Source organism: Triturus cristatus, chromosome 11 (genome assembly GCF_964204655.1).
Source record: "Triturus cristatus chromosome 11, aTriCri1.1, whole genome shotgun sequence".
Lineage (NCBI taxonomy): Eukaryota > Metazoa > Chordata > Amphibia > Caudata > Salamandridae > Triturus > Triturus cristatus.
This window is the reverse complement of record NC_140594.1, coordinates 689,296,172-689,368,260: the sequence shown is the minus strand read 5'-3', so window position 1 is coordinate 689,368,260 and position 72,089 is coordinate 689,296,172. Positions and strand designations below refer to the sequence as shown.

Sequence of the window (72,089 nt, the reverse complement as noted above, 5' to 3'; positions counted from 1 at the left end):
GTTCCTATAATCAATTCTTCCATGTCTATTTTTAATCTCACTACATCCAAAGGTTGTGGTTCTGTATCTTTTCTCTGCAAATTCCTGACCCTATCACTTAATTCTTCTGCCGTTGGACCCACAGGGGTCGTATTTAAATCTATCCTATTCACACTTTTCTCTGGAGTTTCTGTTGCTGATTCAATTCCCATAGGAATTTTATTTATCAGACTCTGATTTATTGTCAAATCCATAGGTGGAGTTAATCTGACTGAATCTTTCATTTCCTTAACTTCAGGATTCATTTTTTCTCGTACTTTTTGCATACTGGAACTTAAGGGAATCGTTAAGGAATGTTCATCTATCTTCTGATTTTCAAATATAGGTATCACTGGACCTATAGTTACTGGCACAGTTAGAGCTTCTACATTCTTTGTCAATTCTTTTATCTTTTCAGCCAATTCTTTTGTTGTTTTTGCCAGTTCAGATGCATTATGATTATCATGTTCTATAGTCTGTGGTATTTTCTGTCTATTAAATGAATTATTCACTTCAGAAAATCGTTCTAGATTTTGATTTATCCCAGTTTCGATTGGCGGTGCATTTGATGTCACCACCGCAGAAACCTGTTGATATGGAGGGGGTCTTTTATTTAATGTCTTCCAGCAACTCATCATCTGTATCACTGTCTCCATATCCACATCATTCTGTTATTGTATGCTTCATGTTCTCCGTACACTTTTTCCCTGTTCCCTCTTCAACTGTTCTAGCAGGAAACATACAATCCATTATATTAGCGTACCGCCATTGTCTCATCCTGTCCTTATTATTCCAACCCCATACTCTTCCAGGAACAAAACCATCATCCATTTTGCCTCTGTGTCTCTCTCTTTCATACATCTCATCTTCCCATTCACCTAGGGCTTCAAACTGTGTCGGTCTAGGTCTCGGTTCAAGCTTCATCATTTTATTTCTTACATTTCGTATTATAGCTGTGCTAAATGAACCAGTTTCTGGAAATGCCAATACTCCATCATTTTGAGTATATTTTGACCAATTTTCCAACCAAATACAAGTATGATAGCCATATTTTGTAAGATGCAGGTGTTTTTGGTGGAGGAAGCACTTCTCCTTCTCTTGTCACAATCCTTTTATCTTTCCTAAAAAAACTCTTGAATATCTTAAACCATGAAGGTTTCTCTATCTCTCATCCATCATAATAAGCCATATTTCACAATTATTTGTCGAAACAATTCACACAACTCTTCTTCATTATGCTTAACTACTCTGTCCTATCCCAGCGCGAACCACACTAACGCACCAATCACAAAGCTTTTACATCACCTTCACACTGACCAATCTCAGCGCGACTCACACCTACGTACCAATCAGAGAGCTCTTCGTATTTCCACAACTGACGAATCCCAGCACGGTTCTTGTTGACGTCAGCTCTACTCTTGCTTCTGCTGACCTCTACTTTAACAAAAATTATCGGCACAATTTTACAACTCGTTTAATTTACAAAGTCGGTTAGTTACGACATAAACACGTTTTCCATTGTCCGTTTCGCTAAACAAAAGTGATAGTTTCCCAAACATTTAAGAAATCTGTTTTTCCAGTAGGCAGTGCTTACCTCTACCCTACCACAGAATTTCATTTTGCCGATAAAGTAGCACTTCCCTCTACCTTACCATTCTCTCAAGCAAGAAGTGAACCCGTTTCTCTGGAGATAAAACACACATGGAGACTACACTGCTCCTGAGAATTAAGTCCAGAGTTTCACAAGAAAACCTGTTGCTATTCCATTCAACATAATTCACACATGAATTTCCCTATCATAACACAATCCAGTGTTATCACCAGATTGAAATCAGACAATGCACAATTCCATGTGACTTCTCTCGTCACACAAATCCACTTCCTACTTCCAGGAAGCTTCAAATTCAGACTACATATAAAGTGACACAGACTCAACATGGAGTGTTAAACACAGAGATTAATAATCCATAATCAATAATCTGTTTAAGAGACCTATAGACACCATTCAGACTACATATAAAGTGACACAGACTCAACATGGAGTGTTAAACACAGAGATTATTAATCCATAATCAATAATCCGCTTAAGAGACCTATAGACACCATAACTCTGCTACCAAGAAAACTGATGCAGCGTGACTAAAACAAACCCTTTACAAACGTCACCCATCCCAGAAAAACTCACACACCACTTATTCATCGGTGGGGCCCATAACACCGAAAACACACATTCACTCAGTTTTCCGGATAAGTGACAAGCTGGCGAGCTGCAAGACAACATAGGGTACCTTTTTACTATTATTACTTCTCTAAATAATATCTATATACATTATATACATTTAACTCTAGAGTTTTCCCGGTTTAAACATCAAGGTACTCCGTTATTTTGGGCCAATGGACCAACTAGTAGAAATTAGTTGAAAGCGATTAAATCCAGCTCAATCACAATTAAATCTTTAAATTTATAGATCATAACTTTAATTCTAATAACCACAGACTCAGTTTGAGTTAGCATGAAATTTTATCTAGATTCATTGAATGAACTGAATAAGTAAAATGTATTAGACAATCTATAATCATTGATTTCAAAAGTGTTTCAAGTAAAGATTCAGAAAGAAACAGTAAATACTCATTACCCTTGGCCTTAGGGTGATGATGAGAATGGTTCACCGGAGCATGACCCGCAGATCATAGGATAGGTTCCCGAACTGACTGACTGTCCTTCTAACCTCCTCGGACGTATTCCCTCCCAGGATTTAATCCTGCGAAGGTCTCGTTCCTTTCTCCCATCAAAGTTCGAAGTTCAGAATTTGTCTTTTCAGCATCAGGGAGATAAATCGTCTCAATAGACAGCATGTCGTGTTGAATAGAAAACAAGCAAGTGCCACAACGTCATCATAAGCACCAAATTTTATACCCTTTCACTAACTTGTTATACCCAGAATTTAAACTTTTTAGGGGCTGTGATTAATTTCCATTGGTCCATTGGAGGGGTGGTGATGGTCACCTCATTGTCCTCCTTGCCTAAACCGGTTCCGTAAATTACATATTCATGCATCCTTGTGACTTCCCATGTTCCACTATTTGTAACAACTGTTATTATTAATAAATGCTGCAGTCCAAATTCTTCCATCCGTTCCCATGCTCTTGTATAAAGAATCTTGGCATCCACTTGTCCTAGGCCAGTGCGGCCTTGACATCTGTTAGACCTGGCACCTTGGCGTGAGTCTCCCTCCCTCTTTTTGTTGCTGTGCCTCATGTGTTTGTATGGTGTTGGCCGCTCAGAGCACTGTGCCACTGCCAACCAGTGCCACAGTGCAAGTGCTCCCTATGTAAATTGTATATGTTGGTTGGATCCCATGATTGGCCTATTCGGTTTACTATCAGCCCCTAGTAAAGTGCACCCGGAGTGCCAGGGCTTGTAAATACGAATGCTGCTGGTGGGCTTGCAGCACTGGTTGTGCCACCCACAGAAGCGGCCTAGTAAGATGTGTCTAGGGTGTGCCACTGCAGAACCCGCGTGCAGTCTGGTACTGTCGCGCTGACTGCGCAAGTGCCCCCACTTGCCAGTCCTTAAACCTTCCCTTAACTTCATATCAGTCACCCCTATGGTAGACCCAAGGGCAGGGTGCGTTGTAAGTATAAGGTAGGACAAGCCTTGATTTAATGGCCTGTCCTCATAGTGAATTACCACCATATTCGTTGTTCACTATGCAAGGCTACCCTGTTCTCATAGGCCAGAATGGGCTGTTGAGATCGTTACATCCTATGATCCTAACAGGCCCAGGGAACACGGTAGGGGATCGAGTTTAGTATGCCTGAACTCAGAATAATAATGTACACCTTCTCGTGAGCTTTATTTTAATATTCCGCGTTTGCAAATGCCGCTTTTAGAAAGCTGGCCTTTGCTTGCCTGATCCATTTCAGCCGCCTCTGCGCGATGTGTATCTGCTGTCTGGCTGCGTGAGTGACAGGACTGGAAGCACCCAGATGGGCGGGGCCAGGTGGGCTAGTAAAGAATAGGACGATCGCCAGGTAGATGGGTGGGAGGAGTGCCCCTGAGCTTTGAATAGGGCTGTGCTCTGCCCCCACGATGCCGGCTCCGCCCCCTGTGGAGCGTCTGAGGACTCTGCCCTGCACCTTGAATGAAAGAGCCTACATCGCATAAACAAAGTGCTCCAGAACTGGAATGAGCTAGGCAAGGGCCCCCCTGGCCTGAGAGAACAAAAGAATTATGGTGTAAATGAAGGAGCCCTGCTCCTACGAAATTAGATCCTGCTACAAGACGAACCTCTGCCTGAGGAGAAGGAACCAAGGAACTGTAGGAGGAGTACTGTCCCTGACCTGGGGGATTGGCCTACAGTGGTTGCCCTGCTGCTGAAGGAGAGGAGAAAGACTGCTGATAAACTTTGCTTCAACTTGTGCTGTTTAAGATCTCCAAGGGCTTGTGCGGAGCTTGCCCCCTGAGCGAAGTCCCAGGACCAGTGGACTTCACCGCCGTGTGGAGAGCAGGAAAACGGACCGTTTTCCCTGCCCTCTGGAAGAGAACTGCTGCCGGCGCTTCTGAACCGAAGCGAACTTTCCCTGAAGCTTGCACCCACTGTCCGGCCCAAACAACGTGATTGTGGCCCCTCTACGAGCCGTAGCTCGCACCGCAAAGGAGGGTCTCACCCCGCCTGAGCATCGTGACTATTGGCCCCTACGAGTCGCAACTCGCACCGTGAAGGAAGGCCTGTGACCGTACTTGCTTTGCCCCCTACGAACCACATTTGCCTGCGTACGCACCTTCCCTCTGCTTTCGGGAAAGCTGCGGCGCGTGTGGCGATTCCGTGCGTCTCCCCGGTGAGGAGCGTACAAGTGTTTGTGCCCCGCAGCGTGATCTTCCAGCGACCCACCACCGGCACGGCGCGAACACCGCCCCAGCTGAAGAGTGACCCCAGATGCCCGTCTTCTGAGCCTGCAAACCCAAGGTCACTGAGTACCGTAGTACGCATCGCCTGGACAACCTCGCATCCCCGCACTGAGAGCTGCACTGCCTTCGCGCGACTTCCAAAGAATAAGGTACTGTGCCTGATTGCACCTCGAGGTGCACGCTCCCCCTTGGAGCGCCGCTGAGCAAGTGAGACCCGTTCCCCCATCCGAACCGGGAACGAAGTGCACGGACCGTGTAACCATACGCTGAACTAAGAACTCTTTTGACAAATAGTATTGTGGGCCCGTTTTACACGTTATTGGGTCTTGTGATTAAGTCTGCTTATATAAAGAAGTCTATTTTTGATACATCCCGTGTGGAGTCCATTTGTGGGGGTAACATTGAATTGATGTATGTGATCACAACTGCTTAACCATTACGCCTGCGATAACGCCTTGTCTGCTCGCGCCAAGCTACCTAGAGGGTGAGCAGGGGTTATTAAAGGAGAGTAACCCCTTACCCTGACTGGAAGAAAGGTTCCCTGCTTGGCATTAGTACCCATTGGTGCCAACTAGAGAATCTGGATTCCAACAACATCTCTCACTCCAGACATAGGCCACACTCGTGATTGTAACTTCCATTCTGCTCATGCGCAGGGACCATCTTGATCACACGTGATCACATCTCTAGGCATCGGCCAGTTTCTCAGTGAGGTCTAGCAGGCCTGAACAGAACCAATGTGAAAACAACAAAACAACATAGCAGAAATTAGACATAGAAAATAAGCCCTTCTGTTTACCACCCACCATTCTAATGACCCTTGTTAGGTGTTACCTAGCATAAGCAACATTTAAACTCTTTTTACTTACCATCTGCATTCTTTGCCACAATATATTTAACTACAAATGTAATACATGCAATTTTGCTTCTATTTTCTACATGAAGCACATAGCTATGTTAGTATAATTTCACATCTGTAAGTAAATTAGATTTTGCATATGCCAATTAGTTTTCCCGCGTGTAGTGTCTAATTAAAGGTGCATTGATTGATTAGTAAATTCATTCACACAATTAGTAAAATTAAGCTTATGAGGTCATTAACTTCGAAGGGGGTACAACATCTTTTGTATTTTCCCCTGCTCCATCACAGCAAGTGAGGTTGCAGATTTGGAGTTTGACTTTGAAGTGTTAAGCAGTTACAAGGTAGAACAACTCAGGCAATTCTGCAAAAACCTTGGTTGTCCCATGAAGAGCCACTTTAGAAAAGAGGAGCCACAGAAGGCCTTAGTTGCCTGGTGGGAAGCCAGACAAGCTGATGAGACAGATGATGCAGAAGTGGAGGGGGGCATACCAGAGAATGGTTTCAGATCACAAGATTTGCCTGTTGGGAGAGCAGCCTCTAGGGCTGGCAGCAGTCATTCTTCTAGAAATTGGGCACCAGAGGAAATAGAGGAAAGGCGCAGGGCCAGGGATCATGAGTTAGAGGTCATGAGAGTAAAGGCAGAGGAGAGTAAGAATGCCCTTGCTTTAGAAAAGAAGAAATTGCTCCTGGCCCATGAGTTAAGCCTGAGGGAACTGGACATTAAAGCTAAGCAGGTAGAGTCCACTGCAAATGGTGGCAGTGCACAGCCAGTGCATGGCCAAAAGGTTAACATACTGAAGGATGTCGTACAGAATTTCCAGAGGGGGGAGGATGTGTATGCTTGGTTTGCGGCTTATGAAGTTGTATTGCGTATGCATGAGGTCCCTGAGAAGCATTGGGGGCGGGCTTGTGGAAGCACTTTGAGGCTGCGGGGAGAGACACCCTGACACCCCTGGAGGAGGCAGCTGCCCTGACCTATTGAAGAAATTCAAAACTCCTTCTCAGGGTTAAACTAACAAAAAAAAGAAGTTGGCACAGAAACTGAAATATAAAAGAACAACTTTATTAAACTCAAAATGAGTGTGACTACGTCACCCAGAAGCCGCAGCAACTGAATGAGCAGTCCAAAGAGAGCAGAACACTGGGGCCTTATATATGTGAGGGTTACATACTCAGCATAAAAGAAAGGGGCAGTCCTGGCTCATGCAAGCATGCAAAATGCCAATATGGACATACAAGATCTGCCAAATATTAGCCAATAGGAAAACATTCAAAACAAGGCATCATGTAACCAGAACGTCCCCCTTGAGTCGTGTTTTTGCCCAACCCCATAAGTCAATCAATGACAGCACCTATAGGTCAACCAGTAACGGCAGGACATGTTTGTGTGCTTCAAAGGACAACTCGCAAAATAGGATAATGCGGAGAAAGAATACTGAAGGCCAACAAATAGTTGGGATAGGCAGGGATTTAGTCAGTCTGGCTAGTTCCTGGAATTGGCTTCACAACAAGGAAGGGAAGGTTATTTGACACGTGGCAGTAAAAAGCGCAAAAACACTCGGTTTACCAAGCTGCCTGAGTGAGGGCAACAAAATGGCGACAGAATACAGAATGGAGTTAAAACTGAATTACCTCAGACCCTCCTTTTGCCATTACTCAGGCAAATCCTAATTCATTGCTAGGTGAGCATTTTCCATTCTACACATTTCATTTAAGCAGGTATATGTAAGCTATCAACAGGGATACAAAGAGAACAAAGCATCGAGTCATAATTAACATTCAGATAGCAGAAGAAAGTAATGACCATTATTACAAACAGGATTATCATTTTTTCACAACCCTAGGCAAAAGCAAATCCTAAAATTATTTAGCTAACCTTTTCAGGTCTCTTATGCATTTCAGTGACTATTGTATACTCAGGTGAAACAGTGGCGATCCTTATCAATGCTCTCAGGTGAAATGGGGATATTCTTCAACAGAGGATAGACCTCATTCTGCTTTTACTAAACAGAATACTACTCTAAAACAATGCCAGCAAAACAATAAGAATCAGTCTCCTAACACCCATTCTATGCAATTGCACGGGAACCGCTTGTGCGACCATAACTATGTCAAAGTCCGTTCTAAGCCTCTCTGGTAGGCTTCTATCGTCCATCAAATCTGCTTCTGTTGTTTTCTTCCGCATTGGGCCTCTTCATTCAGGCTTTCCATGAAAATAGTGCTTCTCAGTATCCGTTGGAGTGCCCTCCTGGCAAACACTCACAGCTTACTCAAAAGTCTCAATGTCTCAAGGCAGTGCACCAATATATTTCCTCTGCGGCAGGCACTACAGATATTGTGCTCTTCGTTGGTCATGGGCACAGATCATCTCGTGCAGACCCAAGTACTATTAATCGGAGAGAGCAACAGACTTTCACGCTCAGCAACACTTTCAGGCTCCAACACTCGCTATTCAGTGTCAGAGGATGTTTGGGCTGCTCTTTCATTTAATTTTCCTTTCATCATGTAGTGCCTTAGATCCTCCGGTGCACTGCCCTTCTGTTGGAGCAAAGAAAAGAGAGGGGGGGGGGGGTGGCCAAAACTCAGGCCAAGGGGCTCAAGGGACTGCACACTGTCAGAGGTTACCAGCATCTGACAGGTAGAAAACTGAAGCCTCAAACCAGCTCTGCCATCAACAATAGGGATCCTTCTCTTTCGCTCTTTTACACTGAAACTCTGGTTTTGTGATGTCCAACGCCATCTGATGGAGCAAGTACGATGCTTTGGAGATACCATTGATGGCGCGCTGGCGATCGCTGTCCAGCCTTGCTACTTTCTGGGTGCTGGGACTGTATGGCCAAGACGTCCGTCTTTCATCTGTAGCTGTCACTGATGGGAATTAGGCTTAAATCAGTGTTCTGCAGGTTATTATGACTTAATACCCGCAAAATCTAGTGACGTAGGAAATGTGACACAGTTGTTAGTTTCCCTCAGTTTAGTATAAAAACAGTTCATTGTATTTAAAAATGGGACTGCAAGAAGGTGGCCTACAATCTGCAAGGGAGTGACCATACGCCATAGGACAACTCTGGTCTAGAATACACTGTCATTCTCAAAGGCAGTACTTCTAGTCTCTTCAATTTGGGTACCCTTCATTATCCTCTGCCATCTGAGGGTAGATAATTACATGGGAATTCTATCACATGGTGGCATTGCCTAATGGGGTAAACATTTTTTTTTTTTATTCTTTTTTTTTTTCAATGATTACGTCTACGTGTTCCTAAATTCCTTATCTAGAACACCTCAAAAGAGAAATCACATGATACAGATTATCAGGGACATGTAGACACCTCCCTTTAATAACTGTGCATCAGGTGCACTATGCAATACACAGGCTAATAATCAAATGTGGAAACAAAAGACGAGAACTAGAGAGTCCTGGTATTTCCATGATCTGGAACACATCTGATCCCACCGAAAATTAAAGAAGCAGGAACAAAAGGGTAAAAAACCAAATTAAAATAGTCATTGAAAATTTGTCATGTTCAAAAAAATAAATGTAAGGTATCTCCTATTGAGGTGGAAAACTTGTCTTACTATAGTATTGAGTCAGTTAACCAGTCCATCACTACCCTGACAGTCAGACTGGAAAACATCGAAGTAGGCCTAAAGAAAATTCTTAAAAACCAGTATGGTCATACAAAAAGGTAATTATACATAAAATGGGGGTCCCTCGTACATTACTACAGTCTGGAAATGTGAACCTGAACAATACACCAATAATAATAAAAGGGCTGACTGGTGAAAGGAATTCGAAAAAGAGAAATGGGACTAGGACATTGCTAAAATCCCCAATAACTAGGCACAATGCAACATCAATCAGGGGAGAAAAATCTATAGGAAGAACGAAAAATTACTCGGGTGATAGTCAAGTTTGTGACACAATACCAAGAGTATGGGTGATACACAAAAGTCTAAATAGCACACAAATTTTAACTCTACCGCTGGCCCCTACACCATACACGGTAATCTCAGCTAATGTTCCAGTTCCTCACAACACCATGTCATGTACTTTATGCACTATGAACCTGCAGCCCAAAACCCAATATTCGGGCCTGCTTAATTTGTCAGGCTTAAAATGAAAATTACACTTTTTTACTTTCCTAACCCTCCGTTTGACAGCTGGTCACCAGTTAGTGGTGACCGGCTGTCAAATATAACTTACTGTGTCGCTTCTGACACACAGGACCAGCAGAAACAATTCATAGAAGGACAAAATGCAAAAACATGGAAAACACACAAACATTTTGTTTTGTTTTCAAAGAAGTCATACAAAAAAAAAATCATCTTGTTTCAACCTACTGCTGATACTTCACATAACACACAAAATATCAATTGTAACCAACCATCTTAAATTAAGGCAACTACATGGACAGTATTTTCAAAAGCAAAAATATGAATGTATCACCCCCTTTGAGGCCCTGCTTTGAGCGAGGCCGTGCAGGAATGCACTTCTTGACCTTGCACAGTTCTCCAAGAGCTAAGAATAACACCTCAGCAGAACTTTCTGGGCTGCTATCCAGCCTCTGCCAGCATTCCTGGTCCCCGCCACTTTTCAAGGTTCCTATAGTGTGCAAGCATTAATGTCTTCTTGTCAGAGAAGCTTTTCCAAGCAACGGTTTCTCCATCTGTTTACACTCACTCCTAACTCCCACCTTACTGACCTCAAGGTCAAAATCTGCCTCGCATTCTGCGCTCCTCAGCCCTGTCTCTCTCCTCACCCTGAAGCTTGTCACAGACAAAAAAACCTTCCTAACTCTTCCTAACCTGCAATAATTAACCCTTTTTAAAAACACATGTTATATATATTACTTCTTTTAGGGGCTACAATTTATTTATATTCTTAAATTATTAAAACTTTTACTGTGAATAACTCACAGAACATAATAACATAACAGACTAGCTTTAGAACAAATGTTTGTTACTACCCTATGCAACGGTACTTAGTTCATCATCCTTAAAAGGATGAACGTCTCAGTAGATCTAGCTAGTGTTAGAACCTTCAATCTTGATATTAAACCCAAACCTCTGCACTGGGCACATTAGCTCACTGAGACATTAAAAGCAACCCCAAATGGGAACAACCTGCAAATTTGTATTATACCTAAATATATGCATTTACTGAAGCTTAAGGCACTTTAAAGCTATTGTAAAGGGCATTTTACCCAATTTCGACTTTGATATTTGGGTCACTTAAAAATAAATATCCTATAATTGTGCTACATATTAATCATCCCCAGAATGTTCTTTACAGATTGCAGATATTGGACATTAGACATATCTCTTGCAAATCCTTTAGAAAAATTAGTTTTTTTAAGCCTGCGCCAAGTGAAATTCCATATACAAATGTCCTCATTATGCAGTACAACACAACTTAAATTAAATTATAATGCTAGGAGGTCACAGTATGAGTATTAAGCTTTATAAATAGTAAAAAAAATGAATTTAGAAGCACTTCTTTTTAATAATTATTTTTCATAATTAATAATTATTTTTGATAAACCCAATCATTTTTTATAATTTCACATATAAAAGCAAGCTGCATCCCTTGCCTATCATTTTAGATGCATTCATTTATAAGCCTAAGCACAGAAGCCTAACTTAAAACATGACAAAAAATTTTTTTCTTCGCCACTTTTTTTTTTTTAACAGAAAAATTATTTTAACATTAGAACCAAAAATATCCCTATAAAAATGCTTAAAGAGAGGAAACCCTCAATTGAAATGTCTTCCTGTAATACAAAATAATTAACCTTAGTTTTGCAACCTTTTTAAAACAACATTTTGAAATGCAAAGTTTCACCCGTGTTCAACTGAGGGCGAAGTCCTGGCTGAGTAAACATTCTTGTCTATTAGAGCTGCTTGCTTAGCGACAATGAAAGCTTGTCTCTCAGTGTTGTAACATGAGCACGGTGGCAGTCTTTTTCAAACTAAGACATATCAATGCGTGTTGCGTTTGAGTTCAGCAAAAATGTACTTCAGCTGAAGTGTTTGCCTGTTAATATCTAATACAATGTATGTAAGTAAAAAATACTATAAGTTAATTTTTCTAAAAAACACACAATTTCGTTTTTGAGGCCATTGTATTCCTAGTGAATGTAAATTTTAATTGTATTTTTTTAAGCATTTAACAGTTTGTACATGTGCATAATTGCTTACTCTATAAATTATATAGCAACATATAACTATTTAGCATATCACATTGTTCATTTCTGGATTTTTATTTAATTTCTACTTAATATTAATTAACTAACATTTTGCTTAACAGACTGAAAACATCAAGAAAAACCACAAACAGACATTGAGCTCATTTCAGACACTCAGGACACATATATTTAACCCACAGAAACACACATTTAAACCACAGATCAACACTTAGGACAGAAACAAAGGACAGCCCACAGACTGTACTTAAACCAAACCATTTGTAAATACTAGTTGCAAGTCATATTTACAAGAAACGCTTCTTAATAGTGTTCCAAAAGACTGCAAAAAAAACAGCCCAACAGACTGCTATATGTCCAAGAAGCCAAAATACACTCCATTCATAAGATTGCGCAGAACAAAGGATCCTTGTATGTATTATGTCCATATTTTAACTCCCTGGGGATCCAGAATCACCAAGGAAGAAATATGTTTTTATACCTAAACCTATTTAGGTATTCCCTTATGGGAGCCGGCTAATTTAATTCACATCTCACTAAGAAACAAAAAAGCAACACATTCTTCGATGTGAGCATGAAACAGGCATGCCAAAAAAATACTGCAGAATATGCAAGTATTTATAATCAAAGTAGTACTTAAGGTACTCTCCGTACGTTGCACCGTTCAAATTTTATACAAAGTAGAGAAATATCTCCTCATGACCTGCCTACACAAATTGCAATTTGCATATCAATCCAATACAAATCCAAAGTTGGCCAACACAAATTCATAACGACTCCTACCAATAAAAAAGGTTGTCCAAATTCTAACTGCCAAGTTTTGAATGACCTAACGGTCTTTTTTTAGAATACTCACGCCAAAAAAAAGTTCTCAGTCAGGAGTGATATCATGTGGAGGATCAAAATTAGGAAGATCAGAAATATACTGTGCTGCAGAGACAAAGAATCCCCAGAATCTCTGTGCACAGAGTACCTCCTTAGTAGAGTCCTGTCCTGTCCTCCTCAGTAGATTTCAGTCTCCTGACAAGATCGCTGCCTCAGATAGCCACTCCTGATGATCCTCAGAGAGGGCACCAATGGAAGAAATTCAAAACGCCTTCTCAGGGTTAAACTAACAAAAAAAAGAAGTTGGCACAGAAACTGAAATATAAAAGAACATCTTTATTAAACTCAAAATGAGTGTGACTACGTCACGCAGAAGCCGCAGCAACTGAAAGAGGCAGTCCAAAGAGAGCAGAACACTGGGGCCTTATATATGTGAGGGTTGCATACTCAGCATAAAAGAAAGGGGCAGTCCTGGCTCATGCAAGCATGCAAAATGCCAATATGGACATACAAGATCTGCCAAATATTAGCCAATAGGAAAACATTCAAAACAAGGCATCATGTAACCAGAACGTCCCCCTTGAGTCGTGTTTTTGCCCAACCCCATAAGTCAATCAATGACAGCACCTATAGGTCAATCAGTAACGGCAGGACATGTTTGTGTGCTTCAAAGGACAACTCGCAAAATAGGATAATGCGGAGAAAGAATACTGAAGGCCAACAAATAGTTGGGATAGGCAGGGATTTAGTCAGTCTGGCTAGTTCCTGAAATTGGCTTCACAACAAGGAAGGGAAGGTTATTCGACACGTGGCAGTACAAAGGGCAAAGACACTCGGTTTACCAAGCTGCCTGAGTGAGGGCAACAAAATGGCGACAGAATACAGAATGGAGTTAAAACTGAATTACCTCACTATCCCAAGATGACTTAGGCTTTATGCCTCAGGTATCGGCTCACACCTGAGCAGTACAGGGAAAAGATTAGTACTTTTAAGAAGTTTGAGTCTTTTACTTGGGTTAAATGTGTGAACATGTGTAACCGTGCACTGGATGGTTGGATAAAGGGCAGCAAGGTAACTGATTACGAGGGGTTGTACAATCTGATTGGTTGGGAGCACTTGAGTAGTCTGTGTGTTCCAGAGCTGTGTCAGCATCTGACGGATAGTAAGTTGACCAATCCAGGCAGCTTGCTCAGGAGGAGGACTGCTGGACAAGTACCAGGGTCCACAAGGGGATTGTGGGAAACCCAGCCAAAGGTGGGCAGGGTTCCCAGCAGAAGAGTGGGAGGAACAAGGGTAACCAAAAGGAGTTCTCTAAAGGGCCTTAAAACAGTTGCCAGGGTAAGGATCCCCAGCCACCCAGTTCTAAGAAGCCATGGCCCCATAAAGGCAGGCAAGACACCCAGTGTCCCCACAATCATTATTCATGTGGACAGGAAGGCCACATTGCGAGGGATCCCAAGTGCCCCCAGGCACCACCAGCACCCACTGGTACACCGTCACCAGGGTTAGTTTGTGTAGTGCTGGGGAGGAGTTGGTTCCTTGTGAGGGTGGAGAGCCAGCTGTGATGACCCTAGTCTCATTAGGAGACTGAGAGATGGTCCTGGAAACCTGCCTGCCGATAACACTAAAAAGTACCTGCAGTGGGTGACTATCAATGGGAGGAGGGTGGAGGCTCTGAGAGACACAGGGGCCAGTGTGACATTTGTCAGGTGTCAATGGGTGTCTGAAGAGCAGGTCATCCCCAATGTACTTCACCCTGTAGTTGCTACAGACAACTCTGAATGCCTGTGTAAGGTGGCACAGGTTCCCTTTGAGTGAGGGGGGTCTCAGGTTCCTTGAAGTGCATTGTAAGTCCATCCATGCCTGTTGATTGCCTGCTTCACAATGACCTGGAGAGCTCACCTTGGAAGGAGGTGGAGCACCAGGCTCATTTAAAATATTTGGACTGCCTGAGTGGGTCTGTGTGACCACTCGTCAATGGCAGCCAGTAAGTGTGATAGAGAGGACCTGGTTATAAGAAAAGGGTAAGATCCAGACAAAGCCACCTGGACCTGGGTAATTGACAGTACAAAAGGGAAAACGGTCCCAGTGAGACAACTTCAAAGAACACCAGAAATTCTGCACCAACAAGCATTCGATTCTTTACACTGTGAATTTCTGTTCAATATTATTTATTCATATTGAACATCTTCAAGATGTTCAGAATCCAGCACACATCTGGAAATCATATTTAGCAAAATGGAGTGCTCCAAAATGGAAAAAGGGAGAAGGGAAATGTATGTGCAAATAGTGAGGGAAAGGAAAGGTAGTTACAATATATACATCAACAGTAGCATTTACAAAGAAGAGGCTTGTTCAGCCTGACAGTTGACTATGAACAATTTATCTGCCATTATATGTATGAAATAGACCTGGGCGAAAATTCCGTTCCGATCGCGAAAATTGCGATAATTTGACATTTCTGCGTTCCGTGGAGAGCGCGAAAATGTCAAAATTTCCACAATCCGCATCTTACCGGAATTTTTTTTCTTGCTCGTGCTGTAAAAAAATACATTCTCGCATGCGCGCGATCGCCTTACCTGAATCCCCACATTCGCCTACAAGTTTTCTCGATCCGGTCGCGTTCTCCACGAGATGTTGGATTGTTGGTAGCCATTTGGGCAGTCTCGCATTAACGTCATTCATCGCGCGATCACGTCATTCGTCGCGCGATCACGTCTTTCATCTCGTGATCATGCACTGCGAGAGTATGAGATGATTGAGATCTCGAACACGTCATTCTCCACCGCGAGCGAGAGAGTGAGGACGCGGGCATGTCATATCAAATGCGAAAAGCAGCAAGAGACCCCGAACACGTCACCACACTAGATTTATATAAAAAATAGTGATCTTTTATATAAAGGCTTAGCACAAGACCAAATAACAACAAAAGTGACATACACAGTTCAAGAATATGCTTTCAGAAAGAGTTCTGAGGTTAGCGACAAAATCATTCACCTTAGCGTCCGTTTTAACCCACAGTACCTTATGATGCGATAAAAAGTTCCTAGCGGCACATCAGCGTTGAAAATCAAGGTGTAGCTTATCCGATAGAAATTTACTCGCTAAGGCACAATGTGACAAAATTTGTCCCGCTAACGAGCGGGGCGACAATTTCACCAGCGGTTATCTTGGTTGAGTCTGCGACGATTTTCGCAGCGATGAAATTACTCACGCTAACGAGCGGTGTGATGATCTTGGCTTGTTCTGCGACAATTCCACACAGCAGCGGCAGGCTCTGCGACGAAGTTCGCAGCCATAGAATTCTTCCTGCTAACAGGTGGTGCGTGGATCTTGGCTGGTAGCGATCAAATTCGGTCCGCTAACGAGCGGGGCGATGATTTTTCCAGCGTTGATCTGGCTCAGCGGCAGCAGGCTCTGCGACGATGTCCTCAGCGATAAAATTCTGCACGCTAACGAGCGGTGCAAAGGAAATTTTCTCACTAAGCCGGCTGTGCGTGAAAAAGTGGAGATCGTTGGTTTCTTTCTTCTTAGCCAGATTCCCAACAGCAGGCACAGCTCCCAGAGGCCCCAAAACTGGTTCCAGCACTCTAGGAGGGGCAAAACTCACACAGCAGAGTTCAGGGGCAAGCTGGGGGGTGAAGTCCTTTTGTTCCTGGGGCTTCTTAACAGGAGGCCAGCTCTACTCAGGCCCTTGGAGATATTTTTAAGCACAAGTTGAAATAAAGTCTTTTGTAGTCTTTCTCCTCTCCTTCAGCAGCAAGGCAACCACTGCAGGCCAATCCCCCAGGTCAGGGACAGTACTCCTCCTTACAGCTTTCCTAGTTCCTTCTCCTCAGGCAGAGGTTCTTCTTGTCAAGCAGGATCTAATTTCTTGGGAGCAGGGTCCCAATACTTATACCCCTAATTCCTTTGTTCCTCTGGGGTAGAGGGGCCTTTGCCCAGTCCAACCCAGTTCCTGAGCACTTTGTTGACATGTCTCTGACTTTCCATTCAGAGTGCAGGGCAGAGACATCAGCTGCTCCACAGGAGGTGGAGCCAGAATTGTGGTGGCAGAGCACAGCCCTATTCAGAGTCCAGGTGTTCTCCTCCCACCCATCTGGATGTCAATCTCTCTATTCACCACCAGGCTGCCCCAGCCTGTCTCCTGGAATTCCCCAGCCCTGTCACTCACAGAAACTAGACAGCAGATACACATCCTAGCAGAGGCGGGCTGAAATGGTTAGGCAAGCAAATACCAGCTTTCTAAAAGTGGCATTTGCAAACACAGAATATTAAAATAAACTTTACTAAAAGATGTATTTTATTATTCTGAGTTCAGGCATACTAAACTCGAATTTATACCATGTTCCCTGGGTCTGTTAGGATCAAAGAATGTAACAATACTAACAGCCCATTCTGGCCTATGGAGAACAGGTAGCCTTACAATAGTGAAAAACAAAATTGGCTGTAATTCCCTATTAGGACATGCCACACACATCAGGGCTTGTCCTACCTTATGCTTACAATGCACCCTGCCCTTGGGCCTACCATAGGGGTGACTAATATGAAGTTAAGGGAAGGTTTAGGGACTGGCCAGTGGGTGCACTTGCCCAGTCAGCATGACAGTACCAGACTGCATGCAGGTTCTGCAATGGCAGACCTTAGACACATTTTAATAGGCCGCTTCTGTGGGTGCCACAACCAGTGCTGCAAGCCCACCAGCAGCATTTGTATTTACAAGCCCTGGGCACTCCTGGTGCACTTTACTGGGGTCTGACAGTAAACCAAATAAGCCAATCATGGAATCCAACCAACATATACATTTTATATAGGGAGCACTTGCACTGTGGCACTGGTTGGCAGTGGCACAGTGCTCTGAGCAGCCAACACCAGCAAAACACATGAGGCACAGCGATAAAAAGTGGAAGGGAGACTCACGCCAAGGCGCCAGGTCTAACAAGGATCATTCAACGTGAATATAGAATGCCAGTTAAAGCACTCATCCAGGAGGTGGCAACATGTTGGAACTCAACGTATTACATGCTTGATCATCTGTTTGAGCAGTACAGACCACTCAATGAATATGTCATGCAAAGAGGGGATGCTTCTGTGCAAGGCATGACCCTTCAGATGGAGCAATGGGGCCTAGTTAAATGCCTGACTGAGATGCTTCGTCCTTTTGAGGTCTTCACACGTGAAGTCAGCAAGGAGGAATGTACAATGGGCCAAGCTATCCCATTATTGCAAATGCTAGAGCATCAGCCGAAGAAGGTGTCTGAATCATACAAAGGTGTAGAGGACAAAAGGGGAGCCTATGACTTGTTGGAGAGCTTAGCCCGTCGCTTAGCTGAAAATACAAGGGTAGAAAATAAAATTTTGTCACAAGAACATTACATTTGTGCCACAATTCTGGATCCACGGGCAAAATTTGGACTGATGACATTCTTTCCTTTTTCAGAGATTGATGTTGCCCGCTACAAAACTTGTATAGCTGAGGCAGCGAGTAAGTTGGAAAATGAACGACTGCTAATTAAAAGCCCGCAAGATCAACCCACAAGAAGTACTGCAGCAGGGGATGCAGCATCAAGTGCAACTTCGGAGGCTGAGGGCAGTGCGTTTGGATCACAACACTCACCACCACTATCGACAACAGCAACAATAACTGGATCATTAGGCCCAGTAGAATCGATAGACGATTGGTATGTACAGTTAGGCATTAATAAGCACAGTGCTGATGCACAGAGAAAAGAGCCAGAAAGCTTACCAGCAGCACCCCTGAACATTGAGCGGATGGTCCAGGCCTATCTGGATGATCCAACAGAGGTATACATTGATCAAAACCCATTGCAGTAATGGTATAGGAAAAGGTCTGAATGGCCACTGCTCAGCAGGCTGGCGATAAGCTATCTGGCTTGCCCTGTCGCAAGTGTCTCTTCCGAACGTGTTTTCAGTGCTGCTGGTTCCATTGTAACAGTGAGAAGGACCAGTCTCTCGCACAAAAACGTGGAGAGGTTAACAATGATCAAAATGAATCAGCACTTCATACCACCGAATTACACAATACATGAAGCAAGGGAGGAAGATGAGGACAGCGGCTCAGGTGATGGAAATAGTGTGTCACATGATTACCTACTACTGGCTGAACCCCCATAGTTTGAGGAAGAGCTATACTTCCCTGACAATTAGGCTTGCACTTACTGTCTTCCTCCCTTTTTTTCCCATTTATTTGTGTCTCTGTCGTTCCGGTTACAAACTTGTGAATCAGAACAAATCCATTACCACCGTCTTCTACTCTTCTTATTTAATATACAAGTTTCAGGTGTCTGCAATTTGACAGTACAGTCCTCCGAATATAGCTCCTCCGCTCCATCATACTGAATCTCCCGCCTAAATCCATTGCCCTCATGAATGATGATTGGATGATGGAAAATAGAAGAAAAAATAAAAACTTTCCTAGTCCCACCAAAAGAAGTGGAGCATGAATCAGATGACTACTATAGCTATCCTCCTTTCAAAGCCGAGAGAGACTGCCCATTAACTGAAAATGAGATGGAACAGGTAATGATTGATGCCATGCATTGGATGCAGAGTCGCAGACTGAGTGATTTTGTTGTTGTTTGTTGTGTATGAAGTTATGTCATTGTGCACTAGTCATCTTTCTACAGTACAGCCTAAACGTAACTCAAGGTGAATTTTCCCCTTCTTGCAAATAAGAAATTTGTACTTCTCCTGCAGCTTGATACATTGCTTTTAATTGAGTACAGGAAGGGGACTCAATCTGCGCACTGAGTATGATTGACAACAGCACCGTCCATGATGATGAGGATGGCGAAAAAGACGGCCCGTTAACTTAAGATGAGAAGGAACAGGTAATGACAATTAATGTCATGCATTGGACACCTGACTCTGAGCGATTGGTGTTTGTGTTTTTGTTGTTTGTTTGTTGTGCACGAAGTGAAGTCAAAGTGTACTAGTAGTCTTACTGTACACACTAAAGAGTGACTCAAGTCAATAATATTTCTACTCTTGTTGTGTAATAACAACATTTTACTTCTACTGCAGGCCGATCTTCACAGTCAGTCTGTACAAGTATCGGAGATCATTGATGGAATAATAACAAGTCAGGAGGACGTTTCATGAGTGGCATAAAAGCCTAAAGGTAAACACGTCAACAACAACCACAGCAGACCCAAATGTCTGTGTAGAAGTGGAGTCGAGTGTAGCGGTGGGATGACTGCGGTGCATTGATTTACTAACTTAAATTGTAAAATGCTGTGTTTCGAATGGATATGTGCTTTGCCTTTGTCCAACTCTTTTAAAAAAAAACGTACTCTAAACGGAGGATGTGCTAAGCAACGTGCCATCAGGTCTGTCACTGTGGGCCTGCTCTCTCCTGTTGTTGTTGAAGGTCAATGCTGGAAACAGACTAGAGTAGAGATGATGCATACATGCCGCCTCGGAAAGTGTTCTTGTTGCACTACACCATAACTTGTGCATTTATTTCAACTTTGTTTCTCAATATCCCCTTTGTATTTCCATCTACAATTACAGGCCAGGCCTTGCCCTATACTTGGGAAAACATTACAATGCACACCTACCTTACCAATAAATCTAAAATAAATTCCAGCCGGGCAGTGGCGAGTGGTGACACCCAAGATTGATGCACGAGAGGACCAAGAGGAATGCCGAGATGCAAATCCAGTCCACATTTTTGACCAGGATAACACAGTAACAGTATCAACTTTCATCTTCTTTTAAATAATTTGATTCATTTTTTTGTCTACAATCTTTACAACAGTGTGTTCTTCTTGTTGTTGTTATTATCATCATTAGGTTTGCTCTCTGTTTATGTTTCATCCCTACCAATATTTAAAATTTCTATTTGCTATCTGTAAAAGTATTAAGGCCAGAACAACAGAACAAGAAGTGTATGTAATCCGGGTCTCCTTATCAATCATCATCATGCATGCATTTCCTTTTTCTCCCTTAACATATTGATATGGATATGGTAGACTTCAAAGATTGTGGTTTGTTTGTCCATGCATACTGTTTTTCACTGTCAAACCTTTCCCAAAACCCCCCTTCCCATCCATTCAACAAACCCTAACCCTCTTCCCCCGGGCTGTTTGACTTATTGTTGAGGTGTGACTAAATTAAATGTACACCAATACTTAATCACATGCTTGCTGGGGCGGATGTGGCGAAAGCAACAGTACTTCAATTTCAAGGCAGAGCGATGATCTTCTTCTGCTTGCCCACCCATGAGCAGTATATTTTAGAGGTGATTTTATTTAACAAAGGAACATATACCTCAGCATTAACTGCCGGCATTGGTTGGATTTGTTGTCATTCCTCCTACACAGCACTAACTGTTACGCTGTAGGCCTAGTCATGTTACTCGACACAACTATAGTTTGTAACTCTGTCAAGTAGGCTATCCCCACTACCATTATGTTTTGTTGTAAAATATTTTAGCATATTATTGTTGCTCAGTAAGTTCTGTACTGTACTTCATTCTACTACTCCTCGAACAGTCTCTCAAATGCGACTGACTGTCTCATTTTCTTTTTTTGCAATTGCTGCTGCCCTGCCAGTATCTACTACTACTACTATACTACCACCACCACCCCAATCATGGCATGTTAGAAAAAGGAAACCATCTTCACCATGCAACCATTGCTGTGCCTAAGTTAAACATCAAGCAAAGGTAAGAGAAGTTTGGGGGAGGCATAATTAATAATGGACATGTTTTCAATGAATTCAATTTCACACACCCCTTTGAGTCCAGATAAAGAATGCATAGACTAGAAGAGAGACTGAAAGTACTAGTAGGACAACTCAATCAGTGAGGGGTGTCGCATCTATCTGTTTGTGTCTTACACAGTCAGCCAATTATTTAAATCAAACACTGGCTATGGGCGGGCCTGCACCAGCAAGGAAACAGTGTGATGTAAAACAGTAACCCCACCTATCAAACATTAACAACATTGCATATAACGTAGAAAAATAGATTTAATTGACCCTAACAAAAATAAACTAAAAACCCACAAAAGCTGACCCACCCCCCTCCCTAACCCCAACCAATGTCCGTAAGAAAGTCCAGAAAATAGTCCAAAACCCCAACGCCCAATTCCCACACACCCAAACAAGAATTAAAAAAGGGGTAGAAGACAGGAACTAAGGTGTGGGGCGGGATTGCAGGACGACACGCATCTGCTCCTCTAGACGGGTGATGCGGCGTCTGAGGGTGCTGCAGTTGCAGCCACAGTGGGGGAGGGCACCAGAGATGGTATTGCGGTGGCGGTGGGCAGCTGCCAGACGATGGTGCCGTACCGCTGGAGGGCGGTGGCTGGGTCCCGGGGCACTGGAGGAGGCTTGAAGTGCTGCTGCATTCTCCTCCTCCTCCTCTGCCAAAACCACCACCCACCGATATTCCTGCTGGATTGCCTCCAGCTTCCTGCGCCTTGCCTTGGCGGCCAACTCCTTTCGATTCACTTTGGAAGAAGTAGCTGTGTATCAAAAAGAAAAAAACAAGACAATTGTAAAATATGCTCTTATAAAAACAGTAAGACAAGTTAATTATACACATAGTGGCATGGTAGCACTATAAAGCACAGTACATAACATTTATTAAATCTCGCCCGTCCTTCTACCTTCCACCTGTCTTTCACTTTTTAGTTGAATACCAGGTGATCTGATCTGACTTTTAGTCTTCTTCATAAAGCTTTCAAAGCGGAGTTGAAATCAGATAGATGAGGCCATCGGTTACTCAATACTCCCGCCCCTATGCCAATTAAAGGGTGTCTACTCTTCACTCTTTAAACGTTCACAACTCTTACTTACTTAGGACATCGGATGGTGGGCGGACTTTGTCCGCCCGCCATCCTCACGCTAAAAAGGGCAGGGTCCCGTGGGGACAATTAGGATGCCCCCGCCACAGTGGCGGGCGCATACCATTTTTTTTTACACTGTGGTGGGCGGTGCCGAAAGCAATGCTAAAAATACATGTTGTGCTTTTCCAAGCACAACGTGACAGGCCCCGAGCAGAGCCTCCCACGTTGTGCTTTGAAAGGCAGGGGGTTACCATAGCATAGGTACCCTCCATGGGGGCCCCCAAGCATACTCTGCATGCCAGGCATTCCAAAATGCAGATTATATGGCTGGCGGTGTGTTCAGACACCGCCACCATATTGAACCCTTTTCCTCCCGGTCGACGTGTCGACTGTACGGAAAATCGGCGGACGGTTTCGATCTGCCGCGGACCCCCCAGCCATTGTAATATCTATGGCGGGGTTTTTTTTCTACAGGGATGGCGGGAGGTATGCCCCTGCGGGGTCGGCGGTGACTACCGCCGGCCCGGCGGGGGCAATCCGCCCACCATCCTAATGGGGCCCTAAGTCTCAACAGCACAGTATACATACAGTAAACCCTTGCAGTGAGTGTAGTGTCAACAATTGTTAAGGATTATGAATCTAACTTACCACCGCCCGCCACTGGTGCTGGCACTCTCCCTACCGCTCCATCGTCTGTATCGGCAACTGCCGCATCCTCTCCCTCTGCGTTGCCTTCGCTGGCTCCAGCAATGGTGGTCGGGGTCGGTAGTGCGCCTAGAAAACATTAGACATTTTTTAGGCATCATATACACCTCCCCCTATTGGTCAGTTCCAAGATTGAAAAATGAGTTAATAGTATATAACAACATACATCACTAGTACAAATCAGGTATTAGTAGAGTAGACACTAATAGTTATAAATGGTCCCCCCAGGGTCATTCTAGCCTTTGCTTAGTTAGCCCGAGCCATGCAGCAATTTTACCTTTGTGTCTTTTATTTTTGCACATGTGACGTTACCTTGCAGCTTGTTGTATAAGACACCTTTGAGCCCACATGACCTCACACTGCTACTGTCTACGCACTGCATACAAGCGGTCAACCAAAACATTAACAAGCCACTTTTTTATGAAGTACTGGTGTACTGTTAGTCCATATTGCTTATACATAAATGCTACACTTTTTGGCACGGCTGTGAAATGCTTGCAAGTTGCAATATACTAACGCGCACCATTTCATTTTTCGCATTACAGACGGAAGATTCCCTTCTACGAACCAGAGCTTTGCAGAGCTTATGATGCAACAACTACCAGTACTAGGTTCTTCTAAGGTGAGGGGTCCCTTTACTCAGAGATCTTCATTTCTAAATGTATATAAACTAAATTCCACCACTGTTCAGTTATCATGATTTAATTCCCAACTGTAAGTAAGTGTAACAATGTTTATTGTTTTAATGTTATTGATTTTCCTGTTTGTGCTGCATTATATAATAGAACAATGTACAGAGCTTCTCAATTCAAAATAAACATTTTGAACTTACATAGACTTGGTAGTATTTGGTGTGGACTTACACGAGTGAGAAATTAAAGGAAGGGTGTGCATGTGCATTGCTTCCACGACTGAGAGGTTGGGTGTGTTATGTTCTGGGTTGTCTACTTGTTGGGTATCTTGGGGGGAGGGTTCGGAGACCTAATAGTTATGAAAAGACACTACTATAATTAGTCGGGCAGGGGATTGTGGTGGGTTCTGAATTTCTGATTGAGGTGTGTGAGGAAGGTCCAACCTACCATAACCAACATCCTATTTTCTTGTGAAAAGGTCTGTATGTGCAAAATCCCTACAACAGTAGTAGTATGTCCTATCATATCAAAATAGTAATACATCTGGTTGGGCATTTGTTGGTGTGAATTGTCAAAGCCTCAAGATTAACAAAGACTCAAAATCAATAAGACTAGAAGTAGTACAAGAGGACGACCCAAAGGACTGGAATCAATGGCTAGAGCTACTGGTGAATCTGAGTTTTATTTACAACCTTTCAAATAAAGAGTGGCCAACTGGGCAAGCTTAGCTACTACAGTACAGACAGACTGATAGTAGTACTAGTACAGAGAGTCATCATAGCAGAGGCAGGGATAACAAGATTTTTGAAACCGTACAGATCGAAGGATAATTGTTGGTAAAAAATAGCATTGGGAAACTGAAACAATAGTTCGGGAAAAATATGGTGCAGTAAAAGTTATGGAATAAGAATTATTATTAAAAACAAGAAGACTTACTAGGGCCAGCAGAGGAGCCCTCGTTGGTGTCCTCCTGGTGGTGTTGTTCTCCCGCCGACTGCCCACTCCCTGTCTGCCTGCCCCTGGGTGCTGAACAGGAAAGATATAAGAAAGAGAAACATTGATGGATGGTGTCAAACAAATAAAATATTTTTAAAGAACGGTCAAATAACACTTATGTAAACAACAATTGCAATAACTAAATTGACCGATCTCATCTGGTCAACAAGTAGTATCGGGGGATTCGCGGATCGACTACTTACTATTTATCAACAGTAAGCCAGTCTTCCATTCTGATTCCAGAATACTAACTAAGCCTAAGTACGACGTACCACCCGACCTAGCCCACCTATTCCAGGCGTGCCACCCAATTGTACATTAAGAATGCATTTCCACTTCTTTTAGTCCTCAACAATGCATCTGGTCAAATGGAGGACACAACTAAATTTTTTGTATACACCAAATTTTGGGTTGATTGATTGATGCTGATGTTCTGCTAGTGCTAAGCAAATTACCACCACTCATTGAACAAACTGGAAAAGGTTCTAATAAAGACTGGCGTACTAGCAGCACGTGACATAACTGAGGGGGCATCATGCATACCACTAAAAAATTACAAACTCATACAAAGTAACTAAACCTAAGTATCAATCTGCCCCTATCTCTTAGTGACAGGACAAAGTAAGGACTAGAGTCACTATAGCATTACGTAACTTAATTTCTCTAAAATAAACTCTTACATAATCACGCTAAGCGAGCGCAAACGCAAAGTTGCAAACAAGTAAGATTAGTAGTAGCGCAGAGGAGCACCTGTAAATCACAGAAGACTTTTAAACGTAATTAACCTGGAATGTAAGCAGCAACATTCTAGACACAACGTAGTAATAATCAAATAGTTACTCACCAAGACCCAGGACCTCCACTCCTAGCAGGTCCAGCAGGTCCTGCTCACAGTCCAGGATGTCGGCCCACCGGTGCGCCAACTGCGCCTGGGTGCGCCGGACCCCAGAGCAGCGCAACACTGCCCGGTGCACCTTCCCCCACCGCTGTCGACGCTCCCGGAGCCTGTACCCGGACCCAGGCCTGCCACCTGCTGCCAGGGTTGAGGGGAGGTGGCGCTGCACAAAGAAAATGAGTGCAGCCAACTCCACCTCCCCAAATAAGGCCCGTGCCTGCACCCCTTGTGGGCGCCGCCTTCCACAAGGAAGGCGGTCGTGGCTCTGGCTGCGGCGAGCCCTACCCTTTGACATGATTCTGGGGATGAGAGACGGGGCGGGAAAGAAAAGGTAATAAAATTAAAAAAGTAAGTAAAGGAAATAAATAGCATGCGATAGAAAGAGTGAAAAAGTAGCTAAAAAACAAAAAAAAGTAGACAAAAACCAGAAATATAGACGCGGGAAAATAGTTATAGAAATAATAAATAAAAAAGAGTTTTAAAAAGTGGCTTCAAAGAAAGGATTGGAAAGATGCAGGGAGGATTGAAAATCAGGCCCCAGAACCATGCAATAGGGGGAACAACAAGATGGCCACGCCCATTGCGACCATGTGCGCAAGTTCGCGCAATATTTTCTCCCCGAGCAAGCAAAAAGCAACGCAAACAACTAAAATCGTTCCCGAACAGGAAATACGTACCGCGAACGGGCACGAGCATGCATTATGCTACCCGGAACAGGAAGTAAGCATCGCAGGCGGGCGGGACAAGTGAAAACAAGATGGACGCGCCCGTGAGCAACCGCATGGGTAAGTTGGCGAGCCGCGATCACGCAAAAAATACCGCGAACAGGCGGGAAAAATACCTTCCGCGTCTTCACGATATTTCCGGCGTGTTTGCAGAGATTTCCAACATTTTCACGATAGTTTGCGAAAGTGAATTTTACAAATTCCACCCACCCCTAGTATGAAATGGGTACAGTGAACCACACTGTTACCCCCACTGGCATAGAGACATTGTCGACGTTTCAACCCCAATAATCCGTAGGTGACCTTGATCTTTACAACAGGGGTATTCCTCAGGACTGTGTATGGGGCACCTGAGAAATTAATAAAGGAGAAAAACTTGAAAACTATTGTCATTTCCTTATCAACAATAAGTGTCAGAAACAGATAACTAAATTACCATGCACCACCAACAGCTGGGTGGTTATATTTGTAAAGATGGGCCTGTGAGCTCCTAAAATAAGGTCTCGCCCGCTGACATATTTAATAGCAGACTGAATCAACAGTATACCTCACAGGTGAAAACCTGCTCTAAAGTGGTCATAAGAAAAGGGTATGACCAGGCAAAGCCACCGGGACCTGGGTAATTGACAGTACAAAAGGGAAAACGGTCCCAGTGGGACAACTTCAAAGAACACCAACATTTTGCGCCAGCACACATTCGATTCTTTACACTGTGAATTTCTGTGCAATATTATTTATTCATATTGAACATCCTCAAGATGTTCAGACTTCAGCACATATCTGGAAAACATATTTAGCAAAACAGAGTGCCCCAAAATGGAAAAAGGGAGAAGGGAATTGTACGTGCAAATAGTGAGAGAAAGGAAAGGTAGTGACAATATATACATGAACAGTAGTATTTACAAAGAAGAGGCTTGTTCAGCCTGACAGTGGATTATGGACAATTCATCTGCCATTATATATATTAAATGGGTACAGTGACCCACACTGCTACGCCCACTGGCATAGGGGCATCGTCGACGTTTCGACCCCAATAATCCGTAGATTACCTTGATCCTTACAACAGGGGTCTTCCTCAGGACTGTGTATGGGGCACCTGAGAATTTAATAAAGGAGAAAAACTTGAAAACTATTGTCATTTCCTTATCAACAATAAGTGTCAGAAACAGATAACTAAAATACCATGCACCACCAACAGCTGAGTGGTTATATTTGTAAAGGTGGGCCTGTGAGCTCCTAAGATAGGGTCTCGCTCTCTGACATATTTTATAGTGGACTGAATCAACAGTATAGCTCGCAGGTGAAAACCTGCTCTAAATTGGTTATAAGAAAAGGGTATGACCTGGACAAAGCCACCGGGACCTGGGTAATTGACAGTACAAAAGGGAAAACGGTCACAGGTATATGAAGTCACTATGGGAGGAGTGCAGTGTAATGTACAAATTCACCACTCCTTACCATCCCCTAGGGAACGGGTTGGGTGAGAGATTCAAACAAACCCTGAAAAGCATGATAAAGGGTCTTACAGGACACATGAGACATAAATGGGACATCTTTTTACTAGCCTGCTGTTTGCCTACAGGGAGGTCCCCCAGAAATCCTTAGGGTTCCGTCACTTTGAATTGCTGTATGGACACCCTGTGTGAGGACCTCTAAGTCTGGTGAAGGAGGGCTGGGAGAAAACTCCTGGTAAGACCCCACAAGATGTGTTCAGCTACATGCGGCCCTTCAGAAACCAGACTCAACGCTTCAGGAAACTCGCTCATGCAAACCTGGAAGCCAGCCACGAGGAAAGGAAACAATGGCAAAACCAGAATACCACTCTGGTTGAGTTTCAACTTGGCCAAAAAGTGTTAGTGATGGCAACAGTGTAGCCTTGTGCTCTCCAAGACAGGTGCACTGGTCCATTTGAGGTGGTGGAGCGCAAGAGCGATGTAACTTACCTGGTTAACTTGCGGACTCCATGGAACCCTTTGAGGGTCCTGCATGTAAACTGCCTCAAACCTCACTTTTAGAGGTCTGAATCACAATGCTCCTAGCTACAGATGATGCAATGGAAGAGTAGAGTCAGCCATCGAACATTGTGGGTCAGTGCATGGAGTGATCCTCTCTCCCACCTGACCCCAGAGCAACAGAGGGACTGTTTCCAGGTGCTGGGACAGTTTGTCTCCTTGTTCTCCCTAACTCCAGGAGTCACCAATTGGTGCACCCATGATGTGGAAAATGGGGACAGTTTACCTGTGAAGCATAACATTTACAGGTTAACTGACAGAGTCAGGGCTAGCATTAAGGAAGAGGTTTACAAAAGGCTGGTGTTAGCGGTTATAGAGCACTCCAGCAGCCCCTGAGAAAGACATGTGGTCATGGTTCCAAAAGCTGCTGCACTCCTGAACTCCGGTTCTGCGTGGACTACTGTGGGCTCAATGCCGTCACCTGGACTGACGCGCACCTCATCCCCAGATCTGATGAGCTCATTGATCGTCTTGGAGCTGCCCGATACCTAGGCACGTTTGATCTAACGTCGGGGTACTGGCAGATTGCCTTGACTAATGTGGCAAGAGAGAGGTCTGCATTTTCAACTCCAGAGGGGCACTACCAGTTCTTTGTCATGCCCTTTGGGTTGAAGAATGCCCCTGCCACGTTCCCGAGACTGGTCAACCAGCTACTATCCGGGATGGAGGAATTCAGCACCGCTTACTTGGCTGACATTGCTGTGTTCAGCTCCAGCTGGGAGGAACAATTGCGACACCCTTGTGAAGTGTTGAAGGCTCTGCAGAAGGCAGGCCTCACTATCAAGGCCAGTAAGAGACAGATAGGGATTGGTGTGGTGGAGTACTTAGGGCACCAGGTAGGAAGCAGACAGGTGGCGCCCCTACAAACTAAGATCGATTATATTCTGGCTTATGAGCCCCCCAAAACCCAGAGAAAGGTGAGAGCCTTCCTAGGACTCACTGGTATTACAGATGGTTTGTCAAGGGATATGGCACCATTGTTGCCCCCTTGACAGAGTTGACTTCTAAGAAGTAGCCAAGGAAAGTAATCTGGAACGATGCCTGTCAGACCACTTTTGATGCCCTGAAATCTGCCATGTGCATGGTGCCCATGCACAAGGCACCCAACTTCTCCCAAGAATTTGTTGTGCAGACTGATGCTTCAGAGTATAGTGTGGGAGCAGTACTCCCCCAATTGAATGACAATGGCTTGGACCAACCTGTAGCTTTTATAAGTAGGAGGCTACTGCCCAGGGAACAGAAGTGGAGTACAATTGAAAGAGAAGCTTTTGCTGTGGTCTGGGCACTGAAGAAGCTAAGACCCTACTTGTTTAGGACTCACTTCCAGGTTCAGACAGACCACATGCCGCAATGATGGTTGATGCAAATGAGGGGTGAGAACCCAAAACTGTTGAGGTGGTCCATCTCCCTACAGGGAATGGACCTTCCTGTGGGACACCACCCTGGTACAGAACACCCCAATGCTGATGGTCTGTTTAGATTCTTCCACCTTAGTGATGAGAACTCTCAAGAGGGTGGGTAGTTCTCCCCATCTTTCAGCTGGAGGGGACACATGTTAGACTTGGCATCTTCGGTGTGGTTTCCCCAGACTTTTTACCTCTACCTCCTGTATTTTTGATGTTGTGCTGGATTTCATTTATGCTGGCTTAGATGCTTTGGGCACTTTGCCACTGCTGATCAGTGTCAAAGTGCAAGTTCTCCCTGTGTAAATTGTTTTTGTGATTGGTTCTCCTTGATTGGCATATTTGGTTTACTGGTCAGTCCCTAGAAGAGTGCACTGATTGTGCCAGGGCTGGTAAATCAAATACTGCTAGTGGGCCTGCAGCACTGATTGTGCCACCCACATGAGTGGTCCTGAAACGATAACTCAGACCTGCCACCGCATTTTCTGTGTGCAGTTGTTAACTGCCAAGTCAACTTGGCAAGTGCACCCACTTGCCAGGCCCTAACCTTCCCTTTTCCTATATGTCAGTCACCCCTAAGGTAGGCCCAAGGTACCCCTGTGGGCAGGGTGCAGTGTATGTGAAAGGTAGGACATGCCCGGATGTGCTTGGTATGTCCTGATAGTGAATTACTGTCAATTTCATGTTTCACTATTGCAAGGCTACCTGTTCTCATAGGACGGAATGGGGAGTTTGTTTATAACATCTTAAACTTTCACCAAGAAGGGGGGTCACTGTTCCAACGGTGTGGGTGCTGAAGAGTCACGCTCACAATGAAAAGAGAAATAGTAAGATAAAGTAGGAGGTTATAGGGAAAGAATGACTGGGCTAGGTCCGGGACCCTCTTCATGTGGGATGGGGGAATGGGAAAGACACTTCTTGTCTCTTGTTGCCCTCACACACCTCGAGGGATGTCATGCTTCCTCACCGGGTGGTTGCTCCTCGTCGGGCCGGCGCTGCAATGCCCTACAGGTCCTCTGAAGGGTCGCTTTAGCGGAGATCTTTTAAGAGAACAGCCGTAAGATGAATGCAGGTATGTGGAGAGGGTCCTCTGTGTACACTGAGTGTGTGTGTGAGTGGTGAGATATAAATGGCTAAGGGATACCAAAAAAGGAATTTATGAGTGGTGTAGGTACCCTTGTCATGCTAAACAACCAGAGGTTGTGCGTTACATTATGGGTAGTGATGTACCCTGGGTAACTGAAAGAAATGGTCAGGTCGACATGTTTCGCGCTCAGATGGTCATAATGATCCTAAGAGCTTCATCAGGACCAGTGAAATCAAGTGAAAAGTGATGTGAGTTAGTGGAAGTGTTAAGGGTATACTAGCCCCTAACGTCAATGGAGTAGGCGGGAGCTGTGCAAATTACAGCACCGCTGTAACCAGACAGTTGATCTACTCCATGGAGAAATTCTCCACTCTACCTTAGGTCTCCTTCTGGAGTAGATCAACTGTCTGGTAAAAGTGCATACAATAGAAATATGCCAAATAAGCCATATACCCTACAGAGTCTATATTAATAAGTACTATCAGGCCGAAAAATTCTTATATTATAGTTTATAACGGCCAGATAAAAAACAAACCTAATGAAAGACTGTTTCCTTTTTCATCCTTTGTGGAATTTTTATCTTTTAAAGTTGCACCATCAAAGAAAGCAACAAAACCAGGTAATTACCAGCCTGCATGTTTAAATATCAGATCACTGCTATAAGTTGTATGATAAATAATTATATATATTTATTTCTCAGTAATGACTCGCCAAAAGGCGATCATCGAGAAATCAACAAATGAAAGCCTCAACACGGCTCACCTGTTTCTGATGAAAGGTCCCTGTGTGTTTTTTAATGGTAAGCACTCTCCTAGTACTATTTTACCAGTAAACAAATATTTTGAGCATAGCTTATACTTCTCCCTATCTTTAAAGGTCGCTATTAACTAGCTACAAATTTATCGATGGTACCTACGAACGTAATTTATGAAGGAATATTCCTTATTTTAACTAACCCTGGGCGTAGCACTACGCTTCGCCCACGTAGTGTACGTAGCGCTGCCTGCTTCGCACTTTCCGAAGTAGGCGAAGCAGGGCAGCGCGACGCACACGCCGAGGGCGAAGCGTAGCTGCTTGCCACCCGCCACCCACCTCCCGCCTGCCCTCCTTTTAATAATATAAGCAATGAAAAATAAATTAAAGTAAGTCGACTTACCGTAAGCGCGGCGTCTCCGGGGCTCCCTCTTTCTGTTTCTAATTTCTTCTGGCAAATGCGCATGCGCGGACACCCGCGCATTTCTCGCGAGAAATGCGCATGCGCGGGCGTCCGCGCATGCGCATTTGTCAGAAGAAATTAGAAACGAAGAAGAGGGAGCCCCGGAGACGCCGCGCTTACGGTAAGTCGCTTTACTTTAATTTATTTTATATTGCTGATATTATTTAAAAGAAGGGCGGGCGGGAGGTGGGTGGCACGTAGTGGGGCTACGCGAAGCACGTAGTGTGCGTAGATTTGGGCACACTACGTGCTGCTTCACGTAGCCCCACTACGCCCACTACGCCCACCCTTAATTTAACCAAAAATCTACTGGCTGAATGTTTCCCATCTGAATCATACAGGGGTTATATTTACCTGATATTTTAATAGGTACGTCACACTTTATTAACGGTGGATCATGTGTTGTTTCTATTTTCATTTTTTGGTGGGGCGATGTAATGATGAACAGTATGTGCCAATTTTTTTAACTCATTCCTTCGTAAAAATGAGCAAAATCAATCTGATATTAACAAATGTATAAACTAATATATTAATGTATTGTTGTATATTACATTTCTAGAAAACTCTGTCCTGAAGTAGGTGGTTGATCCTAATTTCACCGAAATGCTGCGTCGACTTTTATGTAGTTTTCGTGTTTATTTAATTCAAATATGAATTTTGTGTAGTTTTTTTGCTTATTTTTAATCACTAATTCAAATGTGTTATAAATATTGACTACTGGAAAAGATATTTTTATATGTCTCTTGATTGTTTTTGATTATGAATAAAAATCGATTGTGTAATTTTTGAAACATTTTGTGTTTGGCATTACTGTTTTCTGTGCATCCACACGTCAGTGTGTTATCTGGGAGTCACCATACGTTCTAGGGCTATATGGTGCAATTACTGCTGTCCTTGTAACTACATGTTTTTCTAAATAATTGAATTTGTTTAAGGACCCCACCGTCATTGTACATGTTTACAGTACAACACTTGATCCACATACAAAATTAGGGACTTGTTCTTTTTCTTGTCTAATTACCCCGTCCCTATAGTCAACAATAGGGTTACTCCTCCTTTTTTAGTGGTACAAGTACTTTACACATTGCCTTTGGGATAAGCCTGTCTGCTCGTGCCAAGCTACCAAGGTGGTGAGCAGGGGTTATCTAGAGTGTGTATCCTCCTTACCCTGACTAGAAGCAAGGGTCCCTATTTGGACAAAGGTACCTACCTCTGCCAATTAGAAACCCCCATTTCTAACAGGTTGTTTGGCCTCCAGTACCATAGTGTGAACCAGGCTTACCTCGAAAAATACTCATGTGGCACATGGAGCATTTTGCAATGTTATCCTCATGATTTATTATTGTAAAGAAGTCCTAAAAGTGAGAGGACAACTTTTTTTGTGTGCCACGGTTGCCAATGCCTGAAGAACTGGTGGTAGATTGGTATGTTGACGATTGTCTCTGCAGTGCAAAACTCAACAGATACAGGTCTCAGTGGGGGCCTTATAACTATGAAAGCTGGCACTGGTGATGGAACCAGTGCCATATCCCTCGGAGCAGGCTGAATAAGATTTGTGGGGGTTGCATGAGGAAGAGGCAGGCAGGCAGAACGCAGGTGCCTGGATGGCTGGTAGAAGTTCAGGTGGTGGTTGATGTAGGTGTAGATCAGCATCTTGAATTTGCATCACTTCTGTATGGGGAGCCAGTAGAGTTTCTTGAGGGGTGGTGTGGGTCAGTTTGGGGAGGCTGAAGATGACCTGGCCATGGAGTGTATGATCTGTAGTCTTTTCAGGAGATGAGTGGTTATTCCCCCATAGAATGTGTTGCCGTAATCCAGGTGGCTGTTACTACTGCTTGAGTGACGGTGCGCCTGGGGTTAATGGGGAGTAATTTGAAAATTCTACAGAGCATGTGAAGTGTGAGGAACAAGTGGAGGAGACTGCATTGATGTGGATTTTCATGATGAGTTTGATGTCCAGGATTATGCTGAGGTTTCAAGTATGGTCTGTTGGAGTGGGTGAGGGTGCTAGTTCTGATGGCCACCAGCAATCGTTCCATAGGGATGTGTTGTTGCCGAAGATCAGCACTTCTATTTTGTCATTATTTAGTTTCAGGCAGTTTGTTAGTTTATCCAGTTGGTAACGCTAGTCATACATCTGGAGAAGTTGGATTTTGTGGTGGTGGGTGTCTTCTGAGAGTTAGAGGATGAGCTAGTGTCATCTGGGTAGGACAGAATATTTAGTTCATGGGCTCTGATGATGTTGGAATGATGACCTGAGGAATGCCACAGAATATGTCCTTGAGCTCTGAGGTGAACAGTGGTAGGCAGACTCACTGGGTTGTTCCAGTGAACAAAGAGGAGATTCATTTCAGGGCATCCCCTTAGATATCAATGAGATGCAGTCTTTTGATCAGGGTGTAGTGAGATAGAGTGTTGAAGACTGTCGAGAGGTCCAGGAGGATCAGGGCTGCTATTCCTCCCTGGTTAAGGAGTGTTCCGAGGTAATTGTGGCTGCAATGAAGGCGGTCTAGGTGCTATAGTTGTGGAATCCTGATTGGGAGGTGTCGAGAAATAGGTTGTTCTCCTAGTGTTCTGAGAGTTGGCAGTTGATGACTTTTTGAAGAACTTTGGCAGTGTAGGGGAGCAGGGAGATGGGACTGTAGTTTTTGAGTTTGCTGGGATCAGTGGATGGTTTCTTGAGAAGGGGTTTGACTTCTGTATATTTCCATTCTTTAGGGAAGGTGGCCGTTAGCTGTTCTGACCGGCCTGCCGGTCATCTGGTTGGCCAGCCAAGTGGCGCAATGCGGTTGGGAAGCAACTAACACAGTGTGTCCCAATCTACAGTAACACCAGGAGCATGAGGTCCCATCTCTCTTACCTCTCCCAGTGGACCCTAAGATGTGCCAGAGTGGTGGTCGGATGAGGTTGTGAGGCAGTCAACCTCCCTCAGCCCCGTGGTCACAGCAAAGCTGCTGCCAGGAAACTGTAAGACTCTTTGCTGGATCAGGCAGCCACCTGCAAGCCTGATGCCTTCCCAGTCGATCCAGAGTCAGTCACGGTACCCCTTTGCGAAGGAAATTCACCCTGCGGGGTGGATGTGTCCAGAAGGTGCTCCTGCAGATTGGATCTACACTACCAGGTGACAACCTTTCTGCAGTGTTGAATGCTCCTGGCAAACTGCATAGACCACACCCATTTATATCTCGACGGTTTCACATCCTCTTGAGCTCTCTCTTGAAAGTTATTTTCAACTTTCCCTTTTAAAACTTGTTGGCCATCAGTGTCTCACCCATATTTAGCCTTAGAAGTAGTTCACCAACCGGTTTTTGGCTACATTCCCACGCAACTCAACTCCAAGAAGGCCGGATCACGACGTGCCAGGACCGCAACTGGTCTAGCACCATCCACAGGATTGATCAGAAGACCCTGAGCAAGACCAGGGAGTTGGTATTCTGTATGCAACATTTCCTTTGCCTGTACTGGGTTATTCATCTTCTCTTGCTGTTAATAAGGTAATCCTGGTTAGCTTCTTTTCCTATGTTTAGTAATATGCTGCAATTCAGCGAGTCGCTGTTAGACCTGGACCTATCTGCAGGGCCCCCATACTTTTAGCTTTCATCCCTCCTGTTTTGCTAAATTCATTTTTATTTGCTTTAGGACTCTGCATACTTTACCACTGCTAACCAGTGCCAAATGTGCTAGTGCTCTCTCCCTTAAACATGGTAAAATTGTCTTACAACTAATTGGCACCTTTAGTTTACTTATAAGTCCTTGGTTAAGTGGTAATACATGTACCCAGGGCTTGTAAATTACATTCTGATAGTGGGCATGCAGCACTTATCGTGCTACAAACTTAAGTAGCCTTTTTGAACATGTCTTAAGTCTGCCATTGCAGCCTGTGTGCAGTTTTAAATTACCAATTCGACTTGGTAAAATAAACCGCTTGCCGGGATTAAAACTCACTTTTTATTACAGACATGTCACCCCTGAGGTAGTGAAAGACTTACAAATTTGATTTCATAACTATGGGGCCCACCTCTCATAGAATAACATTGGGATACCTTAGTACATTTAATATGTGATAACTTTTGTTTGGAAGCAGGCAGAAAAGTCATGTTTGGTGTCTAGTGAAATATAATATAAAATCCTCCTTAATGTAAAATGTCAGATTTTAGGTCAACATTCTGAAAACGCCACCTTTAGAAAGTTGCCATTTCCTTGTCCTAACCATTTGGTGGCTGCAGCCTGGGTCATATGACTAGGTGCAGTTGGACCTTGTGTATTCCCCCCAGACTGCTACGCAACGGAGAGACTGAGTGTTTGCAGGATGGGCAAGCCAAGGCAGAAGGAGGGGGGACACATGGTCACAACTCTTTTTGCACTTCAAAGACACTGCCTCAGATCACACAAAGAACTTCACAGTAGCCTGTCCTCCCTGCAGACAAACAGGGCAGGGAGGCAGGAAATTCCATACACTTCTGTGGGGGGGAAACTCTAGAAGATTCCTACACTTCAGAGAGAGCAACAGGTGTAAAAATAAGGTTCTCAGGCTCACTCTTCAATACACTCTTGGGCCTGCGAATAGTACGGAACAAGGACTGCACTGTTGTCAGTGGGCTGCAGTGCTGTCTGAGAAGGCAGACTTGACCTGCTCCCTTCATCCCATGCTACCCGAGTGACTACAAGGATCAGCTGTCCGACCACTTGTTTTGAGCAAGGGAGACACAACAAGCTCCAGAGGCCTCTCTGCAACTGCCCAGCTGACCTGCTGCATTGGACCTTTTAGGACTTGCCTGAATCCACCTGGCCTCTGCTGGAGTGAGTTCCTGATGCCGAAGTTGTGCCTCCTCTGGTCCTGGGCCCTTGGCTGGCATCAGAGAAAGCTCCTCCTGGCCTAACTGAAGGATCTACCAGATCTGGTGGAAATCAATGTTGAGCCCTGAAAAGCCTCGCCGCCCAGCTGCAAGCTTCATCAGAACCAACTCCAAGCGATGCAAAGGCTCTCTGAGCAGCCGTCAGATTCATCTGAACTGACACCAAGCAATGCATAGCCCGGCAAAGACTCATCACACATCTTCATGAGAACTGATACTGAACGAGCGATTTTAACCCTTTAAAATTGCATATCTCCAGTTCTGCTGATTAGACATTTATCATTTTGGTCTCAAATAACGTATTACAATTTACTTTATTTCTCAAAATTGGTGTGGGATTTTTCTTGTGTTTTGTTTTCACTTTAATGCTGTTTAAGTGTTGCATAAATACTTTACACATTACCTCTAGGTTAAGCTCAATTGCTTTTGTGCCAAGCTACCAGAGGGGTAAGAACAAGTTAATTTAGTGATTTTTTTAAAGTTCACCCTGACAAGGACTGTGGGTTTTACTGAGTCAGGCTTCATCCCCCTCAACGAGCAACTCAGTTTATTATATTGGTTATCAGTGGTAGGGTACAGTACTTTTGTTTGTGCAGTACAATACAGTGATTATTGTAACACTAAAATCCAAAATAAATAAATAATTTATTACCAAAATCAAACTCTTTTTTAAATTCCCCATAAATTGGCCATTTTTGCTTTTCCCAAATTCACTCCCATTCTACCTGTCTGCTTGTTCATGTGACTCTGCCTGCAAGCATGGAGTTTGAGCTCAGCAACCTGGACAGCTACAGTAAAGCTGAGCTCACATAATTCTGCAAGGAGTGGGGGGCTGCCAGCAAAAAGGAGCTCCAAGAAGGAGGAGCTCCTGAAGGCTGTCAGGAAGGAAGAGGATCTGGGCACCAGTCCTGGGCTGCAGAAGCCCAAAGAGGAGAGGCCACCCCACCAGGGCAGGGAGCATTGCATCTTCTACCTAGATGAGCTAGAGGGCAGGATAACTGAAAGGGAGACCAGATTGCAACTGGCCAAATTGATCTTGGAAACAGGAAAGGAGAAGGCTGCTGCAAAAAGAGGAGCAGAGGAGGCCATCTGGGCCCTTGAGGAAAAGAAGCTAGAACTGGAGTAGAAGAAAATGGCCACGGAGGAGAGGAGAATGGCTCGTGAGTTAAGTCTCAGAGAGCTGGACATCAATTCCAAGCAAGTAGAGTTCAGCAACAAATGTGGCAGCATACACTCAGAGTATACTGGAGAGGTGAGAGTATGCTAACTTAAGACTGGTGCCCAGCTATATGGTGGGGGTATGATATAGATAAATGGTTTTCAGTATATGAGGTATCCCTCAGAATGTGGATTGGGGAGCAGGCTTGTGGAAGTTGGTGCCCACAGTGGGGAGGGACATCCTTCTATCACTAGAGGTGAGGGAACAGATGCGATAAGCTCCCGGGAAGCCCATTATACCCGCTAAATTTGGGCTGACTCCTAGAAGGTACTGCCATGTGTTCAGGGGCAGCCACAAACTCTAAAAACCAGTTCGGTGGATTTCTTAGTTAATTCCAGCAAGGCACTGAATGGCTGGGTGGGGGGGGGGCAGCAAAGTTGATGATTTTACTGGGGTGTACAACCACATTCTGAGAAGGCACATGCTCAATGTCTGTTTTACAAAGCTGCACCAACAACTGGTTGACAGTAAGTTCACTAATCCAAGGGGGCTTGCTAAAGAGATACACCTCTGGATTAGTACCAGAGTGAATACAAAAGTACCTGGGAGGGACCGCAAGAAGTGTGGTTCAAGTTTCCCCAGCAGAGTGAGGAGGAGGTCAAGGCAAACACAGACAAATTCCAGAATATGGTGGGAGGAAAGAGTTCCCATGCCCCTTTTGAGACACGGGCAGGAGGTTATGTTAGGTAGTGGCCCAAGGTACCCCATTTCTAGCCTGGGTGCTTTGTCCTGAGTTAGACCTGTCCTAAGAAACCATGCACTGGTTGGACCTCTACAAGGTTGGCCAATGTGGCCTTAGGGGTAAATAATCCCCAGGGACAGGTGCTAGAAAATGCCTTAATCTCGTCTTAGCTGGGAGAAAGACTCAGAGGGTGCACTTGAGGATAGAAGCCATCACTTTCACCAGGTCACATTAAATGAGATCCCTGTCACTGATCTGAGGGATACCATTCTAGCCAGACCCAGGGATGAGACTTATTCTGCCCTATGGCCCAGGTGTCACTGCATTGGGACAGGAAATGGAAAAGCGGGGAGGGACGACAGCCCAGAGTTTCCAGAAGGTCAGATTTCTGGGGGTACCATCCCATCCATAGGGTACAGAGATGTAGATGGAGGGCCCGGGGGAGGAAAGGCTCACCCCTCACCACTGTTCAGCCCTAGGGTGCAGACTCTGGGCTAAAGAACCAGTCTCAGGCTACCATCCCTAGACTGGTGGGAAGGAGTGAAAAAAGGGTGTCTGACACCTGGGGCTGTTGCCACCCACTCTAAGAAACCTCAGAGGGCAGGGAATCCTGGATGGCCTGCCTCCTGGCTCTTAACATCGACAGCTGTTAGTGCTCTCTCTTGGTTGCTGTCCTTATGGGCAGAGTTTTCCTTGGGTTTGGGACAGATGTCTGATCCAAGGGGTGGAATGGGCCACATCACTTTGATTTTCATGGTGGTGATGTTGGCCTACTGGGATGCATCTGTGAGCAAGTTAACCCCTTCAGCGCTCATGACGGAGCCACTCCGTCATGAGCCACGGGTGCCATGTGCTCATGACGGAGTGGTTCCGTCATGCTGCGGCCGTTGGCCGCCGCTCCTCCCACACTGCGCTGATTCCCTGCATGTGCGGGCGATTAGCGCAGTGGGCGGAGTCATGATGGAACCACTCCGTCATGAGCACAGCTCAACCGTGGCTCATGACGGAGTGGCTCCGTCATGAGCACAGCGCCACCGCGCTGCCCCCAAACCCCCCCAGCGCTGCGGCGAAATTCCCGCCGCAGCGAAGGGGTTAAGGTGCACAGGTTACCAGATGTGGTCCACAAGTGAGGAAAAGGGTTTCCCATTGGTCAGTTCCTTGGCTCCGGAGAGTGTAAACAGAGGAATCCAACTGAGGTCAGGGGGGCATAGAATTGGCAAGGGCCTCTGCAGTAAAGGTCCATTGTCCATGTTCTATCGCCTAGGCAGGGAAGCCCACAAAGGTATTGATTACTCAACCCTGGCTTTTGGCTGGAGGTGTATCATGATGGAATTGGCCCTCTCAGCATGGGTAACCCCCAAACTTCTGCCTTCACTCCTCCCATTTTGCTGACTTCATTTTTCCTAGCCTAAGTACTCTGTGTACTTTACCAATGTTAACCAGTGTTAAAGTGGTTGTGCTCTCTCCTTTAGACATTGTAAAATGGTCTTACACCCAAATGGCAGTGCGGCTCAAAACCCTACCGCACACCTTCATCAGAACTGCGGCCGGATAACACAAAGCCTTGCAAAGCGTCGCTAAATATACTGTGCGCCAAGGACATAACATACAAACCTCAGCTGGCCAAACTTGATCCTCTTCCAAGTTTTCACTCCTCTGTGGTTGGCTTAAACTTGTGACTTTGTCCTGGTCCTGCTTGACCAGATACCCTCAGTTAGCATTGAGCAATTTTTTAGTGTTATTTTTATCTAAACCTTAAAAATTGCATATCTCCAGTTATACTGTTGGATTTTTGCCATTTTGGTCTCAAATAATGTATTGAAATGTACTCAATGTTTCTAAATTGGCGTTGGATTTTTTTCTGTTGTGTTTTATCTTTAGTGCTGTTCAAGTGCTGCTGTCTTTGCCCTAGTGCCTAGCGTCCATGGACTGCTTCACCAACCGGCGCACATGGGATGGGTCAGAAACTGTGGATGGTTCCATCTTGGAGATGGCCAAGTGCTTGGGCTGGCACCATCAGTCCCTCTGGTCGCTCCGCCATTAATGTTCTTTCTGCTGTTTCACCTAATGGAAACCTTGTTACAACTTTTACTTCCTCCAAATATTCCAGTTTGCACATCTTCTTTGTACTCCTTAAACACCATTATAAACACTGGTGGAGCCATTCAGAGAACCTCACCAACTCATTCAGTTGGTAGTATTCAGCGTTATTGTTCGACTTTGTGTGACTGAACGTCACTTGCCCCTCCCAGAAGGTGAACACCAATCGATGGGGGTCAGGTAAATAGTTAGCATGAGGAGTTTTGTTTGTAATCAAAATTAACCAGACAAATCACTCCACTAACTAAGAACAGCCATACACCACTACCGACAGAATTGATAAAGAGCTATCAATCTGTCAATCCTTTCTGAACCCGGACCGGCCGAGGTTTTCTGTGTTGAGTCAAATTAACCTGAAGTCTCCACTCCTAGTGATGCCCTTCCATCAATTCCTTCAAGTTTCAGCTTTGTGACCATACTTCCCTCTGAACTCAAATTGTTAGGTATCCCAGAAGCTGCAGGTTGGTCGGGGGAATAACTCTGCTGGATCTCTAGTCTGCATTGTTTACAGTCAAAACTACTATGGTATCGCATCATCTTGAACCTCTGACTTTCATTCTTGATTAATGAAAACATTATTGGAAAATGCTTTTGCTTTGCTTTGTCTTGGCCCATCCAAAAATTTCACCTCTACCAGCACAATAAAAAGAACCTGGCCATCCCTCTTAATCATGGCTCCAGTTACAAAAACCAACAAAATAGAAGTAGCGTTACATTCCATTATTCCTAGATGAAGTATTCAGGTGACTGTTCTGCTTTGAAAACTTTAATTTTATCACCATAAATGCTTCGGACACCCAGGACACTCAATCTAGAGATTCATGGGTGCGGCGATAGGTTGGGGCGGGGACAGGCAAATATTCTCCTCGCTGCAAACTGCCAGCTCAATCCCAAGTTCCAATTATGAGCTTTGTAACTGCAGCAACTTTAACATGCACTATTGGAGCTGGAATTACTATAGATGCTGGCACCAGACTCACCCTCTAATGGATCCTCGTTACAGGATTTAAAGTATACACATTCCAACTACAGTGCCTCAAAAGAGTCCAGTATTGTTATTTTTCATCATTACCTTCCCAAGGTGGGATTGGATAGTTTGCTTGCCAGCTGCCTTCCTTGGATGTGGTAGTTGCTTCTCCTGCTCCCTCTCTGGAATCGAACCTTGATTCCGCTTTACTCGTGGTCACTATGGCAGGCACAGAAAGTACCATCGAAAGCTGAGCCATTCAGTGGACGTTAGATTGGCACAAGGTTAACTATATTCACCAAAGGTTTGGACCAAGCCCCAATTGGTCTTGGTCTGATTAATATACGCATCCTGGGAAGTTAGCACTTGAGGGCATGCACATATCTATAAAAATACCACAGTTATTCAAGAACAGTGATCAATGGCACCATAACAGATTTAATTATCTATTTGAAGCTTCACTGTATCTGCCGTGTCTACTTACATGTCCATGGCTTAATCTTCAGACAAGCATATGCTATGTGCAGGATCAACCAGGTAACTGCACCTGCTAAACAGGAGGAGACGATGTGTGCCTGTCCTGTACTGACCTTCACACCTCTAAGTAGCCTACTGTGGGAGCTCCTGCTTGCCTGCAGGGAGCTTGAGGACAGGGCAGTCACACAGGCACCGGCAGGCTTAGCCAGCTACACAAGAATAGAAGGGAGAAGGAGGCCGAGGCCAGTCTGAGTGAGGTGCAGGGTTGCTGGCCTGGGCAGCAGGGACACCCCATGAATGGTTGTTCCAAGCTGCTGTGGAGAAGGACAGCAGACAAGAGAGTGGGACAGAGACCACCAGATAGCATCCTGGACTAGTGCTACCTGACTTCATCCACTTTAGGCAGGCCAAAGGGGGGGTACAAGGTGCCAGGCTGCTTGGCCTTCTCTCTGCTGGGTGGTCTCCACAAAAGAAAAACCTTTGAGCCATATAGTCCAGGTGGGGTGGAAGATCTTTGCTTGAAAAAACAACTAAGGCTGGACAAGCAGTTCAACCCTAAATGGACCAGTGTTGTCAAACTGATCCTGAGCAGGCCGCCCTTTAAGGGGAAGTCAGCTTTGCATTCCTGCCTACTCGCTGGGAGTCAGGCTGAAGGAAAGGCCCATCATATATGGATGAAAGGCATCCACAGACCTGGGACCTTGAGGGCCTGGGGCAGGCCAGGTGGGGTCCTTGTGGCACCCAGAGAGAATGACTGGACACAAGGGCTCCCTAAAACCGTATCCCCAGTAATCCAGAGAAAGGCTACCTGCCTTTCTTAAAATCTGTACACACCTTGTGACAGAGGGGAACATTCGAGAAAATGTGTCCATCCTCCTGCCCCTAGGTGAGCTCAAAGAGTCAAATGAGCCCTCAATCATACCCGGCTGTCTGGATGTACCATTCATTCCTATTGCTTGTGCGACCAGATGGCCTGGCTAGGAGCAACCAGAAGGGTCAGCTTCAAGGACGGTCATCCGGTTACACCATGTCTTATGAATCCCTTTCTACTCACCCTCGGAAGGGCCAGGGGCTCTTCAGACTGGGTTATCAGAGCCTGTTCTGGGCCTAAGGTATGTGGCTGTGGAAAGGCATCACTGAGCTGGGACCTGAGGCCCATTCTGAGCTTTTTCAACCAGCCATGACGCCCAGCCCTGACGTGCCCGCATTGCCCTGTCCTGGGCTCCAACTGAAACAGGACGTCCCAGAGATTCAGGGCCTGGTGTTTGCACCCCTGCACACCAAATCTCTCACCCGGGGCCTGGTCAGAGCTTCTTAACCCATACAGACAGAGGAGGACTTCTCAAGACTGTGGGACCCTGTCCCAGGCACTTTGTGACATGGTGGGCTGGAGGTCTGAATTCAGGGCTGTGGACTTCCAGAACCAGGCCTGCTGGAGTTCTGTCCCAGGGTCCATAAGAGTGTATTAACCCAGGCAGGCAGCAGAGACCTTTCTGGGACTGTGTGGCCCAGCCTCCAGCACTTTGTGATACAGCGGGAATGGAGCCCAAGGATGGAGGTTTTAGCCTCAGGCCAGCTGGAGCATTGACCCGGGGTTCAGTCAGAGCCACTTCCCCCGTCCAGGAGGGTAGTCCTCTCCAGGCCTGCAGGAGCCCGTCCTGGGCATGGGTGACAATACAGGCCAGCGCACTGACCGCCGATCACCAAGGTCCTCACCCTTGGTCTGCCAGAGCACTGCCCATTCATGTAATCTGTGCACACCGAGTGACAGAGGGAGACATTCAAGAGAATGCATGTGGCTGCTGAAGTCATAACTGGGCCTGAAGCTTCAAAAGAGCCTTCAGTGGGACTTCCAGGGCAGCTTGGAATTCTGAACACTGAGTCATGTTAAGGAAAAGACATGTTTTGTTTATTTATTTTAAGTACAAACCATCACCAGTGATGTTGGCATGGCATTTTTTACACCATCTATGTAGGCATTGTAAATTACCCCTAATTATTATTTTGCACGGCCCTAGTCCTTATACTGTACAAAAGTTGCACTGGCTCACACTATGATCCACCTACTATCATTCACACAAACTAGTCATGCACAAGAAAATTAGCAAATTAACTCAGCAACATACCTGGACATAAATTTAGGAGCAAGGCCAGTAGGTCACTCTCCAGTGCAGGCAACCATGAAAAAACCCTGCCATACTTATGTCAGCCAGCACAAGGGTAGCCTCATATCCAAGGAAGGCCCAGGTGGAGCACCCCTACAGACATTGAATCCTCAAATCTTTAGGCCATTTACTAAACCTAGCTCCAAGCGCACACTCTCGATAGATGCACAAGTTGGGTCACAAAAATGTCAACTTACCACAGGGACTTGCAGTTTGGTAACTCGAGGCAAGGGTGCAGGCTCGCAGAATCATTCATGGGGTATCCACGTTTCACCACCTTGGGAGGCTATCTTTATATCGCAGACTGAATACCAGTCAACTAGCTAGAGAGAAGCTCTTATGCTCTCACCTTTGATAGTGCCTGATTATCTTTGCATCTATAAAGATTTGGAAAAAAGACTGAGAGTAGGTTAATACAGTGGGAGCATTCAGCTAAGCTTTCGGTGTCATTTCTTCAATGCTTTCCTTTTGATTGGAGATCTCTCAGTCCTCGTAAAGACATCTATTGTACAGTTTGGTAGGCCTCATCTTTAGGCATTCTGGGCCAGATGTATGAAACTATTTTGTGTTCGCAAATGGTGTGAATAGCAACATTCGGCCATTTGTGGATGCAAAATGGGCTTTCCTCATGTATGAAATGCTTCTGGATTTGCATTTTAGGTAATTGCAATTTGTAGTGATTACCTAAATTGTGAATTCAAATAGGGAATCTCAATGTGCGATACCCTAATGCACATGTAAGAAGCCTTTCCTAAATGCAACTGTGCATTTAGGAAACGCTTTTACCATCAACTTCAAGTTGATGGCAACCTTGTGCGAATTTAAAAAAATGCGCAAAAATGCATTTTTCAAAGTGCCATGTAGCATACACATGCACCTAGGGCATGTGTGCGCTTTACATGTCCACAATATACATTTTGAGGGTGCTTCAGGGGGGCCTTAGCCCCACCCGGGCACACTGGGCTTTGCATTTGCGATTACCAATTAGGTAATTGTAAATTAGCTAATGAAAAACCATTCGCACCTAAGGGCCTTTCGGCTCATAGGAATGAATGGAGTCATATTACCTAATAGCGATTCGCTATTTAGCGAATCGCTATTGGGCAATATGAAGGAATTGTAAAAAATGCAGAGATTCCTACATGCATAGCATTTTACGTGCTTGAGGGAAAATGAATTTGATAACCGACGTGATGTAGAAATCAATTCTTTGTTAGCCATCTTGTACACGGAACACTGTGGCATGGATGCTGTGTCATGCACCTGTGAAGGTCTGGGGTGCAGGGTCGTAGCTTCAGGGGGGAGGTGTGAGGTGTGGGGTGTTACATCCCCCCAATAAATATATTTTCTGATAAATATTTGGGTACAGGTGCTTTCAGTCGGGTATTGTGAGGTGTCAGTTGGATATCAGCAGGAATGTTTACATACACAAAGACTAAAAACACTCACACTCTCGTTCTGTGTTTTGAAAGTCGCCAAAACTATTGGTTAGTTTACAAAATATTGTGTTTTCTCTCTAAGTACTCCTAGCAAGCCACATTCCACTCCCTTTTCACTGCCCCTTAGGCAGTGGCGTAGGTAGCGGGATGTGGGGGGGGGGGGGCGGTCCACTCCACGAGTCACTTGTTTGGAGGTGGCGGCGAGCCACAAGAGCAAGGTACATTTTGTTTTTCTTATTCTTCCTCGTTGTCATCGCTGAACACCCCCCGCTCATTGTCAACTGTTGCCCACATTCCCCCGGTCCCCGTGGTCTTTTCCATGAATTTTTCTACCAGGCCATTGTCCTGGGGCCAAAGAAGAGTACTTTTCTGATGCATTACATTTAGATAGCTGAGAAAGTCTCTGAACTCTCATCTATTGAAGGGTGGGTCATTGTCAGATTTCAAGATCACAGGGACACCCCATGTTGCAAAGAATCCATCTAATCTTTCTACAACTTTTGCATGAGTGATGGATGAGTGATGGATGAAATATATTTTTCCAATGGAAAACAGGAGTATTCACTAACAATGCCCATTATATGATGTCCATTCTCAAGAGGACCAACAGTAATTCTCTCCCAAGCATGATTAGGAAATTCTGACATGTTTAAAGGGTGCTGAGTATAGTGAGATTAGAGACAGTTGCACAAATGACTGGCCTTTAACTCTCTTTCAGCCCTTTCATAGAGATGAGGAAACCAGACTCTATCTCAAAGAGATCTCTTTGTAGCAACTATTCCTCAATGTCCTTCATGGGCCACTTCAGTTATTTGTTGTTGTAGATGCTCCAGAATGACAATACATATACCATGCAAGACGAGGCCTTCCTGAATCACAGACAGTTTATCTCTGACATTTCTGAATTTTAAGTACTCACTGTCACTGGTGAGAGATCGAGAGTGATGGTTCCATGATTGGTGAGCAATAACATCATTCATCTTCAGCGTGTCACTCTCTTGGCATGTGGCAGTGGCAATTTGTTCTTATGACATGGCAGCTGGTGTGTTCAATTTTACATTGAAATTTATATAGGCTTCAGCTGTCTTACATGGGGTACCAGGGCATTGTATGGGCACTCTTGGAAAATAATCAGCAGTATTTTGATCTTTCTCTGGATGGTGAGTGATGGTGTATTGTATTCCTGTAATCTCAAACCCCAACATACAATGCAAGGAGGTACTTGGCTTTTGGATTGCCAAATATCATCAATAGTTCTTGATGATCGATCACTACTGTGAAAGGTATCCCATATAGGAACACATGGAAACATTTCCAAGGCCACACCACCGCCAAGCTTTCTTTCTCAGGTTGTGAATAAGCACATTCAGTTTGTGACAGGCTTTTACTTGTGTATTCCAGAATATGCTTCAGAGCATTTGGCTGTCCATTATGCTGTGCAAAGATTGCTCCCGGCTCAACAGGGCTAGCATCTACTACTGATTTGGTATGAAGCATGGGATCAAAGTAGGCCATTACAGTGGCATTCTCAAAGGCTTCCTTGATTCTCTTGAAACTCTCCGCATACTCATGTGACCAATAAAACACAACTTTCTTTTTTGGCAGTTCTCATAATGGTGCACTAACCGTAGCAAAGTCTTGTATGCATCTGGAACAGTAACTGGCCATCCCAAGGAATGAACGTAACACGTAAATGTCCTGTGGGGGTTTAACAATAGATAGGGCTTGCACTTTAGCTGGATCAGGTGTCATACCGCCATCAGTAAAGATGTGGGAGAAGAATTTTAAACTGGTCTTATAAAATTCACATTTGTCAGCATCCAAAGTTAATCCTGCATCATATAGTAAATGATATACCTCATTGAGATCTTTGTCATGCTCTTTCTAAGCAGCCCTGAATATCAATATGTCATCACTATAGTTATTCACAACAGGTTGAATGATGTCTTGGAAACGTTCTGCAGCAGAAGATACACCAAAACTCAGTCGCTCATAGAGAAATAGTCAACGTGTGTGGAAAAGGTTGCTATGTACTTGCAATTTTCTCCAAGTTCCAACTTGTGATATCCTTTGTCGAGTCGAAAGAAAAACTTTTCTCCACACAATTGAATTATAATATCAGCAATATGTGCACCAGGAGTCATCTCTCAATTGCTTTGTTGGCTTGATGCATGTCAATGCAAAGATACACAGCTCATTCACTGTATCTTTTAGGAACGTCTAAGATGGGAGAAACACATGGTGTTGGACTAGTGGTGCGTTCAATGATATCGTGTTTGACCAATTAATTAAGTTCTCGTTCAACAGCTTCCTGCAAGTGAAATGCAATTCGTCTTTGTATTTGGGCAACAAAACGAACATCCTCATTTATATGTAACTGTACTTTCATAGTCTTGAGCTTTTCTAACCCATGAAATAATGAAGGAAATTGGCTTACTATTAGATGATGAGCACTCATATTGTAGTTCACTGATATCAATCCCAATTCAGCAGTGGTGTTCTGAGTGAGCAAACAGACACTTGAAGTCCTCATCCTCAGGTCCATCCTCTCCACATGGGACAACACCTGATGGCTCCCCACCCTTGGAAACCCTCCCACCCCTACAAACCATGCCTGCAACCTCGACATCATACTTGACTCCTCACACACCATGAACCGCAAGATCGGCGCCATGTCCCGTACATGTTTCAACACCCTCTGCATAATCCGCAAGACCTTCAAATGGATCCCGCCGACTCCAGGAAGACCGTCACCCACGCACTTATCACCAGCAGACTGGACTATGGAAGTGCACTCTATGCCGTAATCAACAAAAGACTACTCTGCAAACTCTAGACTGTCAAGAACGCTGCAGCCTGACTCTTCCTCAGCATCCCATGACATGACCACATCACCCACCACCTCAGTGACCTCCACTGGCTCCCAGTCGAAAAAAGAATAACCTGAAAACTGCTCAGACACACCTACAAAGCCCTCCATAACACCAGACCCCAAAACCTCAACAAAAGAATCTCCTTCCCCACCCCAAGAGTAATCCCCACTCCGCCGACCTAGCACTAGCCATGGTCCCCCACATCCACTGGGCTAGAACAGGTGGCAGATCTTTCTCCTTCATCGCAGCCAAGACCTGGAACAAACTCCCCCTCTTCATTAGCAGAAGTCCGACACTGCACCTATTCAGAAAAGATCTTAAGACCTGGATCTTCGGATGACCACGGAGCTGCCAGTAGTGCACTCTATAAATCCCTGATTGATGGGTTGATTGAAGCCATGCCGGGAAGTACATGAAGGGGCACTCGTACCACAGTTTTCTTGTGTTTGATCATGGCTACAAAGGAACCATCACTTTTTAAAGGTGCCGACGCAGCCCATGTATATTCCTTAGTTTTTGACTGCATACGTTGTGGTAATGGAGATAGTTTACAATATTTATCCATAGGCATTATGTATATCAAAGCACTGCTATGAATAATAACATGTTTTGAACACCCATTTATCTTCAGTGTAATCTTTGGACCACGTTTGTAAGCTGTTGGTGTTTCTTATGTCAATTTTTATTTAGTCTGTTGTGTTTCTCACATTTGACTAGCCCCATATGTGCATGCCTCTCTGAAGTAAGCATCAACACTGTGCATTATCATTATCACTTTCACTGGAAACCCACTCTGAGGAACTCTTTGACGATGATTTAAATGACAACCCGCGTTTTTTGCCTCACTTGATGTAACCGCTTCGCCTTGAGGGAGCGTGCCGAACATTGTTGATGCAGCGCTCAGTCGGCAATGTTGTCTTCATGCTGTGGTGCACTCACTTTTAATTTCGCCTTGAACACCATCACAAAATGGTTCACTTTACCACAGCTGTTGCGAATCTGTCAAATGGCGTTACAAATCATCATGCAGGATTGACAATCCACATCTGAAACACATTTTCATTTTCTGTGGAGACATCACTTTGCTTCCCTCAGTTTTAGGCTTTGGCCTACTTTTCTTGTTTATGACTGACACACTATGGGCACCTCTGACATCCATGTCAGCCGCATGTCAACAAGCATGCTTCTCAGCCCAGGCAGCTGTGAGCAATTGCTCTAAGCTCAGAGTTTACTTAAGTATTTGTCATAGAAAGGAATCTGACAAACAGACATCCATCTATAACTCTGTGGCGGGTAGCTTCCTCATCATTAAATTCATTGATCTAACAGTGCTTTAAGGGGAGATCAGGTTTATTGGTGGTTTCAACTACTCTCTGGCATTCTTGATTGAAGATGTATCATTCCAAATCTACATTTGGTACTAGATTCAACTTGACATTCAAGGCTTCTTTGCTAGCCGGGTTCTTCAGATACTTGATAATCTTTTTGTCATCTGTCTCATCTATTGCATATATGAAATCCTCACAAATTCTCTATCTAGGCAGTCCATCTATTGCCAATATTGTTCTTTTTTGGCAGTATCAAAGGATGATGGTGGTTTTGAGAAAACTGCAGCAGTATAACCATTGTTGGAAAGCAGTGTACTCTCTAACGCTTCGTGAGGAGCTGGCTCAGGCAAACCATCTCTAGATCTTGGTGACCTGCTGGCACAGGTTCATCCTTGGCAGTTTTTGGAACTTTGACCTCACACTTGCTCTCCAATGCTCTTTGGTGACTGTAGCGTACCGGTCAAACACAACCTCTGGCCGTCCCACTTGGGCCGCTTCACAGCACGTCATGGTATGATGGCTCTCTTTAGTTGTTTTGGTTAATAGATAAGTTTTTTTGTATTCCAATGGTTTGATAAGCAGATAATGTCATGATATTCAATTGGCTTTGCGCTTAAATGTCTCTTCGCAAACACCAGGTTGATGTCTGCTTCAGAGCACATCATATTGCAGCCCAATTAGCAATGGAGTATCACCATACGCTGTCTTTGAAAACCTGGTTGCATCCGGCTTTAGCGTTATAACCCCGTATGACATGTATCATTAATTTGTGTAGCAGTACTGTACCTCTGTTTGCGGCCTTTTCGTTTGATTTTCAGACACCGATGTGTAGATTTTAAATGATGCTTTTTTATCCTTGAAATCTTTGCACAGGCTGGTGTTGCACTGAGACTCCACACGAGCCAGTGTTGATTCTGCACTTCGACTGTGGCACATGTGGCACACGCAAGCAGTGTGCTGGACCACTGCAAACTCTCTAGGAGAGCACTGTCAATCTAGTTATCCCATCCTCATCACCAGTTGTAACGTCCTACCCAGCCCGAATACATGAAATTGACTACACCACATAAGGAGAGGACTTATGCACGTCTTTAATTTTCAGCGTGTAAGCAAGAATTCACTGTTCCAAACCTTTATTCAGTCATTACCTTACAGCGCCTACGTCACAGGTCTAAGGGGTCCATTGGGAACCAAAAGAGTTCAGTCTTCTTTATATACACAACACTACATCGATCTAGCCATGGCACCTTCCCATACCAAATTAATTGGAAAAGAATCCTGGCTCTCATTTGGTGCACAAACTGTGAAAATACTGACAAGAGCGTTCTACCAGCCTCCCTTCGAATGAGAACATAACATTCCTCATTATCCATGATTGTTTCTTGTATCTGGAAGTGGGTATCCTTATGGAAAAGGTGACCACACCATTGTGTTTGAAAGTGGAAATAGAGTTAGGTGCTATGGGGTAAAGCCTATGCTCTATTCCATGTCGGTTGTGTCTGATCAAGTGTTGCTGAAATCAGATTATTGCTGGAGGGGCTCGCTGGAGAAATTTCCAAATTGATAAATGCTTATTAGGAGCTATAAGCCATTCAAAACTATATGACATAATTATTGCCATAATTGGAGGATAGTTATGGGAGCTTCAATGGTGAAGGCTACCGTATGTGATGAGCCCATATCTGCTGAGGAAATTATCAGAGGTTACCATCTTGATGCTAAGGGAAGACACCTTATCATTTTTGGTAGATACTCAGTGGTGAGAGAACGGGTGTAACGAGTAATAAAACAACTAATCATAACAAAATATAACAACATGACTGAATGTATGTCACTCCTCAAATTCTAAGAACATAGGCTGGTGTGGTACCTTAAGGCAGGAAGGAAAGAAAGGGTCCCGAGGCTCAAGTGAGGTAGAAGAACTTGATTGCCACCACACGCATGCTAACATCTTAGAGGTGCCATGACAATACACTAAGCCTACTATCCCACTTCCCAGGCTGCCCTTTCTACAAATAATCACATAGGTACCTGGAACACTGTTAGTTAACTAGTCTTTATCCTGTGTGTCCCTCATCTCTAAGAGTGTCATCAAAACGTATTAGTCAAAGGCAGATGGTGAAGATGTGGAGCCCTTCCCAACCACCAAAAAGGTATTCTAGGTTCCAGTAGGTTGATGATCTAGAGCATTTCCCACATTGTACATAAAATCTAATTTTTGAAAGGACAATGATGATGATCACTAAGTTTACATTACTATATGAAAATCTGTGTTCCAACTAAAACCTGTGAGTTCAAACCAAAATCTTCAAACCCTTGATACTATAAATATGTCACTGATGATAAATGCTCCAAATGCAGACAAGAAAATGGAAGAAAAACAGGACTCATCCTGACCACATGATACCAAAGACCCTCTTGACAACCCGCATACAGCTAATCAGATCAGCCAAAGCAAAGAACTATATGAGCACCATCAATAAACCCACCATCAAAAGCAGAATGCTCTTCAAGACAATCAAGCAGTTTATTAACATCTAGCCTGACATCCCATCCCACACTTTACAATCAAGTGCTCTGCCATCAACCTCTTATTTAGTGAAAGAATACAAGAAATCCAGCAACACATCTGCAATACCAAGCCTGCTTCTTTTATGCCCAGTCCTTCTTGAAGAATCCCAAAATGGTCATCATTTACTGCTCCTTCAAAGCTCTGTCTCATGCAGACCTCTCTGAGATGCTCAACTCCCCCAAAGTCACTACCTTTGGGGATGATATCTTACCCTCATTGTTCATCAAATCTATCACCGGGGACACTGTTTCACCACTACTCACCTATGCTAATGCAGCCTTCACTCAAGGCATCTTCCCAGAAGCTCTCAAGATCGGTCAGATCACCATTTCTGCCAGACAATAAGACTTGAGCGATTGGTGCCAGCCGCCAGATGCCTGAATTTATGGGGCTGTCGTGGCTCTCCCAGTCAGTTCTGGTCCCCATGGACCGATCGTTGGCTCCCTGCTACACAACCACTGCCCCAGGACTGCCTCTGAGTCACCTCATTGCCCCCCCTTTACACTCTTTTTCATCTCCTCGAGCCCTACCTTCCCTTCCCATCTCTTTTTCTTATCCTCCCCTTGGCCTCCCTCTTGGCTCCTCCCCCCCCCCCCATTTTTTCCCATTCTCCCTGGGCCTCTTTTCTTCTTCCATCTTTCACTTATCTGACCTTTTCTTTCCCTCCTCTCCCTTTTCCTCTTCTTTCCTCTCTCATTTTTTTCTCCATTCCTTCTTTCTCGATGTTGTCCTTCTTCCCTTGCTCTGGGCTTGCAGGTCTTCCCCTCCTTCCCTTTGGACCTCCTGTTGCCCCCAGGTAGACTGCCTGCTGTTGGTTACTTTGGGCTAATGCGTCTTGGCATTGCTGTGTCCCGGTTGCATTTCTACAGTGCCCAATGTGTAATGGCTTTGGTGGGCTATCACTGTAGTGTACTGCTTGATATTACCTGTTCTTCGTTTTGTTTTCTTTCTGTGATAACCTGAATTGAATAAAGAATTGTAAAACAACAAAAGAAAGACAGTCAGATCCTCCTAATCCTAAACAAATCTACAATACACCTTGATGGCCATGTCAACTACCGGCCCATCACTCACCAACCCTTCTTCAACAAAATTATAGAAAAAACTGTCTAAGCTCAACACCAAGATCACATATATGTTATCTCCTACATTAAGAGCACAGATTGCTACCTTACATACCATGAGGACAACATTCTCCTTATCACAGATGAAGATGAACACAGCCTCCTGATACTACTGGACCTCTCAGCTGTCTTTGACACAGTGAACCATCGCATGCCATGCTCCATGGCTTCCCAGACTCCATATTGAGCCACCTTAAGGGCATCCTACACACCTCAGAATGTCTCATCCAGGACCTCAAGAAAAGTGATCACCTCCATCCTGATTGAACTCCTTTGGCTTCCCTTGCCAGCCTGCACCAACTTCAAATTCAGCAGTATGTTTTATAAAACCATCATACCCGCACCTCTGCTGATTATGGAGACAAGCTCACTTCCTCTGGTGGCTCATGGTATGCCTGCAGCCAGTACACCATCAGGCAAGAGTCTAAGAATGGTGAAAAAGAAAAAAAGCAGCAGGTCTTTTCCATCTATGTACACAGGATCTGGAACAACATTCCCATGTCTATCAGGACCGTCCCAACGCTGTGCCAATTTAGTAAAGAGTTGAAGAAGCACCTCTTTATAGAACAATACATCACAATGCAGTAACACTACATTTCTGTTCTGAGAATCCAGCTACCTCTCCTGTCACTGCAGGGGCCTGTGTTTGACCCCATGGTCACAGGTTCAAATCCCAGAGGGTCCACTCAGCTTTTTATCCATCTGAGGTTGATAAAAATGAGTACCATCGAGTTGGGTAAAAATAAATATTTGTTATTCAGCACCAAGATACCCCATTGGGCTGAACGTGCACTTTACAAATGCACATTATATGTTATGTTATGTTAACTGCTTGTCTTTGACCGAGTAGAGTGCTCTGCTGCTTTTCTCGCTATACAAACTCACATTTATAGAATTCACGGGGCCAACTTCTAATAGGTAGAAGTGCAGATATACAGACCAGTAAAGGTAATTACAGCGTCTGTGAGTATCCACATAGCATTACACCTAAATCGACAACAAGAACGTTTATGAGGTTATGTCACGCACTGCAGATGTTTATACCTATGTGTATTTAGCAAGTTTCTAGGTATGAACTGGTAAGATGAACACTAGTAAGGTAAAGCTGATTTGATTTGTTGTAAGTAATTTAGAGGGTTAATGTGACTGGGAAGAGCATCATGTCTAACTGATAAACAAGAATACAATTCCGCAAATGGGTCTGCAATCTAAATGGCAATAGTTAGTCTAATTACAGATGCAAAACTAACTTACCTCACATACATGTGGTGCGGTCATCCCTACAATGGATGAGAAGTGAATGTAATATATGCTGGGAGTGAATTCAGCATGCATACTGTTCTGCAGAGCCCTGGTGAGCCAAAGCTGAACAGTCCACAAGGAAACACAACACAGTGTATCTTGTTAGGAGTGAAGAAGGAGGAAGTAAAGAGGTGTGGTATGCCTGAAGCAGAGTCCGGTATGAATGACAGTTCTTGCCTTGTTTTGATTGCTCTGTTCCTGCAGAGGAGTCACTGGTGAGAATGCACATCTGGGGTTTGGAAGTTTCCAAAGAGAAAGTTTTGCAACCAATGTCAGAAGAAACAGGAGAGTAGTGTTCTGTGGGAGCTGTTGGTTGGGCTGTCCTGTGGAATCTTGGCCATGTTATGCCTTGCATGAGTTGCAGATTCTATCTTCCATTGTGGAGGAACCTAACAACCTCGGGGGGGGGGGTCATGCAGGAAAAGCTAGATTGCCTGGAATAGGCTCTGTTCAACACTCCTGCAGGCAAATTTCCAAAGAACATCCATGTTAATTCTCTTCCTCAACAGGTACTTCAGTACATTTTTGTCTAGGTAACCTTTCAGAGAGAGTATGGTTCCCAGACAACTCTTATTGCACAAGTATCAAAATATATGGGTGTTTTTTCTACACCCCACTTACTTAGAGAGGCATATACAATGTTTAAGTGCAAATATGTTTTTTGTCCCAATAGGACATTTTTCCCTAATCCTGGACAGGCTACAGCCAAAATCTCAGATGGACTACTGATAGGGTCTAGTCATTGGAAAATAAGGAACACAGAGTGACAGACATACGGAGATTAATACAGCAAAAACATTTCATGCCTAGGTTTATTTTTGAGACAATTTGTGAAATGACATGTAGAGAGCATCTTTGTTTCCCCTAACGGGTTGCTGAATCTGTAGGCAAGCTGTGATATTGTCCAGCTATGCTGTCTTTGATTTCCTGTACCTGCTTTCAAGAAGGACATTACTCAGACAAATAGAATCCTTGGATTGAGGCATTTGAAGCTGGGCATACTGGCATGGGTAAAGGACACTCCAGCTCCCCTGCAGGCTGCTCAAACAATACATCATGCATTTATTTAGCATGGGTGCTGCTGCAGCACCTGATGCTGTGCATTCCTAATTCGGCCTGCTTTACCTACAATGGCAGCACAAATCCCACATCCTCGCTACATCCTGAGGCAATTATGTCCATAAGCCATGACAGTCCACATCATCTTCAAAATGAGTTACATCATCTACAAAGTCATCATGGCCGTACCCTTGGCCTTGCCTACCTAACCAACAAGGATGACACCATGGCCCTTGGTATACCTGCAGCCAGGGCACCATTAGACTGGGGACATAGATGTGAAAAAAAGAAAAAAACAAGGCAACAGCCTTCCCCATCCAGCCCTACGGATCTGGAATACTATCCTTAAATCCATCAGAAATGCCCCATGTGTTTGCAAAGAGACATTGAACTTGGGGAGGTTGAGCTAGCGTTGAGTATCTTACCAACTGGTAAGGTGTTGGTGAAGACACTATCCTGCTGGAATTTTCCAAAAATGTCAAGGATATTTTGGCACCAGTTTTCATTATATTGTTTAATAATATTGTGCAAGGGGAGGATGTTCCTTCCTTTTGGAAAATTACTAATATTATATTATTCCCTAAAGGGGAAACCGGTAGAGGAAATGGGCTCGTATCGCCCCATATCATTGATTAGCGATGATGTTAAAAAAAATCCTAACATTTTAGCTTCTCGGCTGGCCCTGACTGTACATCAGCTAGTGTTGTGGTAAATAATTTAATTACCGGAACTTAATTTGATGCGGAAAATCTATAACAATAGCTCAGTAAAATAAGAGGCAGAATCCGTGGTATTAGAGGTTCGGAACGGGCTTTATTCCAGAATCAATTTAAATTGAGGAGCTCCATATTCCATCACCACGAAGGTTCAGGAAGTGAAGAACACTACTTTATTGACAGGTAATCATTTTTATACAATAGGCATTACAGTGAAACAAATGGAGGAGGCGTAACAATTGATAGCAAAGATAAAACATACATGCGTAGCAAAAGTGGGTGTAACTGGGCGTAACTAAAGAACGTCATCAGGTATGATGTCATAATAGGGTGGTTCCATGAAAGAATTTCGCAATGTCAGCAGAAATACTTGGCAGAAATGCGCGCGCAGCAGCATGACGTGTGATTGACGTGCAACTAGGGGGTGAAGGGGACTTTGACATTTAGCTCTACATGTGGCGACAGAAGTCTGGAGAGTCAAGTCAACCTAATCCCAAATCATATCTAACATCCTATGTTTAAAGAACTATGTTATCCAAAAGGGAGGTCTCTTAGAGTAGAATCTTATTCTATACTGACTATACTGACTGTTAGTGCGTGTACAAGCGTCTAAGTGTCTACACTAGATGCGGGGGCAGAAATCTTCCATAGAACAGGGCTATGAATTACTTGCATAAAGACAGAGAAGCCGGGCCTTTTGCTCGGTAGCTGGAAGAATGTTTACTTAAACTACTAGACAGGAATGCATTGGGTAGGGAGCGGAGCAGATAATTTCGAAGGTGAAATACAGTTTTTGGCAGGCAACAGGCTGATGTCAGGCACCGTTAGCTGCGCAGAGAATGAGGACAAAGTTCATGGATACAGATGCGAGCTCAGACTGAAGCTTTTAGAGGCAGAAGGCAGGAAAAGCTTGATGGCAGAATCAGGGCCTACTTGCCTGGACTGTAAAATGTCATAAGTGAACCATATAAAGCCGTTGGCCTTTCATACTTAGGAATGGAATATCCAGCCCATTCATGGCGGATCTGAAAGAGGACATGTTGGTGGTGGACGCACATGTGTTTGCGTCTTCATAACTGGAACTGGAGGGAACATACATGTACTTGTGATTTATACATGAAACCGTTGGGGTCCAAGATAGGGGACATAACTGACCAGAAAAATCCATATTTCCACATTCCCTCCTTGTCCCCTACTTGCCCGTCAAGAGATATCAATCTTCATTAATCCATCGATCTGTTCATATAGCATCATTTGTTCTTCTTTCTTCTTCCGTGATGAATGAAATCTTGGTGGTGGAATACACGATGTGGCACACAGACCACAGATCGCTGGTCCACATTGTAGACATAGACAGCAACTGAATAGTATGAGAAAGCCAATACCTAGGAAGGATAGGACCTTCCATCCAAAGGTAGATAATACACTCCAAAACCAACCGGACCAAGTCCAGGTGCCTGGATTCTGGTGTATCTGGCTTACAATCTTATGAAGGCGAGTTATGGCTTTATATACAGATGGCGAATTTTCTGGTATGAAAATGCAACAACTTGATCCGATGACCCTACAAGCTCCGCCCCTATCGGCCAGGATGACGTCAAGGACAAGACGATTTTGAAGCACAACAATCCGCATAGCAGACTGCTCTTCTGTTAAATTGCCTAAGGCGGAAATAGTTTCGTTCACTACTGCTTCAAGGGTTCTGGTTAATCTACGTATCAGCTTACTATTGGTAACTGTACCTATATAGGGAAAGAGACCTTTATTGAAATCTGTGTATTTTTCCCATGCGGTCTCAGTATAATCGACTATTGGGAGATCTCTCCTTTCTCTATTGTGTACTAAATGAGTATTTCTGTGATAATCAGGAGGAGCTAGGAAAACAGGTGGCAAAAGGAATCCGATGTAGCAGGTACCATCCCAATCTAGTGGCAAACGTATGTATGCCGTCTGACCACATATGAAGTAGGAATGGCGGGAAGCTCTAAATGTAGACTTGCCTTGATCACTAAATTCTATTACAGTGGTGCATCTACTATGGCCCATATGTATGGAACCATTCTTTCTTACACATAATTCACCTTTAACTGGAAATACTGACATGGCGGGCAAAATTGGAGTAGCTTCGGATTCGACATTCAAGATCATGAGATTGAGCGTAAAATTACCTAATCCATATACTTCATTTTCTAGATCAGTTCCTGTTCTTTTGGGAAGTCCCTCCTTGTTGGGGTGGCAGACTTTGAGTAAAACTAAGTTCAGATTTCCCCATACCCAGTTTTTCTGGTAAACTGCAGAATTCGAATCTAGGGAATTTATTAAACTAAACCATGCTCCACAGGAGCCGTTGTGTGTGAACGGGTATGGAAAGAGAGGTAGAATTCCTTTATAGTTCTGATAGGGAGGGAGTCGGCCACATATCCAACAATTTGTAGCATTGCTAACCTGATGGGAATGATGTAACATACTAATAAAAGTGTTATTGCGCAGCGCAAATCTATAAGACAATTCATGCGGAGGTAATTCACTAAAAGAATGTTCAGCAGTAATATTGTAAACATGTCTAGAAATAGGATAATATGTGTGCAACAATATACTTGCAGTAATTATTAAAAGACTTAAGAAAAACAAAATTAATAACGTCACTGTGCAATGACTACGCAGTGATTTACAGTACGCATGTCGTTTCAACTTTATCCTTCTGTTTCTTTCTCTATACAGGTCTAAGGGATACATGTCAGAGACAAATTCGACCGATTCACCTTGGAGAGGACTTAAACAATCAAATTGCCTGACTTGTTAGACCTAAGTTTTAGTTTATATAATTCGTGGCTATTCAGTTCAACCAAAGGAAGTTTTGAGTCACTCGGGGAAGACACGCAAGGTGTGTCGTTTACGTCTGACGGTAGTCCATGAAATTTCTTGATATGACTTGAATGTATCCAGCCTTTTCGTCCTTCGATCTTTACGGCTGTCCTCGTCGTTAGCAGTACGAGCTGAGGCGACTTCCACCTAGGATCCAGCTGAGACTTCCGATCAAAGTTCCTCACTAAAACCAAATCCCCTGGAATTACGTCATGGGGTTTCACCTCTGTGTTGTCGGGAAAGGCTGCAGCTACCTGTGAACGACAAGATTGTAGTGCAGACATCAAGGAAGCCAAGTAATCTGTCAGCATATTACAGTCAATATCAGTTATTTTGCGTGGTATAGGCGTCCCCCACATATTTGGTGGTCTACCGAAGATCACCTCATACGGGGATAGCCCTGTTCGAGAGTGTGCTACCATTCTCATGTAAAAGAGTGCAACGGGTAAGGCTACTACCCAGTCGACACCTTTCTCTCTACAAATTTTGGACAATCTAATTTTCAGGGTCTGATTATGTCTTTCCACGAGACCTGCTGCCTCGGGGTGTCGGACACAGTGAAATTTCCACTGATAGCCTAACAAAAGTGAAACGTGTTTCATTAGTTCGGATGAGAACGGCTGGCCGTTATCTGAGTAGACAACACGTGGTAAACCGTACCGTGGGAAGAATTCTCGAACTAACTGTTTGGCAGTAGTCGGGGCAGTGTAATCTGAAACCGGGTATGCCTCTGTCCAACGGGAAAGAGCACAGACAACTACGAGAACATATTTGAATCCTCGACATCGTTCCATCTGGATATAATCCATCTGGAGGACTTCAAAAGGGTGATCAGGAGGCTGAAATCCACCCTGTTCTACGGGAATGCTTTTACCTGGGTTAAACTGACAACAGATCATACAGGTACGAACTTTTTGTTTAGCTGCTGCTCGTAAATGTTTGTTGAACCAAATGTGTTGGATGCTGTCTAGCATAGCTTTTTCTCCTAGATGTGCTGGACTATGTACAGTGTTAATAACGACTTGGACCATTGAATCAGGAAGGAACCACACAGATTTTTCCTTCGTCATCCATCCTTGATCCGTTTGGATCCCTCCTAATTCAGTCCATTTCTTTATTTCGTCTGGTGTAGCATGTGTCTGTATGTCGATTACGTCAAGAGCGGGATCCTTAACCATCATGCAATGTGTTGGTGTCGGGACTATTGTCTTTGTCATGTCGGATGTTTGAGTTTGAGCAGTCTGTTTAGCTGTTCTGTCAGCTAGATCATTGCCTTGAGAAATGATATCAGTAACTTTCGTATGAGCTTTACATTTCATAATTGATATTGCAGTGGGTAGATGTATTGCATCTAATAAGGCATGAATAAGGGGTCCGTGCTGAATGTGGGCACCGTGAGAAGTTAAATAACCTCTCTCTCGCCACAGCACGCCGAAATCATGTACAACTCCGAATGCATAACGTGAATCAGTGTATATGTTGACTTTTTTATTTGTGGCTTGAATACAGGCTTGTGTCAGAGCGATGAGCTCTGCTGCTTGAGCGGACAAGGTATTTATGCAATTTGTTTCAATGATTTCAGTGTCTGTTGTGACTGCGTAAGCGGCCACTAGCTCTCCTGTACCTGTTCTCATACATGAACCATCTACATACAATGTCAGGTCTGGGTCTAACAATGGGACGTCTGTTAAATCTTGTCTGGGTTTCGTCGTGATAGTGATAACTTCAATACAATCATGTGCTAGTGGGTCTGTTCCATTTACAGGTAACAGTGTGGCAGGATTCAATGTACTACAACGTCTGATTTCTATATGTGGCTGAAACAATGTTAATTCGTAACCAGTAAGTCGTGCTATAGTCAAGTGTTGTGTTTGTGTGCGGTTCAAGAGAACCTCTACTGCATGTGGTACTTGTACTGTCAATGGATGTCCTAATACTATGGCATCGCTTTGTCTGATTGCTAAAGCTGTTGCTGCCACTGATTTCAGGCACGCAGGCAAAGCCTGAGCTACGGGATCTAATGTACTAGAAAAATAAGCACATGGTTTGTGTGATCCTGCTTGTTCCTGTGTGAGTACTGACAAGGCAGTACCTTCGCGTTCTGTAACGAAGAGTGTAAACTGTTTATTGTAACATGGTGTTGCTAAAACAGGTGCTTGGCATAAGGCTTTCTTTAGGCTTTCAAAAGCTTGTGTATGTTCCTGAGTCCAAGGGAGAACAGTCGATGTGGCTGCCTCCTGTGTTGTCAATTGAATGAGGGGTTTTGCTAGAAATGCATACTGAGGGATCCACTGCCTACAATATGAAGTGAGGCCTATGAAAGCCCGCACCTCCTTTTGTGTCTTGGGTACTGGCATATTAGTAATTAGCTGGATGCGATCTGGTGTAAGCTGCCTTCCCTCCTTGGACAGCGAGTGACCAAGGTAAACAACTCGCTGGACACAGAATTGCAGCTTAGAAGGGGACACCTTGTGCCCCTTTTCAGCCAAAAATTGTAATACCGTCAGTGAGGCTTTCTCACATTCAGGTTCGCTTCTAGCGGTGATCAGCAGATCATCGACATATTGAAGCAGGGCAGTGTTGACTGGCATGTGGATACTGTCGAGTTCTCGTTTCAGTGCTTGGCTATAAATGCTGGGGCTTTCTGTAAATCCTTGAGGTGCGCGTGTGAATTTAAAGCTTCGTCCATTTAAACTAAATCCGAACAAGTATTGGCTTTCCGGATCTATTGGGACGCTGAAGAAGGCATTCTTGAGATCAATTACAGTAAAGAATGTTGCTTCGGAATCAATGGCTGTCAGTAATGAAGAAATGTCTGGGACTACGGGGTATTGTGGTACTATGCATTTATTTAATTCGCGCAGATCAATAACCAATCGATATACTGGCGGGGCTGTTGGATCGGTTCGTTTAAGAATCGGAATTATCGGGGAATTACATACATTGGAGTCAGTTTCCACAACCACTCCTTGGGTAATAAGCTCGTCAATGATTTGTAGTAAAGCCACTACAGCATCTGGGGGTAACTTGTATTGTCGCATTCGTGGAAGTACCACTCCTGCCTTTAGTGTGACTCGATATGGTGTAATGTTCATGCAACCAACATCTGTAGGGCCTTGCGCCCATAAATGTGTCGGTAAAGTCTGTAGTCGGTGATCCATGTCTCGGGACACGTAGTGCCCTTTGAAATCACGTAAAAACAATCTTACTCCTTCCGGAGAACAACATATAATAGCTCCTAGAGCTTTCAAAGTTTTTATGCCTAACAAGTTTTCTGGACATGATTTGGTAAGTAATAAATCTGTAGTTCGTGTCAAGGGACCGATCGTAAGTTGAAGAGGCTGTGTTACTTCGTTAATGATAGGTTTTCCTGAAAAGCCAAGGGAAATATTCTGTGTGCCTGAGAGGGGTGCCCCTGGAACTTCACTACGTTTTATTGTTGTTCGGCTTGCCCCTGTATCAAGTAAGAATTTTCTATCTTGACCTAATAGTTCACTGTGTACATAAGGTCCTTCTTGATCTACAGGGACCTCAATAAGGGGTAAGCCAACTTCCCTCTCTAGGCTGTTTCATGAGTATCGTTGATAATCAGGATAGTCATACTGTGCGGTCTGATACATCTGTCGGGTCGTTGTTTGTGTGGCAGCAATAGGCTGCGGTGGTGGAGCTGGCATAGACTATTGCGGAGCTGGCATGGACTGTGCATGCTGCGGAGTTCCTTGTTGATTCTGATCCTGTCTAAGTGGTCTTGGTCTTTCTTTTGTGTTACCTATGGCGATATTATGTTTTAAAACGGGACAATCGTGTACATAATGACCTGGCTGTTTACAATAGTTGCACGTCCCTTTAACAGGACCTGTTGAAACACTGGACTGTGTTATACCCTTCTTATGACCGTCAACTGGCACTGTCTGGGAAACTAGCATTTTCATTTTCGTGTCTTTCATGCGTCTATGTTCATGTTCTTGTTCTTCTCTAATTCTATTGTGATGGTACTGTAGCATTTGTAACATTTGTGACGGAGTGTTACCTTGCCAGGTACTCTCGAACTTCAATACTCTATTCTTAACTTGGGGCAAGGCATTTTCAACTAACTTTGTCACAAACAGATGTGGATACGACTCGCTACTTGCTTTTATTCCACTATTTATACCAAAACATTTCTCAAATCGGGAATAGAAATCACTAGTGTCTTCATCTGATTTTTGTTTACAGGCTGAGATTGCACCCCAGTCTTCCTTTTTCGTAGTTAATAAACGTGGCAGTACCTGTACTAGTAGACCTGGTAGTGCTTTGATCTTGTCCCCGAGCCCTGAACCTGGACCTCGAGCTTTTTCTTCGTTCTCTAATGCTGTCCAATCTATCTTCTGGTCTCCCACCTCCCAATCCTTTTCCTTGAGTTTTTCGTAAATGCCCGCAGGCATTAATACCTTCAATATTGTCATAATGTCGGGGTAGGTATATTCTCCCATGAGCAACATGTCTTTTATTTCACGATGGAAACCTGCTGGGTCTTTATCATGACTGGGTACCACTTTCTTCATTTCTAATAGTTCTATTTTAGATATGGGTGTGTATACAAACACACGTTTAAACTCATTGTCATCACCCTTTATCGGGTGCACTTCGCGTAAGGGATTCTGTCTATCCATGTAATGCGTCGTTCTTTCCTTGATGGGCAGTGAGACATGTTCAGGACATACAAAAAGGATGTACTGCTTTCTGGATTCTAGTATTTCTCTAATTAACTTAGTACCGGAACCTCTCCATTTATTCGTGAGTAATTCAGTCAATATATCAGGTAAGGGGCCAGGATCGGAGTGTTGGCTTTTATATAATATAAGGAGTTGTTGAATCATATAGATACCAGCTAAACGCTGTTCATCTGGGGCGAGGTTTAAAAACGTATGTACTAGTGTATCATCACCATATTTTCCAGGACTATCAACCCAGTGAACGGCTGACCTGGCTAATTCTTGTTCGTCCATAGAATCGAGTATATGATAACCCCTTCGTTCTCGGAGTAATTTGTCAGCGGCTTGGAATGAATGTTCGGGGGACCTTATATTTATTATAGGAGTTTGGAATTTTCTGTTATTATCTGAACGTATCGGACATATCGGATCAGTAAAGCATCTAGTATCATTGCAAGATCTTCCTCTACCTACATAGGCCATGGTTTCTAACTGTCCTGTGGGCAGTTCTAATTCTTCCTCGTCCTCAGTTTGTTCAGGTTCGTCTACTGCTAATCTTTCTTCGTGTATTCGTTCTATTTCTTTGCGGATCTTTCGGCTCATAGCTACTATACATGATCGTTTATCATGTCTCCCCTCTGATATATTCTTACCCCATGTGGTAAGAATCTGCATTTCTTCCAGATTTACCCCTGGTTGATCTTGATTTCTGATCACACAGTTTATGAGGAAACGTAACAGTTCCCCCTGGATTTCCACTTTTTGGTACTCCATGGCTCTGTTAATACTCTCAGGGTCTCGCCCTGACTGAACAAAATGATATATATTTTCTAAATGTGCAGTCATTCCTGGTAGCTTCCCTAAATATATTGCAACTCGTCGGATACGTAATGATGCCAGCATCATTTCGTCCCCTTTTCCGGGCACAGGGTCATATCTACAGTCTATTAGAAGTTCCTTGAGCGTGTTGGGAGTTACTAGTTTGGGCGTACGTTGGTGGGCTAATTCTTGAAAGGAAAGTTTATTTGTTCTGGGTGGCGTGGAAAAAATGCTTGATGTACCTCCGGTAGCACCACCTGGGGTGCTGGATGTGAAAGGATTCGTTGAACGGGATATAGCAACCATAGGTGTGGATGCGGATGTAGAAACAGATGTGCTTGCCGGAACTTGTGTCGGAGTTTGCTGTTGTAGAGGTACAGACGAAGGAGGGTCTTGGCGTTGAACCCCCTCGGCAGACGGTCTATGTGGCGCAGCATTAGCATACTCGGGAGCTGCGTCGTCTAAATAAGAGGAAAGAAAAACATCTTCTGCGGATCTGGGATGCCCTTTGGGATGTACTTTTATCGGAAACAATGGGGGTGGCAAGTCTCTTGGTATCTCCGGAGTAGCCTTAGGTAGTCCTTCGGCCAGAAGAGGATACATACCATTCACAAGGGCATTTCTTTGTCTGTCTGTTTGTTCTGACTTTACTCGAGTACCTTCTTCACTTAATACACTTTCTCTAACTTTATTTGAATTCTCCTTACTCTTCTGTTTCTGTCTACGTGCTTTTTCTGTACGTCTATACGATTCTTTACGCCATAATTCAATGGCGTCTTTCTGTAATTGTCTAGCTTTCTTTTTCCATAATTCTTCTTCTACTTTCATAATGCAATCTGCATCCCAGGTCCCAGCTGCGGGCCACCTCTGACTTTCTGGTGATTCCTTGGTGTAGTCTACCCATAGATCAAGAAATAATATGGCGTCTAGGCCATGTTTATGATACATGAAGTACCCTGGAGTGTCCCTAGGAGGAATGGGAACAGCTTCTTCGAGTACCCCTTTTCTGGTTTTGATCTGTCTTAATTTCGAAAAGAGCGGCATATTGAGAACTGATCTGATACCTAATTTTGAACACGTTTAATACCATAAAACACAATAATGAACAGTCATTCACACCACAATATACAGAACGTATTTAAAACATTTTAACATTTAACATTTAATGAATAAACAATGATGGTCATTTAGGGAACTAGTCACTAAGCATAATACTCGATACTAACTAGGTAAATCTGAATTATATACTAGACATACTTGATATACTGCTAAACAGTACAGATACACTGCTGAAACAGTGCAGACCGGATTTGTGTACCCAAACCCGTCTTGACCGGCACAACCTATGTGCACGTCAGAACGCCTCCCCGATAATGGTACTCACCGGGTAGCTCGGAACGGAAGGCCTCGGAACTGAACTGAACTTGAACCGGACTGGACTCGACTCGGAACTTCGGAAACTTCGGAAACTGGTGGGCCTCTGTATACCTCGGATCTTGCTCTCTCAGCTAGGCTCTGGTCGGGATACTTCGCACTTCTCACCGCCTCGTCTGGGTGTTGATCGCAGCCTCAGTTACCCCCGCTCGGCAGGAGGGAGATACAGGAAATCCTGTGGGTACGCGTTGTTGTCCGTCCAGCTGTGACAGGAGACCGGGCCTGCAACGCACCGCCGGCGCGTGAGATGAGAAAGTGTCCCTGTTCGGGCGCCATTTATGTGGTAAATAATTTAATTACCGGAACTTAATTTGATGCGGAAAATCTATAACAATAGCTCAGTAAAATAAGAGGCAGAATCCGTGGTATTAGAGGTTCGGAACGGGCTTTATTCCAGAATCAATTTAAATTGAGGAGCTCCATATTCCATCACCACGAAGGTTCAGGAAGTGAAGAACACTACTTTATTGACAGGTAATCATTTTTATACAATAGGCATTACAGTGAAACAAATGGAGGAGGCGTAACAATTGATAGCAAAGATAAAACATACATGCGTAGCAAAAGTGGGTGTAACTGGGCGTAACTAAAGAACGTCATCAGGTATGATGTCATAATAGGGTGGTTCCATGAAAGAATTTCGCAATGTCAGCAGAAATACTTGGCAGAAATGCGCGCGCAGCAGCATGACGTGTGATTGACGTGCAACTAGGGGGTGAAGGGGACTTTGACATTTAGCTCTACATGTGGCGACAGAAGTCTGGAGAGTCAAGTCAACCTAATCCCAAATCATATCTAACATCCTATGTTTAAAGAACTATGTTATCCAAAAGGGAGGTCTCTTAGAGTAGAATCTTATTCTATACTGACTATACTGACTGTTAGTGCGTGTACAAGCGTCTAAGTGTCTACCCTAGATGCGGGGGCAGAAATCTTCCATAGAACAGGGCTATGAATTACTTGCATAAAGACAGAGAAGCCGGGCCTTTTGCTCGGTAGCTGGAAGAATGTTTACTTAAACTACTAGACAGGAATGCATTGGGTAGGGAGCGGAGCAGATAATTTCGAAGGTGAAATACAGTTTTTGGCAGGCAACAGGCTGATGTCAGGCACCGTTAGCTGCGCAGAGAATGAGGACAAAGTTCATGGATAAAGATGCGAGCTCAGACTGAAGCTTTTAGAGGCAGAAGGCAGGAAAAGCTTGATGGCAGAATCAGGGCCTACTTGCCTGGACTGTAAAATGTCATAAGTGAACCATATAAAGCCGTTGGCCTTTCATACTTAGGAATGGAATATCCAGCCCATTCATGGCGGATCTGAAAGAGGACATGTTGGCGGTGGACGCACATGTGTTTGCGTCTTCATAACTGGAACTGGAGGGAACATACATGTACTTGTGATTTATACATGAAACCGTTGGGGTCCAAGATAGGGGACATAACTGACCAGAAAAATCCATATTTCCACAGTGTCAGAACAACAACAGGACTTTATCCCCGGCAGAGATACAGCAGCACATATTAATACAGCTATTGCTGCATTTGACGCTTCTGGTCATTTAAATCAGCAAATAGGGATGCTGATGTTGGAGGCAGAGAAGGCCTTTGACCGAGTTACTTGGGGAGCACTATGGCCAATTATGTCATCATGCGGCCTTGGTCAAAGGTTTATCTCTGCAATTCAAGAATTGTATAACAATCCGATAGCAGCTTTGAAGCTAAATGGCCTTGCATCAGCTAATTTTCCTGTTAGAAGGGGCACGCGGCAGGGATGTCCGCTATCCACATTATTGTTCGCTCTATATATTGAGCCCTTTATAAAATATCTACTGCATAATGCAAGGATTCACCGAGTTATGCTCAGTTATATGAAACTTAAACTAACCACGTACGCAGATGACATTGCCATTTTTTTCTCTAGTCCAGATGAGGCTATAGTAGAAATCACACAAGAAGCACAGCGTTTTGGTTCGTTTTCTGGGTATAAATTAAATTTAAATAAAACCCAGACTATTTTAAATCATCACCCCATAACGACCATGCAAGTACTAGGAATCACAACAAAAGCAGTATATTTGTGAGTATGTCGAAGTAGTCGAGTGGAAGATATAGTCTCTCTGAACTATGAACCACTGCTGAAAACCACTATGACAAAATTACTAAGCTGGCACTGGCTCCCACTTAGTATATACGGGAGGTGTAATATAGTTAAAATGAACATTCTTCTAATTTTTTTTAATTTATATCAGACAATTCCTTTAAGGGTCCCGTGTACATTTTTTAAACGGCTAGATAGCGTAATAGGTAGTTTTATTTGGGGTTATAGACGCGCAAGAAGAGCTCTTAGGTACATTAAATTACCGTACAAACAAGGGGGTTTTAAGCTTCCAGATTTTAAACTTTATTTTTGGGCTGCATCTGCTGGCCGAATTCGAAGTCTACTCGATGGGCCTGATACTAACTTTGCATGGCTTTCATATCAATTGGCCTGTGGACCTAATAATGGATTCCTTCTTTCTAAAACGGCTGATCCGAATTACTACAAATGGGTCAGGTTTAAGATAATAAGGGACATTACTAGGATATGGCAAGATATCTATAAGGAGTACTCTGTTCCAGCATTGCATCCATTTATGAAATTATGGGGCAACCCTACTTTGCCCGACATATTTCATGACTCTGTAAAACTGGCAGCGCAAGGGTGTTTTGCAACTGGGTCAACTCTTTGATGGACAGGGGCTCCGATCTTTTGTACCCCTGAAAGAGGAGTTTGGATTACAATAGAATACTTTCTTTAAGTACCTGCAAGTAAGGGATTATTTTGTACGGGGGCAGAGGCTATTAGAGTTGACGAATACCCCAGAAGTACTACCCATGCTGTTTTTGACTGTGGGACCAGGAACTATTGGCAAAGTTTATCCGAAGTTTTTAGAAGCTGCTAGCAATGATGGATTACAGGTTGCAGAGAAACTTAGTCAGATTTTTCAAATTGAGATAACTCAGGAGGAATTACAGGACTTGTACATCAGTGTTTCTGAAACTTCAACAGCATCAGATAATATTTATTTTATACTATACTCCTGAGCGTATCCAAATGGGCCACTTCCCAATCTTTGGCCAAATCTGAATGTCCAAAATGTCAAATGTACGCTGCAGACCTAAAACATATGTTTGTGACATGTCCAAGGTTGAATCTGTTTTGGGCAGAGGTAACTTCTGCACTGATAAAGACAATTGGCCACGATGTTCAGATTGCCGAGAAGGAAATCGTTTCAGGGGCTATACAAGATATGGGAAGCTATATGAGATCATTCATTTCTATTTTCATAGTATGTGCTCGTTTATGTATTGCCCGAGTGTGGATTCAAAATACGAGTCCAGTATTAATGAATTTTGGGTCTTACTTAGACAAATATATGAAATGGAATTAGCAGTTGCTAAAGCTAGAGGCCCACGATCTTGGTTTAAATTTAAAAAGGTGTGGTCCAGTCTTCTATGGAATTGATAATTGTATTTTATGTTTTCTTTATTTGGTACTTTTGCGTCATTCTTATTAAGCTCTGACTGACGATATTTTTTTATCTTATATATATTTTTCTCCTCTCGGATTATGTATGTCTAAATATTTGTTAGTGGTTTGTTTCCCTTTTTCTTCGTATCTTTTGTTGTTATTATGAAGTAAACTTATGGCTAAGAAAAATTATAATAAATAAAGTAAAAAATGCCCCAACCATGTTACAATTTAGGAAAAGAGATCAATACTTGTTTCATTGAATTATAAAATATCATAATGAAGTTAACAATACACAAACAAGCTACTCATATCACACTTTGATTGTGCCTTTTCCCTTCACCCTTGACAGCACTCCACAGCATTTCAGCTGAATTTACACAGTTTAAATAGTACATACAAACATATGAAAGAAGAGGTCAGATCCATCAATGATTTATGGATGTGCAAAATCCTAATTGTGTACAGGTTTCAGGCTTTATGCATGCAAAATCATAATTTTCAATATGCAAAATGCAATTTTAATCTGCAAATGGATTCTTGAATTGCAGTGATGCAGGCTGTTAGGGGTGTAAGGGTCAGACCTATAAATTCTGGACCTACTCTAGAATCGCAATAAGATGGTTCTTTTTAGCAGCATGGAAGTGTAGAGGGGAGAAAATGTGTTATTATTGCCAATCAATTAAACAAAGTTCCCTTGGACACATAGTAACCACCGAGAACTATGTAAGGTTAGTTGATTTATTACAAAGCCAAAAAACACTGAACATCAAGACACCGCAAAACAAGAGTGTAGAAATACATCGGAATTAGCCTGAAGCAAATCTGCGTACCTAATTGAGATGATGTAGCATGAGTAAAACGATTAATTCAAGAAACAGGATGCAGAGGATCAGAAAGCATGTTTCCTTGCAGTGCATGGGTTGATGAATATAAAGCTTTAATCTACGCCTACTCTAACACTAAGGTGACATCCCTAATTAAGAATCTTCAGAAAAAGGGATAAAAAGGTGTCAGAATGTAGAGTCTTCCTGAGAAGTCTCTCCACCATTGATGGGTCAGATAGCATAAAGCTATTGAGGCAGAGCCTGTTCTGTGATGCTCTCTCTCTGAAGACAGAAGAAGAAGTGGGCACTTTTCCTACTCCCAACATTGCATTATTGCAGGTGTCTTTCCCGAGATTCATTGTGGGTCATGCCGTCTGCTCGGGGTACAGTCCTAAAGGTAGTTTCCCATGGGACATTGGTGTTCTTCCTTCGCAACAATTTGTCCTTAGTTCCCAGACCTTCTCCTATGTGAACCACAACAATCTTCCTTTATCAACTCAAGCTATACGATTGTACCTTCTACTCTCCTTACCTGACTAGTAAAACAAAGAAAATTATTCTAACTAACAAGAGGGCCACTTTCACCTGCAACACAAAAGGTGAGAAAGAACAAATTCCACAGCACACATGAAATTCAGCTATCAATTTGAAAGCGTTTCCAAGGAAATACATTTCAGGCCTACAAGATTCATGTAACTTAAGAAAACAGTATTTGAGCTTTTACGAATTTGCATAGGAAAATAAGGCACATTCAA

At 43.8% G+C, this 72,089-nt stretch overlaps 1 pseudogene; it reads right to left on the bottom strand.

The window, feature by feature from the left end:
* Positions 1–41,104: 41,104 nt before the first annotated feature.
* LOC146785327 (18S ribosomal RNA) lies at positions 41,105–42,670 on the bottom strand (annotated as a pseudogene).
* Between the last annotated feature and the right edge of the window lie 29,419 nt (positions 42,671–72,089).